This window comes from Eulemur rufifrons, chromosome 1 (assembly GCF_041146395.1).
Source record: "Eulemur rufifrons isolate Redbay chromosome 1, OSU_ERuf_1, whole genome shotgun sequence".
In the NCBI taxonomy this organism is placed as follows: Eukaryota; Metazoa; Chordata; class Mammalia; order Primates; family Lemuridae; genus Eulemur; species Eulemur rufifrons.
Window position 1 is genome coordinate 8059052 of NC_090983.1, and position 70657 is coordinate 8129708.

At 48.5% G+C, this 70657-nt stretch overlaps 2 protein-coding genes and 1 pseudogene across 3 annotated transcripts; 1 reads left to right on the forward strand and 2 right to left on the reverse strand.

Moving 5' to 3' along the window:
- Positions 1-3217: 3217 nt before the first annotated feature.
- Positions 3218-16802, reverse strand: C1H2orf72 (chromosome 1 C2orf72 homolog). Its single transcript, XM_069471280.1, has 3 exons — positions 16196-16802; positions 13429-13530; positions 3218-8553 (listed from the first exon to the last, which is right to left on the reverse strand). Exons 1-3 carry the CDS (start codon positions 16800-16802, stop codon positions 8414-8416), a joined length of 849 nt encoding a protein of 282 aa, XP_069327381.1. The 3' UTR covers positions 3218-8413.
- A 15772-nt stretch (positions 16803-32574) lies between these two features.
- SPATA3 (spermatogenesis associated 3) lies at positions 32575-40665 on the reverse strand. 2 transcript variants are annotated; one of them, XM_069466293.1, is made up of 4 exons: positions 40026-40665; positions 36470-36641; positions 33999-34141; positions 32575-32620 (listed from the first exon to the last, which is right to left on the reverse strand). In XM_069466293.1, the coding sequence occupies exons 1-3, from the start codon at positions 40345-40347 to the stop codon at positions 34036-34038; spliced, it is 600 nt and encodes a 199-aa protein (XP_069322394.1). In that variant the 5' UTR covers positions 40348-40665; the 3' UTR covers positions 32575-32620; positions 33999-34035. The 2 variants fall into 2 exon arrangements, with proteins under 2 accessions (XP_069322394.1, XP_069322403.1); XM_069466302.1 differs by lacking the exon at positions 36470-36641.
- Positions 40666-44056: 3391 nt separating this feature from the next.
- Positions 44057-44864, forward strand: LOC138381008 (uncharacterized; annotated as a pseudogene).
- The last annotated feature ends 25793 nt before the right edge of the window (positions 44865-70657 follow it).

The following is a 70657-nucleotide window of genomic DNA, read 5'->3' on the forward strand; positions in this document are numbered from 1 at the left end:
GTATTCTTAAACTATGCTTGTTAAAAAATAGATTAAATATTATTATTAAACACTTTTGAAGAGCCTATTGCTCAGATTGAGAGGCACTGCCTGAGAAGGCGTACATGAAAAATAAACAGATTGAAGGTTTGGGATATCATTCTACAGAGGCACTTAAATCCCTCACATAAAGACATATGTGTGCCCCAAACCCCTAGAGGAGTCACAAACAAATGCCAATGGGTAATGGAAATGAGTGAAGCAGGCCTAGTGCAAGAAAATAACTAGCTTTGCAGGATGGTGTCTCAGCCTCAGGGAGGCAGTATGGGGTGGTGGAGACTGTGACAAAATAGTGAGTGTCCCATCTAAAGAGCAGCTGCTACTCAGCTCCTGCAGTGTTGCCATGCAAGAATGCAGGGTGAATGTTGGGAGAGCTTATGATTTTTCCAAGAAAAGCCAGAAATCAGAATTTCATGTGACAACTTCAAAATTTTAAATGTTGGCAACAAATTAAAAATGTTTTTTACAACGGGAGGCAGCCAATGTGCTCTTCGAGGAGAAGGCACTCTGTATGGGAGGACAATCATCTCCCCAGCTTGGATGTTGTGCTTGTCATTGACACAACCCCATCTGAACCTAACATGAACCTGTGAGATGGGCAGGAAGGGAAGTGGCTTGGCCACAGCTCTCCCTCCTAGATGACAGCCCCATGCTGGTGCTTCTCCCTCTCCAGTGCATTCTGCACTCTTCAGCCAGAGCAAGGTTTTTTTCTTCTTCCCCTTTCCCTTCCCATTCCCATTCCCCTTCCCCTTCTCCTTCTCCTTTTAGAGATGGAGTCTTGCCATGTTGCCCAGGCTGGCCTCAAACCTGTGGGCTCAAGCAATCCTCCAGCCTCAACCACTAAAGCTGGGACTACAGGTGCATGCCATCACACCTTGCCAGAGCAATCTTTCCAAAACTCAACTCTGATCACTTCTGCTTCTTAAAACCCCCAGTCCCCATCTTGGGCTCTATTCTTAGGCTTCTTTTGTGTTTCTGTCCATAGCCTTCTCACTCCTCGTGCTCCTTGTGAGAATGCATTGCCTTTGTCTGCTAGAGACTAGGCGGTGGATCCTAAAAAGTCCCCCTACAGCCCTGCCCACTCTCCTGAGCACCAGCCTCACAGCCCTCCCAGACACCTCTGCTTGGCTGCCTCACAGGCTCCTTAAACTCCACGATCTTAAAGCTGCACGCGCTGTCCGTCTCCCCACATTTATGTCTCCTGTCTCGATCCTGGTGTGGGTGAAGGGCATCTGTCAGCTACTGAAGCAGAAACTTGGGTGGGAGAGTGACCTTGACTCTTCTCTTCCCCCTCACCCAGGCAGCACCAGATCTTGTCCCCTTAGTCTTCTCATACCAGTCATCTCCCATCCTCACGCCATTACACACCTGTCTCTCCTCTTCTTTCCAGGCTGCAACAGCCTCCGACAGCCTCAACCTCCTGCTTACCATCTCGCACAGCTCCAGTCAGTTCTTCGCAGACAGACTGAGGACAGAAGCACTGTCAGAACCAACGGGAGCAGGACCCTCTTCTACAGAACTTCCACTGTCCTCACGTCCCACCCCTCTGCCCTGGCATGCTCCACTCTGGCCATGCAGAACCCTTGCAGCTCCCGGAGTGCCCAGGCAGCTGTGGACCTTGTCTCTGACCCTGCTACCCGCTCTTCCCTCTGTTTCCAGGGCCCTCTCCCTCCCAGTCCTGGCCAACACCACCTGTCTTGAGTCCCAGCCAAGCAGCACCTCCTCCAGGAAGCCTTCCTTGGCCCACCGCACCATGTGCTCCCTGATGGCCTTTACCCCACACAGCTGTAATCACGTCTCCTTTCCAGAGTCCCAACAGGACAGGAACTACTCAAAGGCAAGGCCACATCTTGCGTAGTTCCCCTCGTTATCCCCTATAGTAACTAGCACGTTGTGGGGCACACAGTAGGTGCTCGATAAATGTTTGTTGGATGAATGGAGGAATGCCAGGTCAGGAAGTTATTGCCACATGGCTGGAAGTCAGACCTGTAGCTCTGAAACCCCTGCCCTCTACAAGGCGCTCAAACCATACTGTGGGACATAGTGAAATCCCAGAAAATTCTTACGGAGTGCTCTGTTCATAAACGGTCTCCCTCCAAATTCAGGAGTGACACGAAACGTCTCAAAGCCCCATCGAGGTCAGCGGTGGCCTCACGCAGGTATCCGCCGGGCTGGGGGCCCGGTCGGGGTGAAGGAAGGAAACCGCGCCCCTGGCCAAGCGCTTTCTTCCGCGGTGCGGCCCCGCGACCCCGAGCAGCTCCTGCCGCGCCCGCTAGTGGGCGCAACGCTCCCCAGGCGGCGGAGACCGGGGGCGGGGGGAGCCCTGTGCCCGCCCCCGCGCCCGGCCGCCCTGAGTGTTAGACCCGCACAGTCCTACCACCGAGAATCGAGCCGGATCGCCTTTTGGGCTGCACCGTGGTACTGGGAAAGGGCAGGCGTCGGAGCTGCGCCCCGCACGCCGCCGCCTCCCCTGCAAAGCGCGTAGACCCGGCCAGGCCGCGGGAGAACCCAAGCAGCGCTCAATAAACCGCAGATCTCACCGCGACTCACTCACGGGCCTCGTGGCTGCTTCACGTACAACACGCATGCCGCATGTTTGTGGGGTAAAAGCATTTATTCGTGAGAGCAGAGATGTGGTACACTGCAGGGGGACACCGGCCTCCCATGGGTGGGTGCGTGGTCAGAGGGAACGACATGGCTGGACTTGATCTGGGTAGACTGAGGCACAGAAGGATCTGTTAAGCCATCAGAGGAACTGGGTTCTCTTCCCTCGAAGGATGGTGTCCAGGAAGGCAACTCCTGTCTCGGGCAATGGGAGGCTGTCCTGCACAAGCTGACTGCTGGACCTACTGTCATCCTTTGCCCAAGGGGCTGGGATGACCAGCCAGTTCTGGGCAAGTGAGGACAGCGGGAGGAGAGGCAGCTGCCTCAGGAACCACAGTGAACCCCCCAGACAGCTCTCTAGCCGGTTTCCCTGTTCCAGACCAGTGCTGTGCATCACGGTAGCCGGTAGCCACCAGCCACAGGTGGTGTCGAGCCCTTGGAATGTGGCTAGTGCAACCGAGGAACTGAAATCTAAATTTTAATTTTAATTAATTGAAATTTGAAAAGAGATACTCAATTCAGTTACTGGACAACTTTTAAGTATATCTGGAACAATTCAAGGATGTGAGTATTCTTTTTCTCTTTTTTTTTTTAACAGACAAGGTCTCCCTCTGCTGCCCAGGCTGGAGTACAGTAGCACAATCACAGCTCGCGGCAGCCTTGAACTCCTGGGCTCAAGCGATCCCTCCTCCTCTCCCTTCCCTGTAGCTAAGACTACAGGCACACCCAGCTCGAGGATGTGAATATCCTTACAGCTGTAAATTTAATAAAATCTAAGTACAGATCAAGTTTTTCTGATGGAAATTTAATATCTGAATGGGGCTGTGATTGTAAAGTCCTCACATGATTCAAAGATTTAGCAAAACAGAATGTAAAATGTCTCACTAATGATTAACAGTTGAAATAATATTTTGGATATTTGGGGCTAAATAAAATATATTATTAAAATTAATCTCACCTATTTCTTTTTACTTTTTTCTTAATGTATCTACTAGAAAATATAAAGCTACACACATGCCTCATGTTAGATTTCTCTTAGGCAGCGCTGGTTTAGATCTTTCCCAGGCCTTGTTCCTCTGACATCCCCTTCAGGCCTGGCCCTTTGGTCTAGCTTCAAGGTTTTGCCTGCTCTTAGATGCCACATGCTGGGCCAGATGGGGGGGTGGGTGGTGCAGAGGCTGAAGGTGAGACCCACTCCGGTCAGAGGACCAAGGGGTGGGAGTGGCTGTCCTGGGAGTGGCTGGGAGTGGCTGTCCTAGGACTGTAGGTGGTCAGGGTGAGGTTAGCCTGGGGTTGGGGCAATGATCTGAGGCAACTGCCTGCTCTGAGAAGGCTTCCTTAACCCGTCAGGAAGGGTAGGAACTCAGGGATGCAAGACAAGAGACTCAGATTTTGCAACCAGGACTGAAAAGTGGGCTTGGTCACAGGCCTAAACTCAGTGCCTAATTACTCCAACTAGACACAGAGTATGACAGCAACAAGCCCTACTGAGGGTCTCTGGATTTCACTGGTCAAGGGACAGGCAACCTGGGTCTGCATTTGTGGCAGAAGCACCAGCTGGGGTTGGGGAGCCCAGAGAGAAAGCCAGACAGGGTTCTTGCCCTTGCCAAAGCCACAGTCCCACAGTGGTCTCAGCGCCCAGCCCCACTTTGGGCCTGAGCTACCCCCAACCCTGGTCCCTCCCACCCTTCACGGTGGGATTCCTGCACATACCCTGTGAACCATGGCGTGGCCCAGTGGGGTAGCCTCTGCCTCTGCTCCCAATTAGGCAGCCCCAGATATAAGGGAACCAGAGCCTTTGGCTCAGGCCAAAGGCATCTGAAGGGTCCATGTAGCATCCTGGTCATCCACCCAGCTTGTACCCCATTTCTTCCTCAACTCCAAGGTTACACAAGTGGCAGGCTGCCCAGGCCAAATTCCATGTTGGTCCCAATCCTTGATCCACTAACACACAAAACCAGGTCAGAAGGGCTTATGCAACCCTTGGGTGCAAACAGCCAGCTTCGGACATTTGCTCACTCTGCTGTGTTTGCCATGCAAACAGGACAAAGTCCAGGCCTCCTGACTCCAGGGAACACCCTGCAGCTTCTCTCCCCTACACTATAAAGTATGGACTACTTTCAAGTTCACCCGGTTGTCATTAACCTTCCCTAGCGAGGTTTTTGTCCTTGGTTCTCTGCCAGGTAAGAGGGGCTCATTTAGATCAAAGGTTTGGGGCCTCAGCTCTGGCTCCTTTGCAGGTTTGCCTTAGTTTTTGGTTTGACAACCAAGGACTCCTCCTGTACAGCATGTTTTGGAGACAAACACTTGGATAAGAGAAAAAATGTGACACGGATGGTACAAAGGATTCTCTGAGACTCAGTTAAGGCCGTTTTAGCTCTGGTGAAACATGAGTGTGTACACATGTGCACACACACACATACACTACTGTATACCAAGCTGAATGCTATCTTTTAAAATTTAACCTCTTTTTAAATATTTGCTTATGTTTCCTAGCTACATGATTTTTAATCTCGGCTGGTAGAGCTGTGGAGATGTCACCCAGGGCAGAGGCTTAGAGACTTTCAGGCCATAGACTATTCCAGAGGCTTCCACCCTTGGCCCAGATTCCCTGCTCCCAAGGGCCCCTGCAAGGAATACCTAATGAGAATGAAGGGCAGCCAGGCACGGTGGCTCACGCCTTTAATCCTAGCACTCTGGGAGGCCAAGGTGGGAGGATCACTTGAGACCAGGAGTTCAAGACCAGCCTGAGCAAGAATGAGACTTCCATCTCCACTAAAAATAGAAAAATTAGCTGAGTGTGTTGATGCCCACTGTAGTCCCAGCTACTTGGGAGGCTGGGGCAAGAGGATCACTTGAGCCCAGGAGTTTGAGGTTGCAGTGAGCTATGATGACCCCACTGCACTCTAGTGAGGGTGACAGAGCAAGCACAACTCTGTCTCCACAACAACAACAACAACACTTGACCAAAATGAATGTTGACATTTAAAAAGAGAGAGAGAGAATGAAGAGGAAGAGCCCTTCTGTTTTTGATAAGATACCAGTGAGGTACTGCTTGGTTTTATTAGATATAAAGAACTATCAATTCAAGTCAGAAGTGGCACAACCACTGCTGTGTTAGGAAGATGAGTACTCGAGAGCCCAGACTGTGACCCTGCTGGAGACCCGTTGCTGATGGCTCCTGGGACCACTGACCTAATACAGGGTCTCCTGCCTCACACAGACTCACCCCAACTTTTGTGCCTTCTTCAAGTCCTTCAGAGAAGACACTTACCACGAAGGTCATCCCTTCTGGCACCTAACTCTGTTAGCCAGGAAACAGCAGAGTCTGTCCCTACAAGGATGGTGTCTATGGTAGCCACGTCTCAGGGAAGCTGAGATAAGCTCACAGCCCTGTTTTGTCAGTTGGGAGGCAGAACCCATTGCAGTAAACAAAGATCTTCTAACCGTTCATAGGAAATACTGAAGGCAATGAAAAAACAAAGTGCAAAGCTAACCCTTTAGACCAGAGGCTGCAAACTCAAATGCCCACCTGGGCCAGCACCAGGCAGGTGTCCTCTAGAGTGAAGGGCAGTGGGGGATGGGATGGGTGAGCAGGGGGTGAGAGGGACCAGAGGTGGAGGCTGTGGGGAAATGCAGCAAACTGGAGCCGACACGATGCCCCATCCTCCATCCAGAAAACTCAGTTTTTTAATGTGCAATCTCCCAAGTTTCAAATATTGGCAACAAATACAAAGGTTTTTAAACCTGATGACTTCTGCCTTAGACAAATTTCTAAATTAAAAAAAGCTCCCTCCTCCCACCAAATAAAACTTCAACCCTATTATTATAAAGAAATTAATAGAGAAATATAAAAATAGAGCAGCTTCAAAAATATGTGTCTCCCCATTTTTTAAAACAAAATCAATAAAATCAGTGAGTCAAAATTCATTGAGTTCACTCTTGTGTAGAAGGAAGCCAGCTGGGTCAATCTATTGCGTTATTGTTATTATTATTATTATTATTATTTTAACTGTAGAGATGGGGTCTCAATATGTTGCCCAGGCTGGAGTGCAGTGACTATTCACAGGTGCGATCATAGCTCACTGTAACCTTGAACTCCTGCACTCAAGTGATCCTCCTGCCTCAGTCTCCCAAGTAGTGGGGACTACAGGTTCGAGTCACCACACCTGGCAGCCTGATGATGCCTGCTGCAAACCAACCCTACATTTGAGGATATCATCCTGCTTGTCCTCACACTATTCCTGTGAGGCTCTGATAGGATTAGGCTCCCTATGATGGACAAGAAACCGAGGCACAGAGCCAGGAGGGCCCCTCCTTAATATCACAGAGCCCTTCAGCCAAAGTGTTCACATCGCACAATTTGGCACTATCACACAGACAGCAGAAATAACCAAAGTTATGCAGCACTTCACAGGGTGTTGAGCAATAGTGAGTGCAACCGTGTGTCTGCTGAGCGAGTCATGCAGGAGGGAATGAATGAACGTAGCCACTTCCCTCAGTGCTTCCCGCTAGGAAAACCAGGAGCTGCTCTTGCCAGTCCAAAGACTGGATTTCTCCAGGGCCAGGCAAGGAAGACAAGGGAGGTAACGCAGAGCCTCCTCTGTGAGTGGACAGACGGCCTCCCCACCTCTAAATGAACACCATCGACCCTCTCAGGCTCATAGACACAGAGGAAAGGATTCAAGAACCTCTGGGCTGTGTCTGCTTTGACCTTGGGCTAGGACCTATGATCTAGAGCAAGTCCTGCACCCAAGCATCCCATGCCCCTAGCTTTCCTTCTGTGTGGTGCCATGGGGAGTTCCCAACATTCTTATTCTCAAGGGACTTGGCACAGAAAGTCAATGTCAACATGAGAAAGAAAAAGGCTCTTTCTTCTCCCAGGTGTGCATGGCTATTCCTGTCCTGGCCCTGCACCACACAGACTATCTTGGCCCTGCCCTGACAGGCCCCCCAAGGCAACAGTGTGGTCCTTCTTTATTCTGGCTGGAAAACCGGACCCTCTCAGCTCTGGGGGACTCTGACAGGGAGAAGAGATTGGCTCATCCAGAGTTTCTCAAAGGTGTCATGATTGGCATTTTGAGTAGACCAAGTCTTTGCTGTTGGAGGCTGTCCTGCACTCTGTAGGATACCCACTAAATTGCAGGGGTGCCCAGTCACAGTGACACCGTGATTCCCCCCAACACACACACACACACACACACACACACACACACACGTTTCCAGTGCTGCTTGGAGGGGCAGCCTGTGCCCGATTGAAAGCCACTGGGCTGGTAGCCCCCTCAGGCATTTGGGTAACAGAAGCCCCAGAGACTGAGTGACATGTCCAAGGCCATGCCTCAGATCTGATGACTCCTGGTCCACAGTTCTTGCCAGCTGCACTCTAAGCAACGGATGCTCATGCATGTGCCTGGAGCACTACAAACACACCACGGGGTAGCGCCGCACTGCAGAGCTTCAGAGGAGAGAGCCTCTGTTTGTCCCAATGACTCAGAGAAACCAAGGCACAGAGAGACAGAATAAGCTCCCTGTGATCACAGTTAGCAAATGCCAAGTGGGGAGTAGGTTCCCAGGGGATACATTTTCCTAGGTGCAGCTTGTCTTAGGAAGTCCCACTGTCTAGCTGGTGACTGTGAATGTGGCAGCCCCCCAGCAGGGGGTCTTTGTAGTTACCACCAGCCAAGGCCAACATGGAGACACGGGGGCTCAGAGAGCAGGAGGCAGGCCCCAGTCTGTAGGTCAGAGCCAGGACAGCCCAAGGGTCCAGCCTTCATCTTGAGTCCCCAGTGGCCTCAGCGGGAGCGTGGATGACTGCATCCCGGGCTTTTGATCCCCTTCCGAGGTCCTCGCAGTCTCCGTTGGGAAATACGGCTGTTAGTGCAAGCTCCTCTTCAGGTTCCGGGAAGTTACCTGGAACACAGGAAAAGGATTCACCCCATCAGATGACAACGTTTGAGGGAGTAAGCTAGGAATGAAAGGGAGGAAGTTGGTCCCAGTGAACATCTACTTAAAAAACAAAACAAAATACGTAGTGAAAACCTTAAAAATGTACATACCCTTTGACCCAGCAATTCCACTTCTAGGATTTTATCCTAAGGAAATAATTAGGAGTATTTAGTGGAACTGCTGCAGCCATCTTGCCACCAGCCTAAGCAGCACTGAGGACGGCTCCGCAGAGGGAAGGGAAGACCCTGCTCCTTGGTGGGGTCATGGAGCCCTGCCTCCGCACCCACCAACTCTGAAGCCACCTCCACCTCTGGCCTGTCTGCTAATGAATCCCCTCACCGCTTATGCTAGTTTGAGCCATGGCTTCTTACCTGCAGCTGAAAGCATCTGAACGGATTCAACGTCCACATGGGATTGTTGAGTGGTGTGGCTCACACTATGATGGGATTCAGGAACCAAAAATGATGTCTAAAGCTCCACAGATCTAAACACACACACACACACACACACACACACACACTCACACTAATAGACAAGTAAAACTGGGGAAATCAGAATAAAACCTGTGGATGTATCAATGTCAGTATCCTGGCTGCGATATCGCACTGCAGTTTTGCAAGATGTTATTGCTGGGGAAGCTGGGCAAAGTGTACCCAGGATCTCTCTGTGGGATCTCTTACAACTGCACGTTCATTTACAGTTCTCTCAAAAAAAGATAAAAGATACACAAATAACATTGTATTGCCGTAGAAAGACAGTCCCAATGTTATGGATGAAGAAAGTAGATTTGAAAACAGTATGTACCGTCATACACAGTGTAATGATGTTTTGGTCCACGACGATCATGTATATATGATGGTGGTTCCATAGGATTAAAATGGAGCTGAAAATTTCCTATCGCTTAGTGACCTCGTGGCTGTCCTAATGTCATTGCACAACACACTAGTCACGTGCTTGTGGTGAGGCTGGTTTGAACAAACCTACTGTACTACCAGTCATCTAAAAGCACATACAGTCATATATAGTACTTATTACTTGATAAAGATAATAAACAACTGTTACTGGTTTATGTATTTTCTATACTATACTTTTTATTGTTACTTTAGAGTGTATTCCTTCCACTTATTAAAAAAAAAAAAAACAACTGTATAACAGCCTCAGGCAGGTCCTTCAGGAAGCATTCCAGAAGGCACTGTTATAGCAGGTGACAGCTCCATGCATGTTATTGCCCCTGCAGACCTTCGAGTGGAACAAGACGTAGAGGTGAAGACAGCAACGTTGATGATGCTGACCCTGTGCAGGCCAAGGCTAATGTGTTTGTACCTTAGCTTTTAACAACAGAATTTAAAACATAAAAAATTTTAAAATAGAAGAAGCTTATAAAGATATAAAGAAAATATTTTTGTACAGCTGTATATTGTGTTTGTGTTTTAAGCTAAGTGTTATTATAAGAGTCAAGAAGTTTTAAAATATTTTAAAAGTTTATAAAGTAAAAAAATCATAGTAGGCCAAGGTTTATTACTGAAGGAAGAAAAATATTTTTTATAAATTTAGTACAGCCTGAGTGTCCAGTGTTTATGAAGTCTACAGCAGTGTACGGTAACGTCCTAGGCCTTCACATTCACTCACCACTCACTCACCGACTCACCCAGAGCAACTTCCAGTCCTGCAAGCTCCATTCATGGTAAATGCCCTATACAGCTGTACCCTTTTTTTAATCTTTTATACCCTTTTTACTGTACCTTTTCTGTACTTAGATACACAAACACTTACCATTGTGTTATAGTTGCTTACAGTATTCATTACAATAATATGCTGTACAGGTTTGTAGCCTAGGAGCAATAAGGCTGTATCACACAGCCTAGGTGTGTAGTAGGCTATACCATCTAGGTTTGTGTAACTACATTCTATGATGTTTGGGCAACCATGAAACTGGCTAATGATGCATTTCTCAGAACGTGTGCCTGTTGTTAAATGACCCATGACTGTAGTCAGTGTCACTCTAAGTCAATATTTTTATCCAACAGTGTAGTAATAAGTTAATTTACAACTCCTTGAATTCAACAGTTTGGAACTGGGTAGGGCTTATTTAAATTTCAATATAATTGAAGGTAAGTGAAAACGAAGCTTTGGAACCTCAATGCTTCTGAACAACCTCCAGTCCTGCAAGCTCCATTCATGGAAAGTACCCTATATAGGTGTACTATTTTTATCTTTTTTTTTTTTTCCTTTTTGAAACAGTCTCACTAGAGTGCAGTGTCATGATCATAGCTCATTGTAACCTCAATCTCCTGTGCTCACATGGTCCTCCTGCCTCAGCCTCCCGAGTAGCTGGGACTACAGGTGCACACCACCACACCCAGCTAATTTTTTCTATTTTTAGTTGAGACAGGGTCTTGCTCTTACCCAGGCTGGTCTCAAACTCCTGACCTCAAGAGATCCTCCCGCCTTAGACTCCCAGAGTGCTAGGATTACAGGCGTCAGCCACCGTACCTGGCCTACTTTTATCTTTTATACTGTATTTGTACTGTACCTTTTCTATGTTTAGATACACAAATACTTGTCATTATGTTTCAACTGTATTCAATACAGTAACATGCTGCATGGGTTTGTAGCCCAGAAGCAATAGGCTATGTCATACAGCCCAGGTGTATAACAGGCTAGACCATCTAGGTTTGTGTAAGTATACTCTGTGATGTTTGCACAATGATGAAATTGCCTAATGATACATTTCTCAGAATGTATCTGTCATTAAGCAACACAGGGCTATATAAATGTATGTATGAATAAGTACACTGTAAGATATATAGCATCCATCCATAAATTCCATTTGCATTTTAATACATTCACTTCCATATGAGATTTGTTATATACCACAGAGAGGGAAGTTCTCCAAGATTTATATAAAATTGCTAATTATTCCTTTGCTTTATTTTTTTCCCCCTTAGTTTCCAGATATATCCAAAATGATGATGGAGAGGCTGAAGTTAATATTTTTGCAATTAAATATTTTAAATTCTGCTGCATTTTGAAGATTACATGTTATATAAAAGTGACTTTATTAAAATTTAAATAGCACAAAGATAGAAGGAGAGATACACAGATAAATAGAATGGTCTTACCCCAAAATATTGATTGTAGTTACTTCTGAGGGATGGAATTCAGTGAATGCTTTTTCATGTTTGTTTTCCTTTTTGCGTATCTTTTGAGCTTTCAGCTGTGATAGGCAGAATTCTAAGATAGCTCCCAAGATTCCAGCCCCTTAAGTGTAGGGGGCCTGTGTAAAGCCCTCCCTCCAAGTGTGGGTGCGCTCTGGGAATATGATAGCTTAGCCACCCCGTTGATTAGGGCACCTCATATGACAAAGGAGATGGCTAGTGACTCCCTCTGTTACCTTGGGTTATGTGAGACTCCCTCTTAGCCAACTGGAGGGGGAGATTCTCCTGCTGGAGGAGCTCTTGTAGGAGGGCTTGGGAGACACGAACGGCAGGGAACTCTCAGAGCTGACAGCAGTCACAGCTGACAGCCAGCCAGAAGTCAGGGACTGGATCAATGTGTTTTAAGGCACTAAGTTTGTGGTCATTTGTTACGCAGCAATTACCTAATCATTTTATTTTTAAAATAAGAGACACAATAAAAATTTATTTTAAACCACTGCCCGCTGTTTATGTAACAAAGCTATACTTCTCAGTGTGCCTTGGGGTGGGTGGGGTCATGTCCATTCCACGGACACAACCTGCTCCCCTGGGTACCACAGTTCCCCGCAGCCCAGTTTCACTTTCTGAAGTTTCAGTTACTCACGGTACAGTACAAAATATTTTGAGCCAAATACCACATTCACATAACTTTTATTACAGTATATTGTCATAATTGTTCTATTTTGTTAGTTATTGTTACTCTCATACTATGTCTAATTTATAAATTAAATTTTATCATAGGTATGTATATGTAGGAAAGAATATAGTGTATACATAGGGTTTGGCGCTATCTGTGGTTTCAGCCATCCACAGGGAGTCTTGGAAACATCCTCTTCGGATGGGGGGAGGGTATGTACTGCGCTTCCCATCTTCCTAATAGCAGCACTGACACCTAGTGGTCCCTTCGCTTTCTCCCTCACCTTCCTTTGGTGGCCTGACGGTTCCACCCTGGAAATGAGTTCATTCCTCTCCGTTCCCACTGCCCAGGCCGCCTAGCTGGGCTCTGCCTCTGCTCGCTCCTGCGCCCACAGCCCAGTCAGGCCCCCAAGCACCCCCACTCTCCCTGCTCAGAAATCACCAGAGACGCTCTACTCTTGCAGGACACATGTCCAGGGCCCCTGATTTGGTCCCAACTCTTCTCTTCAGCCTTGACCCTCACTGGTCTCCTTCTGTACCTCACCTCCAGGCACTCTTGATGGCGGTACCTTTTCTGAGCATGACATCATGCTGTCACGCCTTTGTTCAGGGTACTCCAAAGCTTCCTATTCCTGCCTATGAAAATCCCTCCATCCCCAGCTCAAATATCACTTGCTCCATGATACTCCCTGAATCCTTGGGGAGACCCAGTGTGTTTGCCCCCTGCGCCCCACCGTGCATGTTGTGACACCTGCATTGCAGCCGTCCCCACACTGCCTTCAGTAGGAGGAGGCTCCTGGGGAGACAGCCTGGCCTGACCGAGCCCATGTGCCCACTGCCTGGCATATGGGCACCTCACATTGCTCACACCCCCACCCAGCACATGGCAAGTGCTCCAAGGATGTTGGTCCACTCTGTCCCTAAGGTCCCCATGTCCATGTGACCACTCCCATAATCCCACACACCCGGCCCTCACGCTGCAGGCAGTCCGAGGTGGAGCACTCACCCTGAGCTGGGCTGCTGGAGGCAGCAACATCCCGGTTCTTCCTCCGGCTCCAGGGACCCCAGGAAAAGCAGGCCAGCAGCCCTGGAAGGCCCGGTCCTTCTGCTAAAAAGAACACAAAACCCAGAGGCAGAAGCTCAGATGATTCCTGCTTCACAAAACTGAGATTTTGTTCAGCAAACCAAGAGCCTCAACTGTCTGATTAAAAAAACAAAGATTCTGATTTGCGAAAGTGGGTGGGTTTTTGTACTTTAAAAAAGAACAAAAAAATGATTGGTCTAAGTTATCTCATTTCATCCTCATAAAGCCCTATGATCTAGGTACCATGTTGGGGAAACTACAGTAACAAAAATAACATGAAATTAATTACAATTTCATAGCACCAAAGAAAATACTCAAGGAGCTATACTTTCCCTCTGATTTTTAGTTAAAACTATTCCTTAAATGGAATAGATTTAATTTTTTTTTTTGATAATCACATAAAGTCACCAGGAACTAAGTTAAAAAAAAAAAACAAAAAGAGTCCAGGCAGTCAAAAACAAGGAAAATCCTTGTTCATAATCTTTACTCAGGGTCTGTTTACTTTTTTTCTCCCCCAAAATTTAGGGGGTGCAAGTGTTTTTTGTTAGTTGAATTGCATCATGCTGATGTCAGGGCTTTCCGTGTACCTGTCACCAGAACAGTGTACATTGTACCCAAGAGATAGATCTATTTACTCTTAATTTGCACCATCCAATTCTAACAAGACTGGATCCTTAGTATTTCAGCCCAAGGCAGCTGGATTAGGTAACATAAACTGGGTAAAAGGGTACTGCCAAAAGCCAAGCAACCTAAAAGAAAAATTATCACCGGGCAGTGAGGAAAGAGATCAGAAAACTGTTAAAAACCAGACGCAATTGCCAGCAAAACCTTAGCGACAAATCCATTTGGCATAAGGGTAATAGCACTGCCCAGTGCAAAAGCTACAAGGAAATTAGTGAGCAGTGAGTTATAATTACACCCATACCCTTTAGTCATTAATGAAAGGTTTTATTTTGTTCAGTGCTTTCATGAAAGTAGGAAAGAGTTTAATACAGTAGAGAAAAACACCCTTGCAAAGTGTTAAGATTTCAAACGTGTTAGTGTTTATTTAAAAGGAAGCAAGGATTCATTCACTCATTCTGCATTCCAGGCAGGGCGTCAGGAAATGGGAATGCAATCGTGGTTAAACTCACAAGTGACAAAATCATGTGGTAAGAGCTTAAGGAGCAGCAGGGCAAAGAGTTCTCAGGTTTCATTAGCAAACTAACAAACTGGAGCTGGGAGGGTCAGGGAAGCCTTCTTGGAGGAGGAAGTCCAGTTCTGAATGGCAAGATGGGACTGGTCAGGTGAAGAGGAGTGGAGAAAAGGCTTTTCGGGCTCAGGCACCAGCCTGGGCAGATCAAGCCAGTCTCCGGGAAATTGAAAGTTGTTCCTTGGGAATGGAGGAGGGCTAAGAGACTAAAGGCTGAGAGTATTTTGGGCACCGGCTCATTAAAGTGCAGAAAATTTGAGAATTCCTGTCTTTGCGGGGGGTAGGGACCCTCAGGTCAGTGAAGGGGCAGGCACAGCAATCTGAAATCTGAACAGCAGTCCAGCTCAGGGCATTTCCCTGGTCTTTCTCTTTCAGGATGCTGGACACTGAATTTAAAATTCATCCTCACAGCTTCAATGAAAAAGGGCTTGTGCCCAGAGGGAGGGAGGCTCAGGCAGGCCAGGCTGGCAGGTGAAAGTATGACACTGGTAACATCACAGGTCTCCTGGCTGGGAAAGACCCCCTCCCTGCCATGTCTGGCATCTCCCAGTTGCTGGCTTACACACCAATACTGGGAGACACCACACAGCCACTGTCTGTATTAACTCCTGAACAGCCAGAGGCTGCAGGGCTTGAAGGGTTGCCCAGGTGGGCGGGCAGAGGAAGCTAGAGAGCGCAAAGATCTCCCAGTTTTGCCAGATCCAACTAAACCGAATGTGCATATTTTAATCCTAAAACACTGGAGAGTTCCTGTAAAACCCTGGGTTCCAGTATGGAGGAGATTCTGACCTTTCTGTTGATGGCTGCAGCCACTGCGCTGGGAAAAGACCTCACTCCCCTCTCTACCTTTTAGGAGAGTGTGGAGGGAAAAGGTAGCCTCAACAGACCTGGGGCAGGCAGGAGACACAGCAGGGGGTGCACAACCTGGCGGGCGGCCAGGAAGCGCGAGAATATTTTGTGTTCTCAGTCCCGTGCACCTCCCCCACGCCTCCAAGTCCTCGGCACCTATTCCTAGTGTTCTTCCTCTGACCCCGCAGGCACGGAGCCTCCCCGGTGCTGGGATCGCCCCTCCTAGAGCTCCCGACGCATCCCCAGCTGCGCGGCTCCGAGCTCCTGGCACGGCCAACCTCCCTAGTCCCAGTTCTGCCATCCACCCCCCCTTGAAACTTTCGCATCTTAAGTCTTTCCCATTTCCTTCCCCTTTCCCCTCCCTAACCCCTGCCCAGACCAACCCTTCTCTCTACCAACTTCCCCTGCCTCCGGCTCGTCCCCTCGGCTCTCCCAGGCCCCCTAGGCATCTCCCGTGCACTCCAGATCCTCCCGCGACGGACTCGACCCCTTGCTCAGGGCCCGCTCTCCACCGCTAGGCACCTCCCCGCTCTGGGCCTCAGTTTACCTCGGTGCTCAATGGGGGGGGGCTGCCTAAAGGGGTCCAGGTTGCGGGGCTTCCCCGGGCCGCCGCCCGCCTACGCCCTGCCGGGCTCCGCTCAGTCTCACCTGGTCGCCCGGGCCCGGCGGCTTGCAGGGCCCTGCAGGCGGCCGCCTGGACGGCCAGGCTGGAGGCCGGGCAGCCGGGGCAGTAGGCGGCCGCCTGCACCGGGCCCCCCGCCTGGCGACCGAACACGGCGCGTAGCAGCGCCTCCAGCAGCCGCAGCTCCAGCGCCACCGCGTCCTCCGGCCCGGCCTCGGCCACCAGCACCCCGACCAGCGCCGCACCGGCCCGCCGCCGGCCGCGCACGTCCCGCAGCATCTCCCGCAGGCGGCGCCGCGGCTCCCGGGCAGCCAGCGACGAGGCGCGGCACAGCACGAAGACAAGCGGCGAGCGGATGGCGCGCGTCGCCGTCCCCGGCGCCCTCTGCGCCCCGCGCGCCATCCCGGGCCCCGCGCCCTCGGCCGCCGCTCCGCCCGGCTTGGCCGCCGCGGGCTCGGGAGGGAACACGGCCCGGGCGAAGTCCCGCAGCAGCGCGCGGCTCTGCTCGCGCTCCCACAGCTCGCCCACCAGCAGCACCTGCCCGCGGCCGCCCGCCGCCTCCACCAGCGCCTGGAAGGGCGGCTCGGCCAGGCGTGCGGGCCGCGCCGCCAGCGCCTCCAGCTCGCGCTCCATGCTCGCCGCCGCCCGCCTCTGCGGCCCCCGCGCGCCCGCTGCCTGCTCCCGGGCGGCGGCGCCCGGGTCAGGAGGACACGCCCCCAGGGCCGAGCCGGCCGGACCCCCTGCCCGCGGGCTGCGGCTCTCGATCGCCCTCCGCCAGCTAGCCGGACGGGGTATGGGAGGGCGGTCCTCCCGGAGCCCGCGGGAAACTGAGCGTCATTCACGGATTCATTCATTCATTCATTCATCCGTCCCCTCGTTCATCCATCCGACAAATACGTAGTGAGCACCTAGTAGGTCCAAGCGCTGGGCAGCCAAGGGTAGGGGAAGACAGACCACCCTGTGAACAAAGATACCCTCACGAGGTAAGATGTCTTCAAACTTGGAGCGGGTATTTCTGGAATCCCACATGGTTTGGGGCAGGGCCGGCCCCTCTCTGTGCGGCTTGGAGTGGGTGGAAGGTGGCCCAGAGAAGAGGGAAGGGAGGTGAGAAAAGAGGAGAAGCAGAGGTTACTGCTGTCACCCAGCTTTCCTTGGGGCCTTCAACATTGGCAAAAGCTGGTCGAGGGCCCACTATTTCCACCAACACTTGTGTGCAGGGCAGTGCCCTAGGCGCTGAGGGCGAAAACCAGGCGGGCAGACAGCGAAGGAGAAAGGCTAGTGGGGTGGAGGTGGCTCGCAGGGGTGCTCTGGCCTGCGGGGGGGCCGGGGCAGGTCAGGAGCAGGAGTGCATTTCCTTTCTTCCTAAGCGTCTAGGTCAGCCTTGTCCCATAGAACTGCGATGATGGAAATGTTTTATATTATCTGCATCCTCCAAAGCTCCAGCCACCAGCCCCACGTGGCTATTACTGAGCACTTGAAATTTGGCTACTGCAACTGAGGAACTGAATTTTACTTTTCATTTCATTTTAATTAAATGTAAAAAGCTGTGTGTGGCTCTTTGGACAGTGCTTGTCAAGGTTCTTTGCTCCCCCATCTTTTACTCAGTGCTAGACCAAAGGCCCCTTTGAGTCAAGCCAGGCTAACGCCCCCTCCTTCTCCTCTCTTCTAGTAACCCTACTTCCTGCCCCCTATAAATATGCTGAAACATCTCCTCCAGTAAAGTTTTGTGTGTCCCTAAAACAAACCCCTCTTGAGCATTTACTGTGTACAAGCAGTGGAGATTCAAAGATGTACAAGACGCAGCCCTGCCCCAAGTCTAATGGTCCAGCAGTTGTTTTAGCCGGCGTTTCGAGGAAGGACCCCATACCTCTGTTGGGGCCCTGACTCGTGACTTTTTGCCTCTGTATCCCACTCTTGGGATTGATTCCCTTGATGCTCAGAGTGGAGATCTGGGGCCTGGATGGGAAGAGCCCTATGTTTGGAGCAAGAAGCCCTGGGCTGGAATCACGGTTGGGTTCCAGCACCAGCTTAGTGATTCACTCATTCAACCTACATTTATGGAACGTCTCCGACATGCACTGTGCCCAGTGCTGACGAGACAGCTGTGAACAGGCAGGTTCTTACCTTCCTGGAGCTGACTTTCTAGTGGGGCCTGGGGGAGAGAAACAATAACCAATCAAACACATGAATAACAGCTTCAGATGGTGATCTGAAGCTATGGAAATCACCGTGCAGGGCCGACAAGATGGCAATGTACTTGAGGTGCCGGCCCCTTCCTGTGAATGCAGCCCTGAAGGTGTCTTGGAAGCAGGAGGGAGGTTGCTAAGGACTCTGAGAAACTCAGGGGAAACCAGGAAAAGTCCCCTCCCCTCCTCTACCTCAGTGCCACAGGAGGGGGATAAGCTGAGTGAACATCTTATACTTGTGCATTTTTCTCTGCCCACACTGGCCTCAGTAGATCATTGCCCACCCCGTCCCTCCCTCTGCCACTGCCACAGTGCTGGGCGGCAAAAAACAACTGTGCCAGCAGGGATGGTGACATGAGGCTGCTGTTAGAAGCACAGAACAACCAGACCTGGCAGCCCCTCCTCCCCATTTCATGGATCACGGATTCTAACCACAAGATCCAGCTCATGAAAAGAGCAGTGGCCAGGGGAGAGTGTCCAGAAGCTCTGAGAGGGGGTGGCACGTTCATATTGTAATGCCAGAGGCAACTCCCACCCCCACCTACATTCCTTGAGCTCCCCAGGAGGGATATGAGATAGAGTCTAGGCTTTAGTCTCTTCCAGATGTACCCATTGCCAGCCAAGGTAGCTGATATCCAGGGAAACATGAAATTCACTGGGAAAAATAATTAGACTTCTGGAATGTATAAAACTAAGCAAATGTAATGGATACATGAATTAAGATTCATTTCAGCTACTAATAATACAGACTCCATTAATAACAGTGGCATAAACACAATGAAAGTGTTTTGTTTTTTCTCTCTTGTGTAAGTTTGGAGGTGGACAGTTTATGGCTGAAATAGCAGCTCTGTTTCATTAGGTCTTTGAAGACTCAGGTTTCATTCGAGGTCACTATTGCCCACTCTCATCTTTGGGATCCAAGTTGGCAGCTAAAGCTCCAGCCGCCACATCTGTATTCCAAGCAGCTGGATAGCAGAAGGACTGAGGATAGAACAAAAATCAGCGAGACTTCAGGTTTCTTAATAGCAACACTAGGCTTAAGAAAATAGTTGAATAATGATTTTCAAGTATCAAAGAAAAATACCTTTGAACCTAGATTTGGATTTCTAGCTAAGTTAGCAGTTATATAAAAAATCAGAAGGCTTATCACATATAACCCCTCTTCAAAAACACTGTTAGAAGAAATACTCTATCAAGAAGAGAAATAAATCTAGAAGCACTGAACAATAGCAAGTAGGAGGGATTAAACCACTCGTGTAAATAATGGCACAGTGCCCAGCCGCGGCGGCTCACGCCTATACTCCCAGCACTTTGGGAGGCCAAGATGGGAGAATTGCTTGAGGCCAAGAGTTTGAGACCAGCCTGGGCAACATAGTGAGACTCCACCTCTACAAAAAAATTAAAAAATTAGCCAGGCATGGTGGTATGCGTGTGTAGTCCCAGCTGCTCGGGAGGCTGAGGCAGGAGGATCGCTTGAGCCCAAGAGTTTGAGGTTGCAGTGAGCTATGATGATGCCACTGCACTGAAGCCCAGGTGACAGAATGAGACTCTGCCTCATAATAATAATGATAATGGTACGGTGCCACATACAGCCTGAGTGGGCATAAGCTGGGAGGGTGGCAGAGCCACAGGTGAGTCCTACCAGGTGACCGGAAAGGCAACTGACTCCAACTAGGTTCCCTCTGAGGAAAAGGGGAAGACAGCAACAGACTGAAGAACTATCAGATGTGCTGGTATTTTTAGCACTTTATTACGGGGCTTGCTTAAAACCAGCATGCTCTGCCTCTTCCGCTATTCATTCTCAGGTTCTAAATCTCCAGGTAATAAATTCCAAATTTTCCAGGGGTGGGATGGAGCATGGATCAGAGGGGATGAAATGTTAAACAAAGGTTGGAGTCCAGGGCCAGTGAAGTTTATCTCCATCTGTGTTATTTACACGGTGAATGTTCTGGTATTAAATTAACAGGAAACTGCAAAGACCTTAAAAAAAAAAGGCAGAATGCCAAGAATATTTCTTCCTCCTCTCCATCCACACACTAGAAAATGTCATAAAACTAAGGGGCTTCTTCTTCTTTTATTTTTATTTTTATTTTTGAGACAGAGTCTTTCTCTGTCACCCTGGGTAAAGTGGCATCATCACAGCTCACAGCAACCTCAAACTCCTGGGCTCGAGCAATCCTCCTGCCTCAGCCTCCCGATTTGCTAGGACTACAGGCACGCACCACAGCTCCTGCCTATTCTATTTTTAGTAGAGACAGGGCCTCGCTGTTGCTCAGGCTGGTCTTGAACTCCTGGCCTCAAGCTATCCTATCTCTCTTCTCCCCTGAGACAACTGTTTTGGGGGCTACACGGAACGTGGGACATGAGGAAACTTTATGGTCTTTCTGGGGAGCCAGGTGGAGAGAGGAAGATCTTTAACGTGAGGAAACTTCAGAGGGAAAGGAAATTGGGGAGCCCCCAGGACCCACCGAGGAATGAGGCAGAGGTGGGAAGAGGGGGTGAAATTTTAAAACTGGGTCTGACGAAGAGCTGTGGTTCCCACAGTGCAGCAGCCCTGCTCACCAACGTGCTAGGACTTTATTTCCTGCTCTACCTGGCCAGTGCCGCTTGCTGTCAGGGCACCAGGAATGCAGATGTCTGTGCCAGCTGGTGTTCATATGGGGGTCAATGGGGGTCAAGTGTTTTACTTGAACTTTAGGAGTCTGATAAGGTTTGTTAACAGAGCTGGAAGGGCCGGGCGCGGTGGCTCACACCTGTAATCCTAGCACTCTAGGAGGCGGAGGCAGGTGGATCGCTCAAGGTCAGGAGTTCGAGACCAGCCTGAGCAAGAGCGAGACCCCCGTCTCTACTAAAAATAGAAAGAAATTATCTGGCCAACTAAAATATATATAGAAAAAATTAGCGGGGCTTGGTGGTGCTTGCCTGTAGTCCCAGCTACTCGGGAGGCTGAGGCGGTAGGATCGCTTAAGCCCAGGAGTTTGAGGTTGCTGTGAGCTAGGCTGACGCCAGGGCACTCACTCTAGTCCGGGCAACAAAGCGAGACTCTGTCTCAAAAAAAAAAAAAAAAAAAGAGAGCTGGAAGAAACGCTGTGAGATAGGCCTGGCTCTAGCCCCTAGGGTATCCCTGCTGGGCCCAGGACTAGCCAGTGGGGCCAGGAGGAGAGGGGGCAGCCCCCCCACACACCTGCACTAGACCTGGGAGCTGGAGCAGGGCAGCCCTGTGTCAGCAGCATGCAGCCAGGGAGAGGGTATCTGCACCTGTTGCCCTGGCAGCCACAGCCACAGGGTGACTTTGGGGATTTGTCAGTATCTGAGGCTTTGGCAGGGGTGGGAGAAGAACAGCAGCTTACCTGTGGAGCAAGGACATATGGTGACTTTAAGTCACGCAACTTGGGCCTCCTTTAAAATCTACATGGCCAGGCCAAGTTGGAGCTTGAGCATAAGCCTCCCAAGATCCAGCCTTCCCAGAGAATGGCACTGGTCAAAAATGGCTGGGAAGTGGCCATGGTCTCTAAGAGCTGAATGGGGCTCTGGGTGGCCTTTACCCGCCCTAGTACAGGAGTGTAGCAACCTCAGCTGAGCTGGCACACTCACTGGTCAGGCCTCTTGAGGTCAGAGTGGATCAAAAGGCAGTCATCACAGGAAGCAATCCATTCTTCATGCAAGGGTCGGAGCAGGCACCCCTTTACAGAGTATCGAGTACAATGTGAGCTGTGTCGATGGGGGACATATGGGCCAATACCACAGACACCCTCCCCTGTGCCCATATGTTGAGAACTAGGAAGTGTGCAGGGGAGGGGGTGTGGGCAGTGGGTGACTTCATGATCATCACTTACAAGGTGCCTGGTATAGGACAAGGTGACCATTGAATATTAAACTTATGATAACCTTAGTTGCTCAGGCCAGCTCTCGGCCAGCACCTCCCCTGCCTAGAGCGGTAATCAAGGACTCAGTCAGAAAGATGGACTCAGCAAGTGCATGGAAACATGAATTTCCTTATTGCACCAGATCTTGCCAGATCTCCGTGTCTGCTGTGACTCTGCAGTCAGAAGCCTCCGTGATCACTGGCTTGAGGCTGCTCAGCTCGCCAGTTCCAGGTTGTGCTGGGTGAGGGTGATGTCGGTGTTGCTGATGACATGATGGCGGTATGGCATTGAGGGGACAGTGACATCCTCACCTCACCGCTTTAGAGAGGGCCCTTATCATTGGCAGGGGCAGCTGGACAGGCAATACTCACCAACAGAACATTCTGCAGCCAGGCATGGTGGCATGCGCCTGTAGTCCCAGCTACTTGGAAGGCTGAGGCAGGAGGTGCTTTAGCCCAGGAGTTCAAGGTTACAGTGAGCTATGGTCACATCACTGTGCTCCAGCCTGGGTGACAGAACAAGACCCTGTCTCTAAAAAAAGAAAGAAGAAAGAAAGAAAGAAGACTTGGGGGCCTGAGTCACTTGTGTGTGAGAGAGAAACTGAAGTGGCCTGCCTGGGTCCTGCTTGGCCCCCCTTAGTGGGGAGTTCTGGTGGCCTCTCTTTAGGCCACTTAACTTTCAGAAGAGGTTGTTAACCCTGCTCAGCTGCCTGTTCAAACATTGAGACTTACTCTTAACCAGCAACAAGGAATATTCTGTATCCTGGTTAGATCAGAGCCATAACCTCGAACTCACTGCTGTTCAATACTTAGCAAACATTTGGTTGAAATAAATAAAAAAAAAAAAAAAACATTTAGGAAGACTTATCTCAATGGCAGTAGAAGGAAAAACCACGTTCTCTACTCACAACTCTTCTGATGCCAAATGTGTAGATTTTCCACACCATGAAATTCTCCAGTTCTCTGTGAACACCGACCGGGTGTCCAATGATCCAGTTCAATCCTGGCACTATCAAACCCAGTTAGCATCAGACTATACAGGTTAAGGGCTCAGTCCCAAAAGACTGCCCCCCCATTTCAGACACCAGTCTCAAGTAGTGGGTCCCCTGGTTACCCACATTTCTGTCTGACTTGGCTAAAATTGGGGATTCCCATGGTGGATGAAGGGGCTCAGAAAATATCACCCCAAAATGTGACTCCTTGGTGAGGACTGAACTCTGATCCTTTTCTTTGCCCCAAAAAATTCATTTCTACAAGGGCCTGGTGAGTCACACCTACAAATGATAAAATCTCAGTAAACAGGTTTTTATGATATAGTTTACTTCCCCACCTGATTCTGATATAGCATCATATGAAGAACAGAAGACCCTTATTTTAACTCAAGCATTCCTTTCCTCTGATTCCTGGTCATTGGACACAGCCTAACTCTTTCAGCCAATTGTCAACTAAAGAATCCTTAAATCCGCCTATGACTCGTAAGCCTCCACTTTGAGATGTCCTACCTTTTCTGGCCAAACCAATGTATGTCTTCCATGTGTTGACTTATGACTTTGCCTGTAATCTCTGTCTCCCTAAAATGTATAAAACCAATCTGTAACCCAGCCACGGTGAGTCCACTTGCTCAAGACTTCTTGGACATTGTTCCAGGTCATGGTCCTCAAATTTGGCTCAGAATAAACCTCATTAAATTATTTTACAGAGTTTGTCTTCTTTTCTGTAAGACAAACAAATCATGGAGTGATTACCCAATACCCCTGTGAGGTCCATCTCGAAATATGCCTAAGAAGTATATTTTGGGGTGGCATGTCCTGGTTTCCCATACTTCCTTACTAAAATAACCTAATTTTCATTCAGATATTCTGCCTTCTCTCCTGCAGTCCACTCACTTCAGCCCAACCCCAACTCACAGGTGGGGCCTGGGTGGCCTAAGCTAATCACCACATTCCAGTCCCCTGGGCCCACTCATTGGTGGTCCTGTGACCTAAGTTGGTCTGATTAGAGCGAATCATAGGACTCTTGCTTGGAATGCTGGGAAATTCACAGGCTTGTGGGCATTCTCTGGATGTGGACAAGGAACCACTGTAGACATGGGTGCTGCTGGCAGTGTTGGGGCTCAGAAAACTGTACCCCAGGGTGAGGGCCTCAAAAGCAACCTCAGAAGCAAAAGTGTTTCTCTGACCTTCTCCTGCCCTCCTGCCTCTCAGCCCCATTTCCCCTGAGGCTAGCCATAGACACTAGAGTCCCTCTTCCCCAAGAAAGGTCATAAAGGCCAGAATGCCTTTTCCCAAAAGCCAGCCATAAAACCTAAAATTATTCCGTGTAAAAACTGACCATAAAGAAATCATCTGACCCATGCTGTTTGACTGTAGGTCATAAGACCCCCATTGCAGAGAGGGCCTTCCCTTGACCCAGAAGGAAGGAAAACTGCTCAGAGAGGCCAAGAAGAATCTAGACAGACAGGCCTTGCTGGGTCTATTAGCATTAGGTCAAACCCTTTTTGTCCAATGGCATTTCTACACAGCTTGTCCGTACTATCGTACTATTGTGGGGGACGGGGAAGGAAAACTTCCCCTTTACCCCCAGAAGGTTTGCTGAAAGATCAACTCACAATAAGGCAGATTAAAAAGAGAAAGAGATTACAAATTTATTTACCATGTGCATGGGGGAAAATCACAGAGTGATTACCCAATACCCCTGTGAGGTCCAGGAGTTTACATATCCTCATTTAGAGCGGAGGAGATCAGGGATATAGGTGATTCTCTTGAGAGGCAATAAATGATTACTAGGGAGGATGAATACGTACTTGGCAGAATGAATGGATGGGGAGAAACAGATTGACTTGTAGATGATTCTCTTTGCAAATTAAATTAAACTTGAGAGACGGGCATTGTTTAAAATGATTTGGGCCAGGTCTGGTTGCATTCTCTCCTGGTTCTAAGGGGTGATAGGAATAGGCAGGCCCTGGGTCTGGAGGCTGGGGGAGGGGCAGCCGGCTCATTCGGAGGCTTGTCCAGCTCACTGGATTTTTGAGCTTCTGGTGGGCAACAAGTCTTATCTTGTGAGTCCTCAGTCACCTGGGACTAATGCAGGCTAGTACTGAGTGAGAGGATGGGGGAGGCAAGGCCACGGTGGGGATGGCCACAGACAGCAAAACTGGGGGCTTCACACCTGCATATCCTTAAAGGGTGAGACTCCCACTTTGTCAAGTCTGACTTCACAGCTGGAAGTTCTACTTCCTTTAAAGGCAAATAGTAATTTTAAGGAGGTGCCTGCCCAGGGAAATGGAGGTCTGCTTTACAGTCCTCAGTGGGAATATGCAACTTCAAAGTATTTGAAAAGAAGAGTCCACTTCTGAGAAATTTGCATTTTCACAAAGCTTCCGGTAGTGGGCCAGGGGATGGAGCTTGTGAATGGGGCTTTCTGTGGCCGCCACTCCCAGTGAATAGCACCGGGGGAGAAAGGAAAGGAGGCTCTTTCCATCCCCCAGCAGCTGCAGGCTGAAGAGGTGGACTGCCTTTGCCAGGAGCCCCCGGGGATTCTGGGGGGAGTTTGTTGTGTCACTTCTCCCCTGGAGGTTTCCAGAGAGCTGGTTTGTGTGAGATAAACATGTGGCCTGAGTCCCACTCCCAAGGCCCTTTGTTCCAGGTTCTGCGGCTTGCTCTGGCCTCAAGGATGTGGCCCTGGGGGGAGGGACAGGCTGGGCTTGGTGGGTGGAGCCCGGCTGCTGGGTGTTTACACGGGGCTCAGCCCCACACTCAGAGACTCGCCTGTGCCTGTGCGGGTTGTTAGCACGCCCTTTGGCCCCATGCCTAGATCACCTTTGCTCTGAAGAGGTGGGGAGAGAGCCTGGAGAAGGAGGGGCCCTTTAACACCTGACCTGCCGAGTGTTCACCAAAGGCTTTGGCGCCCAGTTTGGGAGCCCAGTGAGGGTCCTTGGCTTACCCCAGGGAGCCAGCCCAGAGGTCACAATGAGAAAGATGGAGATGTTTGGCCAACACCCCTCCCCCACTCCCACCCTCTCCACACACATTTGTCCTCCCTGTGGCCTACGGTCAGCCTGTCCGGGGTGTCTTCTTGGAAGGACAAAGACCAGCAGAGTATTAGAGAAGCCCTGGGACTCCATGAGGTCACTGTCCCAATCTTGGGGCTGATCTCAGTGTGCACCTGGGATCACAGAGCTGAGAGGTCCAGATGTGCAACTTCAGCTCCCCTAAGGATGCCCCTCGAAGCCACTGACATGCATGGGACATCACTGCAGGTGAGTTTATTCTGAGATCAGCCTATAGCCTAGACCAAGAAATTACCCTTGATTTTATGTCTGATATGAACTAGCCAAACAAGGTAATAAAATGGACAGAAAATTAGCTTAAATAAAATGCCAGTAGAATAAAAAACATGACTCCATATGCGGCCTCCTTCCCCTAGAAAAGTGTTACACTATACCCTACGCCCTACTCTCTCTCGCTCACTCTTCTTTCCTCCCTCCCTCCTGCCCTTCCTTCCTTTCAATCCATGCGACATATTATTGACCTCTTTCTGTGTGCCAGGCACTGTTCTAGGAGTTGGTGATATATCCCTGAACAACAAAATAAAGAGATCCCTGTCCCATAGAGCTTACAGGCTAGTGGAGGGAGACAGGCAATAACCATCATAAGTAATAAGTCAATTTCGTGGTATATTAGAAGGTTCTCAGTGCTATGGGAGATAAAAGTAAGTGAGTGAGGGTTTGCAGTTTCAGCACAGATGAGAAACAGCCTCTGTAGCGGGAGCAGAGTGAGTGGGAGAGTAGGGGGTGCCTTGCAAGGACCTGGCTTTTGCTCTGAGTGAGATGGGGAAGCACTAGAGGATTTTAACAACACTTTCTTGTGGAAAATTTCAAGAATACACAAAAGTAGTGTAAGAGAGTGTCTTAGTCTGTTCAGGTTGCTATAACGAAAATACCAGAAACTGGGTAGATTATAAACAACAGACATTTATTGCTCACAGTTCTGGACTCTGGGAAGTCCGAGATCAAGGGGCCAGCAGATTGGTGTCTGGTGAGGGCTTCCTCCCTGGTTCATGGATGGCACCTTCTCGCCGAGTCCTCGCATGGTGAAAGGGGCAGTCAAACTCTCTGGGGCCACTTTTATAAGGGCACTAATTCCATTCATGTGGGCTCTGCTCTCATGTGACCTAATTACCTCCCAAACGCCCAACTTTCTAATACGATTACGTTGAGGATTAGGTTTCAATGTATGAATTTCAGGGTGACACAAACATTCAGACCATAGCAAGGAGGACAAAAATATTTTTTCCTCTACCCACCTTTGGTTCATTGGCTGTGCCCTGCCAATTAGGCTGACAAAAGATAGATTAATAAAGGAAAAATGGAAATTTATGAATGTGTGCATCACACACACACACACACACACACACACACACGGGAGCACTCAGTGAAGGGTAACTCAAAGAGGTGTCTAGAACTTGGGCTCATATAGCATCTTAGCAACAGACAATAATTTTGTAGAGAAGTGACAAGGCAAAGGGAAAGGACTGAGGATTTAGGGGTGGCCAATTGTGGGAAGGCAAACAAATATATAGTGACACTAGGTGCCTACTGGGAGCCCAGCTCTCTTTTAACAACTGGAGCCTGGGGAATCTCCCATACACACCACCTCCTTGAAGTCGGTGGAGCAGGGTGGAGCAGGGCATTGAAAGCACCTGCTACCATACTCACAGAATTGAGCACTGACAGATAAAACAACTCAACCTGGATGCCATCCTGCAGCAGACTGCAATCCAAACACCAATGTTGTCTGTATAATCAGATTCCCCAGAACATGGTACGGGCAGGTCACTCGAGACGGATGGCAGTGGCCGGCAAGAGGAGAGCAGAGCAAGTGGAGAGAGGGGGAGAAAGGTTTAAAGAAGAATACGGTCCCAAGGGTCCAGCTTCTTCGTGGTCCTGGTCAAGCCAGACCCTTCACCCCAGGTCCAATGGAAGACATACGGGCTTTTCCACTCACCTCTTTTATGGACCCTTTAACTGAGATCAATCACCCCAGACTTGGACAGACCTCTTCTTTTTAACTCTCAACCTACCTCTTCTTTTTATTTTTTTATTTTTTGAGACAGAGTGTCGCTTTGTTGCCCGGGCTAGAGTGAGTGCCGTGGCATCAGCCTAGCTCATAGCAACCTCAAACTCCTGGGCTTAAGCGATCCTACCGCCTCAGCCTCCCGGGCTGGGGACTACAGGCATGTGCCACCATGCCCCGCTAATTTTTTCTATATATATTTTAGTTAGCCAGATAATTTCTTTCTATTTTTAGTAGAGACGGGGTCTTGCTCTTGCTCAGGCTGGTCTCGAACTCCTGACCTCGAGCGATCCTCCTGCCTCGGCCTCCCAGAGTGCTAGGATTACAGGCGTGAGCCACCTCGCCCAGCCCCCTTACCTCTTCTTTTTAACTCTCAACCTCCAAGCCCTTTCTGGAGGAGTCCGAGCCTGGCTCTCTTGCTTCAGCCCTGCAGCCGGGACCAGCCCAGCCCTCTTCCCTGGACACTTTCCCCCTTGGCAGCCGGTGCTGCTCCTCCGCACTCCAGCAGGGAGGCACTGCCAGGCTCCTCAGTCCTGGTCCTTTGCCAGCTCACGGCTTGGTTCCTCCTAGCTTTGGCAGGAATGCATCTTGGGACACTGGCAAGGGCACTTTGCCAGTTCAGACCCCTGCTCTGACCTCCCGTGACTGGCCGTGTGAGGTGTGGTAATGTACATGCTGTCCCTGCATTTACAGAGGAGTAGCTGCCTGCAGACAGAGGGTCTTCCCCAGGCTCCTGGTGAAGCCAGAGCCTGTAACAGGAACACGAAGAGCTGTCCTCCCTCTGGTGGGTCGTTGGTGGCTGTGGGCCTGGTTTCCTGCCCTGCCTAAACCCAGCATGGCATTGAGCCTGTGGCCTGGGCAGGAGAGGCTGCACTTACTGATAAGGAAAACTGCCATCTATTACTTGGTGCATCAGCCACCTGAGACCCCCACCCCTCAAGGAAGACCCGCATCAGCATAATACTAACCTATTACCTGGCCCATCAACTAACCTATTACCTGGCGCATCAACATAATACTGACCTATTACCTAACACATCAACTAACCTATTACCTTAGCCACCTGAGACCCCACCCCTCGGACTGCCCCAACTTAATAAAAGTGGGAAAAATAGGGTAGACGGCACTCAGAATTTGGTGGCAAGACCCCTCTGAGCCCACCGGTGAATAAAATAAACTTTGCTTCTCCGACTCTCCGTGTGCCGCTCGGTTTGTCCTCTGTACTACCGGCTGTAACACTTGCTGTAACAGCACGGCAGGTGTTCCCCTGAGTCTTAGGACTGGCTTGCATGGCAGTTCATCTGCCTGGATCCTGGTCGCTCACTTACTCCATCTATAACTCAGGGGTGGCCTGGGTGCCAGGCTTTGCAGCCACTGGGAGGATGGTTGTCCTCCAAGGGTGGAGGTGCAAAGGATGGAGACCAGAGGTGTATCTGAAAGGCCCAGGACCTTTCATCTTGTCCTGTGTCCCTGGCACACTGAGCTGGAGGGGCCAGGTGGGCAGCTGCAGGAGGATGGGGCTTCCTGGGCTTGGTTCTGCCCTTTGCTCCTTGTACCTTCTTCCCGAGTTCCCCTCCCACCCTTGGATGGATGGCTGCAGTGGGACAGACCTGACTTTCTCAAGAATAACCCACCTGTCGTCTTGAGATCATGTTCACAGCAGGGTCTGAGCCCAGCCTGGTGAAGGTGCTAGACTCACAGGCCCAGCCTCAGCTAGACTGGCCCCAAACTCGCAGCCACAGCAGCCTTCATTATTGCACTGTGTGCAGAAATATGCCTGGTTGCTCTTCTTTTTAGCTCTAAACTTCCCTCTCAAGAGCACCTTGAAATTAGCTGTAACTAAAATCCTCCTATCCACTGATCACATTTATAAACCACTCAGAATATGATGGCCTAGCACATATCTCAACTTATCCCACAGTGGCCCCCGATGACGACAGGCCTATTAATTTATGAGAGCCTGTGATGTGCTGGGAAGGACTTGGGAGAAGCGGACCCTGCCTCCAGGACCTAACAACAGAGGGGAGAAGCGGACATGCCAAGAGAACTTCGCATGGCCGGATGCAGATGGGCGCCCTGGCCTGTGACCATTTGGCACGCACAGTTTCCGCTCTTTGAGAGTGATCGCTATGGGCCATGACAGGTAACGTGGGCCCCAGTGCAAGGCCAGGGCGATAGAGTGTCCACAGCCAAGCCCCAATGGCAGCATTGTCACGGAGGGTGTGATCGGCATTTTGAGTGGGTTTAATTCTTTATTGTGTGGACTGTCCTGTGCATTGCATTCTTGGCCTTCACCAATAATGGCCCAGAGCATCCCCCAGTCACTGTGACAACCAGCACTGCCCCACACATTTCCCTGGGGCCGGGAGGGCAGTACGGCCCAAGTCACCACTGCCAAGGGTCTGAAGCTCAGGGCTGCTGTGCGTTCCCTCCCTGGTCACGTTGCATTCATCCCAGTGACGTGCTGGTGCTGGTGGGCAGGGGGAGCAGAGGGCGAGTACAGTGTTCTGGTTGCAGCCCAGACCCAACCGGTGTGGGCGTGTGCTGTTCTTAGCCGCCCAACATCCATTCCCTTTTCTTTTGGTGACAAGTTACCCACATGGCTGTTTGGAAACTATTCTCTTCCCTGCTCTCAGCCCTCATACTTGCCATGGGGTTTACCCTCAAGTTCCAAAGAGGGCTGCGCAGCTCTCGCCTGGCCAGTCAGCACATGGGTCCAGGAGCGACACGGGACCTAAGCAGAGCCGTGATGCTGGGAGACAGGCCGGCTCACCTTCTCTGCTAGACATGACCTTCGAAAGCTGGGAGGCTGTTGCTGCTGCAGCTAGAAGGGAACCGACTCTGCAAAAGCAGAGAGAGAGCAGTGGGGTCCTGGGGACATGGCCTGTGCCTTGGAGCAAGCCACGTCTGAACCGGAACTCTCTCTTGACTTTTATAAGACCCAATACATTCTTATTTTGCTTAATTTAGTTCAGATTAGGTTGTCCAATATTTACAACAACAGGAGACTTCAATATGCCAGAGAAAGGAGGTAAGTGTCTTCATTCCAGAGGAGCCAGGCTGCCCAGAAGCAGCGGCCATGAGGCCCTTGGTCCCCTCCAGCCTGTTGTCTATGGACCCCTTCATCCTGACCTGCAGGACAGGACCGTGACATGACCCCCCACAGCCTGGAAGGCAACATTCTTCTTCAGGAGGCTGGCTGCCCGGAGAGGGTGGTTCCTGTCAGTCTTGGGGTACCCCTCCTAACCCACTAGCATCTGTTCAGGAAAGGAAACCCTGGGATTGGGAGGAGGTGGTAGGCAGGCCAGCTCCCCCCACTCCCCCCACAGGCTTTCCTGCTGTCCCAGACTGACCAGTTCTTAGAGGCACAGCAGCTCACCTGGGTATGGGTGCGTGGACCCCTTGCAGGCGTTCAGTCTAGTCACTGCTCCAGGGCCAGTGCCCAGCAACTCGTCTACAGTTCTTTGTGGGGGGGGAGGGGCTTCCTCTCCAGAGAGGGGACAAAAGCCCTGGGAATTAACCTCCTCCCTCTCCGCAGCTCTCCAAGGACAGACAGGCTATAAACACCCCGGCTTCCCCCTTCCTTGGGAGGGATTACTTTGCCACGTGGTGTGAATTCCACCATCTCTCAGGGTGGCCTCAGCAAGATTGGGCTTTGGTCACCCTCAGTGGCCACTGCAGCAGTAATGACTGTCCTCCCTCCCTGAGGGACACCCCCTACTGGTGTTTGCTGGGATCACCTGGAACTAAGACTTCTACCGCTGCTGCTCAGGAGCTAGAGGTAAAAACACACCAGGCACCGGCTGGGTGTAGCCAAATCACCAGACTAACCAGGAGGCTGCAGGGCAGGCTGCCCCCTGTCACAGGTGACACTAAAAGAAGCTATTTCCTAGAGACAGAGTGTTCCTGGGCACAGGGCCTGTGTCCTCCAAGGTGAAGGGCGCCGGCACGTTTCTCCCGTTCCCACTAACTGGGATCACCACGGGACACAAGTGCAGATTGACGTTAGGTATTGAATTAAGCTTTATAATCCCCTCTTTTAGAACAGGAAAATCTAAACCCAATACTTTGTTCTGTGGGCGTGTGCACAGGAAGTTGTTCCACCTTGGGACGGTGGCCCTAAGGGGGAACGACGGGCTCCCACTCTGATTGACCTGTGGCTCAAAAAATCACCAAGACCCCCACGGGTACCTCCCTACCCATTTGCCAAGTCCAACTTTTACATCTCTGAGTAAAACACAATAGAGAAACAGGAATCTTTTTCTTTTCCTTTTTTTTTTTTTTTTTATTTTGGTGACAAGTGAGATCCTTTGATGGAAACTGGATCTGTAAGAAAAATAAGGACAGAGCCATTAGCATAGACACTGATCCGTGACCTGGAACTCTGGTGGCTTTTCAGTTTTACAGCCTCACAGTGAGGGTTCAGCAGCTAAGATGCTTCAGTGGAAAAATGAATTATTTAGGATTCACATTTCTTCCACTCTTCATGTCCACTCTCCCTTTCGGCCAAATGCCCCAGGCAGTGACGCCCTTTGCACAGCACCTGGCATGTACCTGCTCTTCCTCGTCCTCGGCTCAGCCAATGCCCTCACCTTCCCAGGTCCTCTCCTTCCTGGGGCCCCCCACGGACATGGTGGAGCCTCCCTCCCCAAAGCCAGGCTGTGGTGGGCAGTTTGACCACATTTGGTGCCCAAAAGGGGTGGGAAAGAAGCCCTTTGCTGTTAGTGCCTTCTCATCAGCTGAGGGAGAGATTCCCCAGGCTTTAGGAAAGAAATTCTAGAACCATCTTTCCCTAAAGAGGAGGCAGCTTTGCCACTGTCATCAGATGCTTCTTTACTCTCCAGACGGAGGACATCAAACGGCCGATTTCCCTTCCACAGTGACTGAGAGCGGAGCCTACAGAGGTCAGGAGGGTCCCGTGGACCCCTGCAGTGTGCCTGTGTCGCCCCCACACTGACTCTCACGCTCATTTCAGGGCGGCTTTCACTGGCTAAAGCACTTCTGGGGCCCCCAAGCCGGCAAGCCCTGCCCGTTCAAATCCATCCTGGGAACGGCTACCATATCGCCTTCTAAAACCACTCTTTCCTGTTGTAGCTGCTGGCCCCCTCCGACCCCCCAGCCCCCACCAAAACATCCACCCATGTCACTTCACTTCCTCCTTGCTGGCAGGAGCCCGGCTGGTTTGGATGCCCACCCCCGCTTTGGCCAGCTGGAGGGACCCAGCCCCAGCCCCAGCCCCAGGCCTGGAGGTAGATCTAGACTGGTCTAATCTAGTTGTGGTAACTCAACCCCCTTTGTTCCTAATAACCACTAAAACTTCAAGGCTTTAATCAGATCCTTACACCCACAGTGTCAGTTAAATGACACCAGGAGATGACACCGCAGCCTGGGCTCTGGCAGAGGCAGGTCTGGAAGAAGCCAGGGCCTGCTGGTTGAAACGCATCTCAAGCAACCAATGCCAGTTAGTGTTGATGTCACTGCAGCGACAATTCGACAAAAGCGGCAGGGCACATGGGGAAACCCCATCGGAACAGGAGGGTACAGGCTCTGTCTGAGAGCACTCAGGGCCCCTGCGAGAGCCAGGCCAGCAGACCTTGAGGCCAGGAACGAGTCCCTCAGCTCTCAAGCTTTCCTGGAGGGGCTGGAAGCTTGGCCCGCCAGCAAAGGCCACCTGTATTCAGAGAAGGGCCAGGGTTCCACACACCTGCCGGACCGGGGCCTGGGCCATTGTTCACGAGGTCTCAGTGATGTAGTAAGCAGCTCCCAGGGCTCCTAGAGCCACAGCAACAGTCCCCAGAGATTGGAGGACACGAGTTACGAGGACTGGAGAGTTTTCTTGTAGGTTTTCTGTAGAGCAAAGCAGAAAGCGAGAGTCACGGGAAGCCCGACGGCAGGCGGGAGGCAGGAGAAAGCGGAAATCCTGTGGTCCCCTTGGCGTTGCGGGAATTGCCCATCTCCCCACTACCCATCTTCCTCTCAGGGAAACACTTAATCCTCCCACAAATTCCCTACCACAGGGTTTCCCTGGCTCCAAGAATGGGCCGGCCTGGGGTGCCAGCAGCCCTGGGCACTCAGAGGGAACAGGTTAGGAAGGTGGTCGAGGCTGCCATGCCAGGCCTTGTGCTAAACACCGCACACCCAGTGTCCTCCTCAAGCCTCACAACAACCTTATAAGGTAGGTTCTATCATTTCATTCCATTTTAGAGATAAGAAACCTCAGGAAGTAATATTAACATATTACACCCACCACAAAGGCAAGGAAAATAGATGATTATGCTAATAATTATGAGGAAGGCATTCAAAAATGCAATATCCATTTTGATAAAAATCCTACAAAAGTAGGAATTCTTATTTAATGTGAATGTGTGTTTAAAGCCAGGAGCCAACACTACCCTCCATTGAGAAATGCAAAGATGATGGGTGCAGGAGCTAAACCTGGAACAGTATTAAGACTACAGGTTTTACCCTGGCCGGACTGGGTCCCCATCCCTCCCCCTTCACTTTCCTAATTCTTTTTTGACTTACTATTTCTCTTTATTTATGAATTTAAATTTTTTTTATTTCAGGATATTATGAGGGTACAAATGTTTTGGTTACGTTTTATGTCTTTGCCTCACCGAAGCGAGGTTTAGAGGCATGCCCTTCCCCTCTGCAATGGACACCGTGTCCATTAGATGTGAGTTTACCCCCCACAACCCCCTAATCCCTGGAGAATATACTACTGCCATGTGAGCACCATAGTGTTGATCAGTCAGTGCCAAACTTTCCTAATTCCGAGCCTTGTTTCTGCCTTTCCCCCACCTAGAAGGCTCTCCCTTTGCATTGGAAGCCATAGAGGCTCCCAAGCTCATATGCTGTTGATGCTACAATGTCCACCTGGACCCCAGTTCAGAAGCAAGCACTCTCTTGTTGTGAAACTCGTGGAGCCTCTGCCATAGGACACAGAGCACTTTCTGTCTCGCATCTGAGTTTCTAAAGGCACATATCCTAGCCTACCCTGCAGACTGTACACATTTTAAGGACAAAGTTCCCTGTTCTGGTCTCCCTCATAGTACCTAGTATCCCAGGCAGGGTAGGTTTCCCTCAATAACGCTTGTTGGTTCTACACTGTGAAGCCCTGGCATGATCTGGAGGCAGAAGGATGAAAGCACCAAGCGGGTGGCAGGCAGGCCCTTCCTTGAGGGAGCTTAATAGGTGGTTGAGAGTATTTTGGCTGCAGGTATGTTCTCCCCACACCCCCCATGTGTGTGTGGCTTCTTTTCAGATGTAGGAGAGATGGAATTTTTCAGTACAGACAGGGGAGGGGACTGACTTGGGGAGGGGCTGGGAAGAGGAAGAGGATGAGGGTGGGGGGTGGGTGGCCTCTGCTCCAGGGCTAGGGGTGCCAGTCCCCAAGGTGAAGGGCCTCTTCCTGGAGATTTGTCAGCCCTTGCGGTGCACGGGTGAGGCCCCCTCCTAGCCCATGCACTGAAGAACAGTAACATCTGCAGTCTGTTCCCCTAACTTGGACAGGGTCTTCCCTGAGGGACAGCAGCAGCTAGGACATTTCTCCTGGCTTTGTAGAAGAGAAGAGAAGGGAAGATACTGTGGGTGATGCCTTGGGGACTGTCACTGACAGACCAGCCTGGCGGCACCTGTCTCCTGTGGGGACTCCCAAAAAGACCCTGACAGCACTCTGAAGGGGGCTGAGGTCGTGCTATTATGTAGACGGGGCATGTGAGTTACAATCAGTTTCTATCACTAGATTCTGGGGGGAATTCACATGCAGGTCAAGAACCTAGAGCCCTGCCTGTGGTATGGGCACGGAGGAGGCCAAGGAGGTGAAAGGCCAAAACAGAGTGTTTATTCACAAAGCTCCGGAGCGACACGGAATTTATAAGGGCTGTGGAGAGTGTGCTCTCAGGAGGGGAGGGTGCCTCTGGAGAAGAGAAAAATGAAATCTCTAAAGAAGCAATTCCCAATATGGAATTGCAAACTGGCAGCTCTCTGTGCAGGTGGGCACCCTGGGGTGGGTCTGGTCACAAAGGGCCCTGCCTGCAAACGCAGGAGGTGGTAACCCAGAGGGAGGGCTTCCCAAGAGGAAGGAAGTTACACAAGATTGCTAATAAGGTCTGGGGACAGAGCCTGGCCCAGGGAACTGTGTGCCCTGAGGCTCCAGCTCCCTACAATAGGAACCTGTAGAAGGTGAGGAGGCTTGGGAGTCCTCTCCCTGGCACGAGCTGCCAGTCCCGAGGCAGAAGGACATCGAAGATGCGGCTATGGCATAGCCCCAGACGACGCCAGCAAGCGTTGCTGCCGGGGCACGAGGCACAGGAGCAGGAATGCGGGCCCGCATGCGTCTGAGGCCCTGGGGGACAAAGAAGGAGAGAGATGAGGATGCACCTGCCCGAGTAGGCTGAGGACAGCCTGGAACACAGTCCCCGAAGGCTCCACCAACAGCCAAGCTGCTCACGTGGCAGCTGCAGGATCACCAGGGGAAGCCCTAGACTTTCTAAAGGCATCAACAAAGATTTGGGACAGAACCACCCAAGGAAGGCAGTTCTGCAAAATGTTCTCTTACCAAATAGAAGAGACAATTAACTGCATGGGAAAATGGCTGTTCTATAGACTGGTGCTACCTAGGAATAATTATAATAATAATGATGATAATCATAATAGCAATGTAATAACTTACACCTGTTGGTGCACTGTACTTCACATCATTATCCATCTCATTTAATTGTCACAGTAATCCCGTGAAGGGGAACATTGTTAGTCTCGTTTTACAAATAAGGAAACTGAGGCTCAAAGAATATAAGGGATGTGCCCCTATAATGAGTAGATTGCCGAAGTGGACTTCAACTCGGGATTTTTAACTTTTCATTCGGTGAAAACTCTTGCCACGGAATTTGTAGAAAGTCATACATGCGGGTGACTGCTCACCCCATGAGAGGCTGCATTGAGATTCCTGGAATTGGAGCTACCATGTTCCATTTATCTGGGGTGTGTTGATCCACTCAGAAGACAACCACTGCTCTGGTTTACAATGCTGGCAATACTTTTCCAAACTTATCTCCCATTTCTGCTCTCCTCCGATATGGATCCCAGCGGAACTCAGAGAAGGCACCCTGTGTTGTTGGGCAAGAGAATTTCTGGCTGGATAATTCCCTCCTGTAACTATTTTCTACTCAGCGTCTTGACAGAGCTACACATTCTTCCAACCCAAAGCCCATGGTCAACTCCACAGACTCAACACACTTCCTGCGTAGATCTGCCCATGACACACAATTTTCCTGGGACAGGGAAAGAGGATTCTAAAGGTAAGACTTATCTTTTTTTAGTTTAAAACACATTTTTATAATAAATCAAGATATAATAAATCAAAATATAATTCCCAGGCCATAACATTACCCCTTTGGAGTGTTCAGTGGTTTTTAGTATATTTACAAAGTTGTGTGACCATCACCACTAATTTCAGACATTTTCGTCTCCCCTAAAAGAAACCCCATCCCTATTAGCAGTCCCTCCCCATTCTCCTCTCCCTCAGAGACAGTAAATTTGTACTATTCTGAACATTTCATGTAAATGGAATCATATAATATGTGGAGATTTTTGGGAACTGGCTTCTTTTACCGAGCCTAATGTTTTCAAGGTTCATCTATGTCACAGCATGTATCAGTACATCATCTCCTTTTATTGCCAAATAGTATTTCATTGTATTCATTGTACTGTGGTATTTCATACCATATTTGTTTTGTTTATCCATTCATCAGTTTATGGAAATTTGGGTTGTTTCCACTTTTTGGTTATTATGAATGCTGCTGTGAACAGTCATGTACAAGTTTTAGTGTGGGTGTATATTTTCAATTCTCTTGGGTGTATACCCGGGAGTGGAAGTGCTGGGTCATATGGTAACTTCATGTTCCTCTGAGGAAGTGCCAGACTGTTTCCATGGCAGCTGCAGCACGTTACATTCCCACCAGCAGTGCATGGCGCTCCAGTCTCTCGCATCTTCATTAACTTGTTTGTGCTCATCTTTTGATCATAGGCATCCTAGTGGAAGACTTGTGTTTTCTTGAGCTACAATATTTTCTGCATACAAATAGGCTTGGATTTTAGGAAGTACAGCTCCTCATCCTGTATTCCAACATTCCTGCCCATTCTGGCTCAAAGGGAAGAAACTCTTTGGAAAAAGTATGGGGTGTCCACTGTAACCACTGTCAAGCCATCAATGTTTTTTGCTTTGCCTCCTCAATAAACCAAACTATTCCCTGGGATACATTCATTAAAAGATTTGGGAATGGAAAATTTTGCTTTCTATGGATACCAGTTCTGAGACCATAATCCAGAAATGTGTACCTCAGTGGCCGATGATCACAATATAAACAACGTATAACACTCAAAATCAGTACCATATGTCAAGAACGGATTGATTTTTGGCCACAAAAAGATTGTTGGCGTGGCGACATCTTGGATTTAGCACTCTCCCTCACATCTCTCATCTATTTTACACCCACACCATCCCAGAGGGATAAGCTGTGGCCCCAGGAATGTGGCCTGTTCAAGGCCAAGGAGCCACGGGCACTGGCTCACAGCAGATCCAGGAGACACTCAGAGGAGGTTCTTCCTCTTGGGGAGACCACCAGGCCTCCTGGAATTGAAAGGTCAGGGCTGTGGTTAAGAGTGAGGATTTTGGAGTCAGAACAGACTGTGCTTCCTCTCTCAGTGCCACCAGAGCCTACTCAAGAGTGAGTTGTTTGACTCTGGTGAGCCTCAGTTTCCCCATCTATAAAACAGAGATGATAATGGAACCTTCTTTGTAGGACTGTCAAATGAGAAGATTAGCTCAGACAGCTGAGCTAAATGAGGGGTACACAGTAAGTGCTCAGTGATAAAAGTTAGCTATCACCATTATCGTTAGTATAAACCAGCCCATTTCTAAACTTCGTTCGAATTCCCTCTACACAATCCAAAGCTTATTCAGACTCTGTTTGGCTCCCAAGAAGATGGGGAACCACTTTTCCCAATAACCATTCCATTTTCAGACAGAGCTAATTGCTGGAAAGTTTTTAATGTTGAGCAGAAATCTGTTTCTAGTGTCTTCCATGGATAAGGTTGCCAGTTTAGCAAATAAAAATACAGGCTGCGTTGTTTATCTAAAATTAAAATTTAACTGAGAATCCTATATTTTGTCTGGCTACCCAATCCATGGGCCCTTAGTCAGATCTCTGGGGACAACACGGAACAAGGCTACGCACATCTTCTAACTGACAGAGAGATAATCCTCCAATTCCCTCAACCAATTGTCATATGCCAAATGGTTCTTGCCTCCCTGGACCCCTTAACCTGGACTATCTTCTTTGAACTAGTTTTTTAGGCACCTTTTACAGCCCACAAGGATAGCTAGATGGAAGGCAGTATGACCACCTCCTTTGTTCTAAACCACATGCTTCTATTAAGGCATTCTTGGTTTTTATATTTTAGCAGTCACAAGGCTGCTTCTAATGAGCAAGTATCACTACAATATATATGTGTGGTTGTCTTCAGTGAGACTCAGGATGGTGGGGAATGACGAAACCCAGGAATCCTGGTCTCTTGGGTAGAAACAAAAGCAAACCTTCACACTTCACAAGCACAGTTCCAGAATACACATTAACTCTGCGCCACTCTCCTATGAGACCCGGCCTCTGGGGTGCCCCTGGGGCTCCCTCAGCGGGAAGGCTAGGACTGCTCAAGCTAGAAGACCGCCCACCTGTTTTCCTTGTTTTCTTGGATTGAGGGGCCGCTTTTGTGTCAGAGGCAGGAGACAAGCTCTCAGAGGAGTGGTGGATTTCGGAAGCTGGAAGGGCTTGGGGCGCAGGCTGCTGGGCGGTGTTTTCAAGGCTAGGCTGCTGCGGAGTGGACTCCGGGCTCAGCTGCTGCGGAGTGGACTCCGAGCTGGGCTGCTGGGAGGTGGACTCGGGGCTGGGCTGCTGCGAGGGCGACTCGGAGGCCGCGCGCTGCGAGGTGGAGTGCTGGGAGGCCGAGTCCCGGCGGCGCCTGGCCTCTGACTTTTTCTTCTTGACCTTCTTCATGGTGGAGCCTCCCAACCTAAACGTGGACCTACATGGAGCTGCCTAATCTCCCAGCTCCCTCCTGCAGGAGCCGTGTGCCCTCTGCCCTAGGGGTCTGGCTCTGGCCCCCGACTGGACCCGGGCCCCACAGAGGACAGTCACCCACACCTCCTGTGAGGTCATAGAAGCCAGGGTGGCTCCCATGGCAGGGCTCTGGGGACAGTCTTCTCCGCATACACCAGCGAGGGGTCCTCCCTCCTCCCAAGCTGCGGGGACAGAGAAAGGGCCACAGCTGCCCCGCCCCTCACAGGCCTGGTTGTGCCTGGTTGTGGGGCCTGTGACAACCAGACTCCATGGTTCTTCGACCAGAGCGCCACCTTCAGGCATCTCTCTGCTGGCGTGTTCCTGAGTTCATGTGAGCTATCTGTTTTGCTCTAAGACACCCAGGATGTGATGCTCGGCTCTGTCACTGGTTTCCACATACCAAAAAAAGAAAAAAAAAAAAAAAAAAAAAAAAAAAAACTATGCTCATCCTGCATTTTGTGAGTTTTAGGTAACTTTGCTGAAGATTTGGAGCTTCTTTGAAGGCTTCACTTTCCATGGCCCAGAGCATTCTACCATCTCACAGTGACCTTCCCCTCCCCCCAAAGCCTTCCCTCCCCTGCGTGGGAGGGGGCCTGGAGGGGGTATCCCTACTTTTATAAGAACCCTTGCATTTGGCGGAGAATTTTCCTGGAAAACATAACAGCTGTTCAGAAAACTTAAATTTTCTCAAACTCAGTACATTGGCAACCACAGACTGACCATCTCCCAAACTCCAAACTGGTAGGCCTGAGCAGGGAACCATGAATCTTTCTCTAAATTAATGTAATTTTCATTTTAGGATGGAAGAGGGAAAGGTGTTTTTAAAAGACAATCTAAACCTCACACTTTGCAACACAAAAGCCATTCGGATTGGAAGACTCTACTTTCGCCATGTTAGGTGAGTATGAGACTGCTAAACCCATGACCTGCAGCCTGAGGGGACGACACTGTGCCCCAGGATAAGGTTTAGGGCAGACCTAGCTAGACAAAAAGGGCTCACAGGAATCCCCACACAAGGCCAATTGTGAAATGACAGGACCTATTTTAGGGCTTCCAGAGCCTGAAAAGAACGTAAGTATTATCTTTTTTTCAGAAGGACACTAAGGTTGAAGAAGTTGAGCTGCCTTTCCAAGGCCACACAGCGGGCTTCGGTAGGGCTAAATTCCAGTGCAGGGTTCCATTTTTTCCTGACTCCAGAAGGCATAGGGAGGCAGATAATTATACAGGCTTTAAAGCTGATGAATTTAAAAATCCCCAAGAAGACTGAAGAAAACAAACAAACAAGCAAAGGCATGAAGGGTTAGAACTAAAGGGACGCTCAGATTGAGAGTGTTGCGTTGTATTTGGTTGACTTTGGCATGAGGAGGTGCGGGGAGCAGATGAGTCTACGAGAAGGTGGCAATTTCCCAAAGTCAAAACAGTGGGTCCCGAGAGGGGGATCCCAGTTGGAATCAGACAGACTGGAAACCCCGGCCAGGAACCCGTTGGAATTTAGCAGACAGGTCTGGGGCTCCTAACTGGGTTTTCAGGTACCAATGAGCTTTGACTGAAGGCCTCAACCTGGTTTAAATTAGGGTTTGTCACCGTCAGTCCTACTGACATTTAGGGCTGGGTGATTCTTTGCTGTGGGAGGCTGCCCTGTGTATTGCAGGAATTTTACCAGCATCCCTGGCCTCTACCCACTAGCACTTCCCCCTACCCCGTGACAACCTAAAATGTCTCAGACATTGCCAAATGTCCCCTGTGGGTGGGGTGGGGTGTCAAATTGCTCCTGGTTGAGAACCATCAGTTTAAATGACTCAGATGGGGCCAGACACATATAGGTAGAATTTCCTACAGCAATGAAAGAAACATTCCATTTCACCCGATGGATCCATACAGAGCACCGAGAACAGGTCTCTGTTCCCCAGGAGAGAGGTGGAGGAAACACAGAAGGCAGGCTTAGGGAGGAGTGGGGAGTTTTTCTATGGCAGCAGCGAAAATATGTGTGGGTTCTTTAGTACGGATGGTCCCAAGAAGCAGCGAGAGGGCACTCACGGGACAATGAGAGGTTGTCCCAGAAGGATGAGCAAGAATGAGACTGCAATAGCTCCTTGCTAGAATTCTTCCATGGCCTCTCTGCCTTCAGCTTGAGCACAAGTTCCTAGCCCGGAAGCTTGACTCCTCTGTAATATGGTCACAGCTCACTGCTCCAGGCTTAATTGCTACCACGCTGCTACCTGTGTCCAGCTCTAGCCAACTGTGAACACCAGAAGTCTTGTGAACAGGCCTAACTTTCCCGCATTTTTGGAAGCCTTTCCTCTCCATCACTACCCCTCATCTTTGTCGAAACATTTCCCATGGCCAAGTGAATCTATCTCTTCATAAAGCCTTTCTTGAGATCCCCAACTGGAAGCCATCTTTCCCTCTCTGAGCCCCGGGGCACCAGTTTGTATGACACTGATCACATTCTGCACGGCGTTAGAATTATTTCTGTCCTTGTTTTCTCTCTTATCCCCCCAACCCTAGACTGTGGATACCACAGAGGGCCACCGTCTAGAGGAGGGGCTCAGTGCAAGCTGTGCAAGCTCGAAGTGAATGAAGGTGCAGGTAGGAGGAGGGAGAGAGCAGGCAGCTGTGAGAGCAGGCAGGTGCATCTGGGTGACGGGGACAAGGCACTCCCAGGCTTCACCACTAAAGGGCTGGTTTCAAAGACAGACTGGAATTTTTCTGGCCTCAGCTGAAGATCATGGTTAGAATGATCCACAGGCAAGGGGCTCTCCTAACCACGCATGCCAGCCATGGGAAGATACTGCAGACTATTTAGGAGAGTGAGAAGAATGAGTCTGATGGGATTTGAAGTTAGTCAGGCTAAGGTCCTGAGGGGGTTAAAATCCCCACCCAGACGGCCTCTGATGGTTCTTGCCCTCAGGCTGTGTCCTGGGCACGCAGAACAATCATGTCACCATTTGTCCTGAAGCTAGCTGGATGGCACCTTAGACATCAATGGCCCTTCACTCTCACATGTCGCATGGGAAGGAAATGTCCAGAGAGAGGACAACTTGCTTTGGTCACCAGCTGGAGGGTGGCAGAGGCTTGAGTACTCTGGGCTTCGGACTCCCCTCCCAGAGTGCCTCCTCAGTCCCTACTGTGGCCCCTGGAAGGGTGGCACTGGCAGGGGCTTTTGGCGACAGAAGATACAGTACTTGGTGCTCACTTAAGAGCTGGCTGCTGAAGGCCCTTAGACCCACAAATTAACCCCCTGGAGCCACAGGCCTGGATTCCTATCAGGGAGATAGGAATCTCAAAGGCCTTGAGTAAGAATTCTGCAGGAGGCCAGGCCGGCTACTCTAAAAAAGAACCATCCCTAGAGGGTTGTTGTGAGGATTAGTGGTCAGTCCACAGCCTTTAGAAGAGTGCCTGGCCAGCAATAGGCATGTTTTTATTGTAATTATTATTCCCTGAAGAAGACTAAAGAACCAAACAAGGAATGAAGTGGATGTGGAGAGGAGGAAGGGGGCCCCTGGTTCTACAAAATCCCAAATCAATACCTTACAAAAGCGTGATTCCAAGTAGTGGGAAACGATGCCCCCAGTTGTGGGTAGGGTGAATGAGTGGGAGGTGTAGCCCTCCCAATTAAAATACTGGGAACACTTCTGACGCCGAGATGGCCCCAGCGAGCACACCTAGTTCACCTCCACCCAAAACCATACCCAAAACTCCTGGAGGCGCCAGGAGAGGGGTCGGGGCCTTGGGGATTTGTCCACTACTCAGAGGGGCAGCAGGGTCAGGGGACGGGATTCCGTATTTGAGCGTCCCTCCCTCCCAGTCCCCAGTCCTCAGGCCCCTCACCATCGGTCTGGGTCTCCCGATCCACTAGGGGCACCTTGGGCTCTTGGCCGGTGGCGCGCTGGACGTCCAGGGTGCCCTCGGGGCGGCCGGGGCAGAACACCGCCGTGTGCACCTCCACGACGGGACTGTGCGGCGCGAAGACGCTGCAGAGCAGGGTCTCCATGCGGCGGCGCGCCTGGGCCTCCTCGTTGCCCTGCGGCTGCACGATGATCCCGACGAGCGCGGCGGGCTGGCGGCGGGCCCGGGCGCGCACCTGCTGCAGGAGCAGCTGCAGCCGAGGCAGCTGCGAGCTCAGCGCAGACGCGCGGCACAGCACCAGCAGCAGCTGCGCGCCCCGCTCGGGCGGCGCCGGCGGCTGCCGCGGGGCCTCGCATCCCGCCGCCACCGGGTCCTCGGCCGTCGGGGGTGCGGGGGTCCCAGGAGGAGCCCCGGGCTCCCCGCGCGGGTCCTCGGCCTCGCGCCCGGAGGGTCGCGTCTTCTCGGTGAAGCGTTGCAACTTGGCCGCCGGGTAGTCGTCGTCGTTCGCCCAGCTGTCGCCCGATCGCTTGGGCCGACGCGTGGCGCAGTTGCTGGAGCTGGCGTGGCGGCTCATGGCTTGGCCGTACGAGGGTCCAGAGAGCTGATCGTTCGGGGAGTTCCCCAGAAAGTCCTGAAGGGTCGGGCTGCACTCGTCCTGCTTCCAGTACTCGCTTACCAGCAGCACCTGGCCATGGTCCTCTAGGGACTGGGCCGGAGCCTCTTGCTGCGCCTCAGCCTTCCTCTCCTGGGGGGCGCTGGGGGGCTGGGCCCCAGGCCGCTGCGCCATGTCTGGTCCGGCTCTCTTGCCTCTCTGGGCCTGGGCCTCCGTTGGCCAAGGGAAATCTGCCCTTCCCCAGAGCATGTCACAATACCCTTGCGCCCTGCCTCTATTTGTCGTGGCCAAGGGCCTCCGCCCTGCTATTCCTTGGAAATATTCTAATTTAGGGAAGTTGCTGTTGGACGCTCGTTTAATGCCGGCTGTGATTAGCGTCTCCATCGTTTTGTATGTCTGTGGTTTCAAAAGGTGCATCTTTTATGCCAAAGCCTCAAGGTAAAACAGATTGTCATGTCCCCGGGGCATCTGTAAAACAGTGGAATCGGGATGCTCACTGCATCTGGAACTTTTTAAAAGCAGTGAGGAGCAGAGTGGCAGCTCTGAGTGGCTGTGGCCAGGGAGGCAGGACTTCCCCGAGTGTCTGCTCGCTTGGTGATCTGGGGCCCAGAGTCCTGGACTGGGGGTGGGGTGGGCTGCAGGACATGGTTTTGGGTCTACTCGGTACCAGGCTTCTGTGGGTGCCAGAGGCCTGTCAAAATGCTAGGAAAGGCCTTCTGGAAAACAAAACAAAACAAAGCAAAACGCATAAAACTCCTTAGTTGTCCAGCACATGGGGTGAGCAAAGAGTGTTCTGGGGAGGTGTGACATGGACCCAGGAAAGCCACAGAGACTGGGAACCCAATGGTGGGGAAAATTGTTCCCTTTGTTCATTTTTTTTTTTTAAAATAAGCGTTGCCAAGTTATTTTTTTAAATATTAAAATAAAATGCTCTGTAAAGCAAGCTGTTAACCAGAAAACCCTGAGCTGGAATCCTGCTAAAAACCCCAGGAGCCCTAGGGTATGGGAGCTTCCAGAAGACCAGGTAAGGGCAGAATGCCCAGCAAGCAGCTTCGCAGAACCAGAATGGGCAGTGTTGGGGATGCTTTCTTCCCCTCTTCAAGTTTTTCAGCCTTGGCCCAATGAACTCAACTCACCCTCCATCTGGAAAGTGCGGGTGAGAACACTACCAGCCCCTTCCCCTTTACTCAGCAAATCTGAAAGTTCACTGGAATTCACTGGTTGCCTTTCTCTAAGGGCCTGGGTCACTGTATTGAAAAATGATGCTAGACTTTCATCCAGGATGAAGCAGACCTGCCAGCCCACCATACAGGCCTTGGCCTTTCCAGGCAGACCTGGGTGGGGGGTGAGTGTCTCAAGATTTAGATTACTGTGAGAGGTAGGAGGCCCTACCTGGGCCAGGGCTTGACCTTGCTTTCTAAACCAGCTTTTATCAAAAAGTCCTAAATTGGGGAGTACCAGTTCTGGAAGGAGTAGAGGCCCCAGACTCCCATATGCTGAGTGTTTTACATATGTTATCCTTGCACAACCCAGCAGTGGAGAGAGCACCACCCGTTAGTTACAGGTGCACACACTGAGGCTCAGAGAGGTTAAGTAACTTGTCCAGATTCAGTCAGCTGGTGAATGGTAGGTCTGGGCTTTAGACCCAGGTCTCACTGGCTGCAAGTCTTAGGGGCCTGCCAGAACACAGGATCATGGCTCCCTGTGGCAGAGAGGTGGGACTGACCCTCCTGCATATACTGGCTTCTGGAAGCTAATCCTGACTAGGATTGGAGGGAGGGGTTGAGGGAGGGAAGAGGAGAGGTGAGCGAAGGCGTATGGGGAGAGAGAGCCCCCTGCTTGTTTTAGGTCTTCGGGTTGCAAAGCCTTCTGGGTATACAGTTTTAAGGGCACAGTGAGAATAGGTTGGTAACTTCTGTTCTAACCAAATGACTAATCCTTCCTTCCTTCCTTTGAAGGTTTGTAACTTTTTGATTAAAAAAATTATAACAAAATATTTTCATAAAAAAGGGACATCGAGAAGAAAAGACTCCAGGAGGAGGGGAGAATAGTCCCTTTACCATTTGAGATCTCAAAAAGCAATTCTTTCCAACTTTGGAAAGTCAGGAAGTTCCTTCTCAAATAAAAGGTTGAATCCAAAAGTTGGTAAGCTGAGGAGTGAGAGACACTCAGATGGTCCCCAGGCCTCACTCCCATTTGAGCCACTTGCTCTCCTATCTGGGTTGTCACATTGGGCTTCCTGTGAAATTTCATTGAGGAAAGGAGTCTGTTGATAATGCTTGGAAACTTCCTAACTAGACCAGACTGAGTAATGGTCTGAGGAATTTTTATTAATTATTTTGAAAAATTATTTAATCATTTTAAACAAGTAATAGGTGTACCTGGCTAGGTAAAAAAATAAAAGAGAGAGATTGTGCCTTCTGCTCTGCTCTCTCGGATTACTCTCTCTGGGGGAAGCCGGCTGCCATGCAACGAGGATGCTCAAGCAGCCTTGTGGCGGAGTCCACTGGGCCAGGATCTGGGGCCTCCTTCCAACAGCCACTGAGGGAGCCATCCTGGAGGCTTCCAGCCCTAGTCAGTCTTCCATTAATACATGACTGGAGCCTTGGCTGGTATCTTGATTGCAACCTTATGAAAGACCTGAGCTAGAACCACTCAGCTGAGCTGTTCTCTAATTTTTGAACCTCAGAAGGGATGTGAGATAATATTGGTTTAGTGTAAGAGTGTTCTCTTTTCTCCATATCCTCGCCAGCATTTGTTATTTTCTGTCTTTTTGATAATATTCATTTTAACTGGGGTGAACTGATACTGCATTGTGGTTTTGATTGAGGGCTTTTTGTTTCCCTGTATTTTTTATGATAAATGTACATTCGTTTTGAAATAAAAGAGAAAATGGAAACCAGCCTGGACCCTCCCTTGCGTAGGAGGGGTTGATTAGAGGGGTGCAGAGCGGATAAATCTCTCCCACCTGGCCCTCGAGTGGGCTGCGATTCCCGGCGACGGCTGAACAACAGAGACCACCAGGGGGCGCTGCCGGGCTGCAGGGCTGCCCTGGATCGCAGCGTCAGGGCACAGGAAACGATCAACAGCGCCTCCTATCGGACCCAGGTGGTGCTGAGGCGTCCCCGGCGGCAGGACGGGTGCAAAGTTGGATCCTGTCTCGGAAGCACGTCCTGTGCCCCTTTCCTCTGCAAATCCCAGAACAGCGGTGCCTGTGGATGAGTCCGCAGGGCTGGAGCCGAGGGATTAGCCCTGAGCCCCCTGTGTGTCCTGATCCGTTTCCTCTGAAGAGGGCGGCGACATCTCCTCCTTGACCCAGTTCACATTCCTCCAGGGGCTAAACGGGACCCACTCCCTTCCCTGGGACACTTAACTCTGTGCAGACTCCAGGAGAGAGGAGGGAAGATTGATTCCTGCTCTCAGGGAAGGGAGGGGCTCGCCTCGAGGGAGGGAGAAATGAAGGTTACAAGGCTTGACTGTGGAAATGCTTGGACGTTGTAAATGGCCTGAGGAGCTGAGCTTGTGTCCACACCTTGGCACAGTGTGTGTTGCACAGCAGAGATGTTCAGTGCATGCACTTTATTCACTCAACACTCTGAGCCCCTCTCAGTGCCAGGCCCTGGGCCAGGCTCTGAGGATGCTGAGGATGAAGTCCCCACGCCCCACCCCACCCGCCTCCAGGTTACATGCTGGTAGGAGAGAGACAATAAAGTGGTAGGCTAATACTGTGATTCACATGGTACTAAACTCTAGAAGAAAGTAAAGCAAGGTAAGAGCTTCCAGTCTAGGGGTTAGACTCCTCTGGGGCCAGGCTGGCAGTGATGCAGGGGTGGGGGAACGATGGGGGCAGAGAGAGCCACTCTCACCCTCTGGGCACAGCCAAAACCCCTCTGTTTCCTCTAGGAGGGGCTTCTTGGGGAAAATGTAATTCCAGGAGGCCTCAAAGTGATGGAATCCTCCTGGTTGGAAAGAGGAAGGCCCAGCGAGGAAGAGTTCGAGTCCCTGAAGCCTCTTGGGGTGGACAGGAGTCTGTCCAGCCTGGAAGGGGGAGCGAGAGAGAAGGTGATGGAGGACCAGACTCCTCAAAGACCCCGGAAGGCCTTGGTGGAGGCAGGGGCAGGGGAATGCGATGCTGATTTTATGTATCAATTTGGCTGGGCCACAGTACCCAGATATTTGATCAAACATTATTCTAGATGTTTCTGTGAGTGTATTTTTGGGGTGAGATTAACATTTAAATCATTAGATTAAAATTGATTCGGTGAAAAATAGATTGCCCTCACAGTGTGGGTGGCCTCATTCAAGCAGTTGAAGGGCTTATGAAAAAGACAACCGGGTGTGATGGCTCACGCCTGTAACCCAGCGCTTTGGGAAGCTCAGGTGGGAGGATCATTTGAAGCCAGGAATTTGAGACCAGTATGAGCAACATAGCGAGACCCTGTCTCTACAAAATATTTTTTAAAATTAGCAGGGTGTGGAGGTGTGCGCCTGTACAAAAGAAAGAAGGAAGGAAGGAAGGAAAGAAAGAAAGAGCAGGGGGAAAGAGAAAGAAAGAAAGAAAAGAAAGAAAAAGACTGACCCCTCCACCCTGTCCCCTTGGGAAAGAGGAACATTGCTGAGAGGGCATTTGCCAGCACACTGCTTTTGGGCTGAACTGTAGCAGCAGCTCTTCTCTGGGTCTCCCGCCCACTGGCTTACCTGCAGATTCGGGGCTCACCGGCCTCCACAATCGGAGAGCCAATTCCTTAAATCTCTCTCTCCACATCCTATTGGTTCTATTTCTCTGGAAAACCCTGATTACTAATGCAGGGACCCTCAGGGCCACAGCTGAGATGAGCAGACCTGAGAATTCTCTGAGACATTCGACATTTAACGTGCACCTACTGTGTGTGGAGCTCTGAGGCACCAGGCACAGGGACTCGATTCCAGAACTGGATGATGTGGGCCTTTGTCCCTGTCGTGGCTTTGGATGGATGTTTGGCCCAGATGGAGGGCAGCTGACCTGGGCTCCCCTGGGAAAGCTCTCTGTTATCAGCTCACCCCAGAATTCCTCTTGGGGGAGCGATGCCTTAACGAGTCACCTGGAGTAGTGAGACCCACCGGGTGGAAATGTGGACATCCCTCCCCCTCCTCCCCTCCTCCCGCAGCCAATTTATCCAGCACCTGCTCTGTCCAGTCTTGCACATGCTACCCTGTGGCCCACTCTAGGGGAGATAAGGGGGCTTCTTTCTGCCGTTGGGGGTCCTAAACTCAGGGTGGTTCATCCATGAGGATAACATACCGTGAATTGCTGTGCACGTGCCTGTAACTTAGGAAAGCCAGCTATAAAATCTGCAGGCAAAGGAAGAAAATAGAAAAATCTCCTTAACTAACCCATTTCCCGCTTCCCTCCCCCCATCCTCCATCTTCAAACTAGACCTGCTGGGCGTGGGAGACCTTACCTGCAATGCTAGGTAACAAGTGGATTTTTGCTTTTGAGCTGCAGGGTCCTGGCTCCTGGTGGTTTAAAGATGGTCTCTGAGAGTGATTTTGATGGGAGGCATTTTGAAACTCCTGCTCTCCCATCGGGAATCTGGGACTTCACAGAACCAGTCCAAGGCTAGTGCAGGAGTAATTGCCAAATGAGTTTTCTCATAAGCCTGAGGTCTAGAGTAGAGTGGGCAGCCGGCAAACACTTGTGGAGGCGTTTGAACAGGCAAGATCAATGCTCAAGGTCAGAGAATCCAATGGAGGGCGAGACAGCTGGGGCCTGGGGTGACTGGCATGGGTCTCAAAGCAGAGGGCTTGGAAGTAGGCCCTGAAGAGGGCGTTGTTTGATGGCTGGGCAGCGTTTCCCAGAATGCGCTGTTTCCTTCAGTGAGAGCCTGAGGGACGGATGGTTTCTCAGTGCAGTTGCAGTATGAGTGGCCCTCACCACAGGAGCCAGCGCCACGTCAGACAGCAAGCAGGCCTAACCACGGCCTCCCGCTCCCCGTGGTCTGAGAAAGTCTCATTCTGTAGTGGGTTGAACCGTGGACCCCAAAAGCAAATGTCCACGTTATAAATCCTGGGACCTGAGAGTGTGGCCTTATTTGGACAAAGGGTCTTTGCAGATATAAGGATTAAGGATTTTGAGATGAAATGGTTCCTGGGGTCATTATTTGGGTCGGTCCTAAATCCCAGGGCGAATGTCCTTATAAGGGACACACAGAGGAGAGACACACTTAAGAAGAGGAGAGGCCGTGTGGAGGTGGAGGCAGAGATCGGAGTGTTGCAGCCGCAGCCAAGGATGGCGGAGCCACTGCCAGTTGGGAGAGGCAAGAACAGAGTCTCCCCTAGAGCCTCTGGGAGGGAGTGTGGCCCTGTTGACGGCTTGATCTTGGACTTCTGGCATCAGAGCTGTGAGACAATAAGTTTCTATTGTTTTGAGCCATGAAGTTTGTGGTGGTCTGCTACAGGCACCCCAGGAAATGAATACACCCCCCTACCCCCATTTTCTGATTCCTGAGGGTTCGCACTCCAGGCCCCTTCTTCCACCCTTGCCCTGTTTTCCCCCTTTTGCCCTGTGTTCACCTGGAAGTCGGACTCCATGCTGTTGATGTGTTCCACAGAAAATGTGCTCACACCAAAAATTTCTTGTTTTTAGGAGACTGTGGGTGATGCAGATTGGGGGAAGGGTTCCAGTGCATGGCATTTTCTAGTACAAATATGGTCGTCCCTCTGTGCTCTCGGGGGATGGGTTCCAGGATGGTCAAGTCCCCAGTGTAAAATAGCGCAGTGTTTTCATATAACCTACACAATCCTCCTGTATGCTTTATATATGCATGTATTCATTTATTTAATTTTTGAGACAGGATCTCACTCTGTCACCCAGGATAGATTGCAGTGGCATCATCATAACTCACTGCAGCCTCAAACTCTGGGCTCAAGCAATCTTCCTGCCTCAGCCTCCTGAGTAGCTGGGACTACAGGTGCACACCACCATGCCCAGCTGATTTTTCTCCTTTTTGTAGAGACAAGAGTCTCACTATGTTGCTCAGGCTGGACTTGAACTCCTGGCCTCAAGTGATCCTCCCGTCTTGGCCTTCCAAAGTGCTAGGATAAGAGGCGTGAGCCACTGTGCCCGGCCCTGCTGTATATTTTAAATCATCTCTAGATTACTTATAATACCAAATACTGTGTAAATAGTTGTTATTTCAGATCTGTGGTTCATTGAACCCACAGCTGCAGAGCCCGCGGATATGGAGGGCCACCTGTACTGGCTTTCCCTTGACCAAATTTGGGTCAATAAAATGGTCTCTAGCCTTTATAAAGCTAGGCAGACACCTCTGGGGTAGCAAATCCTGACAGAAAGAATTGTGCGTACAGATGCGTGTGTGTGTGTGTGTGTGTGTGTGTGTGTCCCTGAGCTGTTTTCCCTCCATGTGTCCACACCCCCCACCCCCATGCACACATCGTGTTTTTGGAGACAAAGGAATGGCACCCTCCGGGCTAGCAAGCCAGAGGAGGCTTGTCACCTGGGGTATAGGATGCTGCCCAGAATCTGCTTCTGAGAACAAAGATGAGCAAAACCAAAGGAAAATGCACAGGATTGAAAACCTTTTCCTGTGTATCTTTCTGAGAGTGGCAGAAGTTTCTGGAGGAGGAGCAAGGCAGGCTCCTGCCACACATAGCTTCTGTGACCACTGATCCTCATACAAGTCACCTGCCCACAGTGCAGTGCAGGCCTCTCCTCTGTGTGGCTGACCTGTGGTCCAGCAGCCGGCATGGGCATCGGGCACCTCTGTCTCCACTGAAGGCCTCTTCTAGGATGTCCCGGGGAAGGCCACCACCACCACCTACCCAGCCATACAAGCCGGAAGCCCGGGAGTGCCCCTCAGCACTTTCCTTCTAGTCGTCCTCCAAATCCACTCCCTCCCCCAAACCTGTGGGTTGTCTTTCCTGCTTGTCACATAAATGTCACCGAAGACAGTGTCCCCCATTACCAGCCCTGACGGCACCTATTCCCTTCCTTTTCAGCACTTGTCACTGTTGCAATTTGCCAGAGAGCTCCTGAGGGCAGAGGCCATGGCTGCTTGTTCGTTATGTGCCCTTAGTGCCTAACGCAGTGCCCGGTGCCCTGCTGGTGCTCCAGAGACACTTGTCAGATAGTTGAATAAATGAGCGAATGAACGAACGAGTGCGATTTTGAGCCAAGGTGGTGCTGGAAAGGAATAAGGGCTTCCCCAGCAGAGCCTGAGGTCTGCGTAGGAGCAGCTGCAGGTGTCCCAGGTGCTAAGACAGGAGAAGCCCTGACGTGGTGGGGGGACGCCCCCAACCCCCATCGGAGCACAGGGCTGGGACCAGCCAGAGGCTCCACAGGCCCCGTACTTGGGGGTGGGGTTGGGGGTGGGGATTCCTGCTCAGGGTCTGGGACATCAGGAGGCTCTTCCTCTCCACCTGGATGGTGTTTGCGAGGTGTGTTTTCCATTCTTTAAACTTGAAGGGGTGCTGGGTTCAGAGTGTCTGCAAGTGGTGAGGGTTTGGAGGTTCAAGAAAAAGTAAAGCACAGACTTTTGTCCCTTTTAGGAAGACTTAAGAAGGAGGATTCGTGTGTTGTAGTCTAGAGGTACCTTCTAAACTCCCAGCGTGGGCGGCAGACTTCCTCAGGTCGGCAGCTAGCTCTGTCGCAACCTTCTCTAGCCACCCTGCAATCCCTTCCCCCCAACATTTTATTTTGAAAATTTCAAACCTGCAGAAAAGTGGAAAGAGTACAATGAACTTACCCTAGATTCTCCAACTGTTAACATTTTGCCAAGATTGCTTTGTCTTTCTCCCTGTGTATATTTTCACATACTTTTATTTTGCTGAACAATTTGAAAGTAAGTTGCTGACATCTTGACGATTCATTTCTAAATATCTCAGCATCTCCTAATAAGGACATTCTCCCACAAAACCACAATACCATTTTCACAACCATAACAGCATCCAGTATACTATCTGCATTTGAATCGCTGTAATTGTCCCCTGAATGTCTTTTAGAGCTAGGTTTTTTTTTTCTGCCCAGGATCCAATCAAGATTCATGCATGACGTTTGGTTGTTATGTCGCTTTAGTCTCTTTTAATGCAAAACAGTCTCTTGCCTTTTTGTTGCTGTTATTGCTGTTTGTTTGTTTTCATGACTTTAGCTTTTTTGAAGAGTCCAGGCCAGTTGTTTTGTAGAATGTCACATATGTGGGTTGGTTACGTGAAACTAGATTAAGGTCTAATATTTCTGGCAATAGTACATGTCAAATATGTCAGGCGTGCCGCTCCTGCTGATGCTGAGTTTGGTGACCAATCCTCACTCCATTTCCCCTTTGTAACTAGCAAGCGATCTGTGGGATCCTCGCATGGTCACAGGATTCACTGGAGATCCAGGTCCCCCAATCGTTTGAGCAATCGTCGATGTTGGCCTGAATGAAGTACCACATTGGGGGTTGCAAAATGGGGGCTTTTAATTCTTTTATTCCTTCTGCATTTACTAGCTGGCAATTTTTCTGTAAGAATTCCCACCCCATCACATTTTTTAAATTAATCACTGTGGATTCATGGATTTTAAAAAATGTGCTATAATTGGATGCTGTCATTATTCATTTTGATGTTCAAACTGTGCCACGTTTGAGCAGCAGGAGGCCTTAGGGCTGCTCCTGAATCCATGTGGTCGTGATCACATTTATCTCCCAATACTTTTTTGCCTTCTGGTGTGACAAGATATTCCAGCCCCAAACTAGAGTCAACCATTTCTCCAAGGAGCCCTGGTTCTTTGGTGGTGCAGAGAAAGCAAGAACTTATGTCACGTGTGCTCACTGCTTCTGGGCTCTTCAGTGGACAGGATCAGGAAATAAATTTTCTAAAAAACTACAAGTTCAAACTGATATTTCCAACTCAAATTTAATATGACAGGGGTTTTGTTTAATTTCTTTTACTTATTATTAGTATCTTTTTCTCTTACAGTAAAACATATATTTGCTTTTTTGCTTTACCCTATATCGTGCATAAAGAAGTTTCAGAATTACAAGACCAATGTTACTACTAACAGTAAACCTGCTAAGTAAAGTACAAGATTTTTTTTGTAGTTCTGTTGTTCTTAGAACAGGCCCCGCTGTGCATAATCAGAGGACTTTAGTTCATTCCTTGCACTGTGTGGTTACGTTATTAGTTTGATGTATTGTCAATTTGATTTGTTCCTGTTTTCACTCTATTGTAGGGTTTGCTTTACCCCATCCTTTTAAAATTTTATTTTATTTTTTGATTATGTAAAACATTTATGTGGTTCAAAAGTGAAAATGATATACAAAGGTCTTACAAGAGAAGTCTCATTGCCATTCCCATCCCTTCTCTCCTATTCCTGCCCACATCCATGGTTAATGCCTTTCATTAGCTTCTGTTTTATGCTTCCTGCACACACACACACACACACACACACACACACATTCTTTTTTTCTCTTCTTTCTATACAAAAGACAGTATAATATATATCATCCTTTGTATCTTACCCTAAACTGTATTATTCATTTACACAGAACCCTGGTGCCCACTTTCATTTCTTCCCATTTTATAACATTCTGCCATCACATGAAACCCATTCAGTGTTTGGTTTTGTCTAGTCTATTGATGCTGGGTATTTGGGAAGACACGTGATAACCATGTCAGGCGAGAAGGGAAAACGTCCCCTTCACCCTCGGAAGGTTCACTGAAAAATCAACTCACAAAAGGCAGACTAATAAGAGAAAGGCATACAAATTTATTTTAATGTGCATAGCACAGGGGAATCGTAGGAGAATGATTACCCAACAACCCAATGCAATGAGGTGTAGACGGGTATGTACCCTTCTTCTTAGGGGAAAGGGAGATGTGGAAGTGTGGATGATTTTAGGTGGGTAGTAAATGACTTTTAGGGGAATTTAATGGGCCTGAGCAACATACAGTGGCCTGGGACAAAGTCTGTTGGGTCCTCAGAGCAGACAATTATTCGTGACAAAAGTCTGTCCAGATGTGTTGACAGACTTCAGTCTTTCTTCTTGCGATATGAGTTCAGATGATGAAAACTCAGGGAAAGGACCAGAGGTAATTGTTTTCTTTGTTGGCAAGTCTGAGCTTGAGGCAGATAAGGGAACTTCGGAGAACAACTTCATCCTGTGCTTTGGGAGAGACAGAGGCTTGAGAGACAGGAGATGGGAGGAAGGTCAGAGCAACTTGAGGATTCTTCTTCAGTTCAGCATGTCAAAGCACCATGTTTTGGGGTGTTGGTTTCTGAGCCCCAACACCCACGATGCCAGGGCACTGGGAATACCTGGGTCCTTTTGGGACTTGCGCAACCTCTGTGTTTGGAGAGTTATGAGAAGGCAACATGATGAGGGTCCAAGTCAGGGTAAAGGCCCTGACGCAGGCTGATCTCTGGTGTGTGGTCCCAGCACTCTTACATCGCCTGGGCTGTGGGTGGCTTTGGAGGTGCATTTTGGAGGAGGGTCTTTGACACTGGAGGATTATGAAATGTTGCAAGGAGAAAAGTGGTTTCTGTGCCAAACACTTGTCTTAGTCAGACTACACGCTTTTTGAAAATTGAAGTAAAATCCATATAACGTAGCATTTACCACCTTAACCATTCTAAAGTGTACATTCAGTGGCTGTTAGCACATTCACCATGTGGTGCAGCCATCACGTTTTTATCAGCCCCGAAGGAAAATTCATATTCATTAAGGACTTGTGCCCCATTTCCCCTCCCCCCAGGCCTGGGCAGCCATTCATCTGCTTTGTGTCTCTATGGGGTGCCCATTCTGGGTAGTTCATATGTATGGACTAGTACGGTATATGTGCTTCTGTGTTTGGCTTCCTTCACTGAGCGATGTCTTCAAGGTTCATCCACGCTGCGGCATGCATAGTACTGCCATCCTCTTTGTGATGAAATATTCCATTTTATGGATGCACTACAGCCCAGTGTGTCATTTACCAGCTGGCGGACAGTGGGTTGCTTGTACATTTTGGTCATTGCAAGCAGTGCCACTATGAATGTTCATACACACGTCTTTGTTTGAACGCCTGTTTTCTATTCTTTTGAGTATATAGCGAGGAATGGGAGTTCTGGGTCATAGGGCCACTCTACGCTAAGCTTCTTGATGAATTGCCAAACCATTTTCCACATCAGCTGCACCATTTTACATTCCTGCCAGCAATGTATGAGGGCTCCGATTTCTCCACATCCTTGTTATTTTCCATTTTATTGATTTGTTATTTTCCATTTTATGGATTATAGCCATGTTAGTGGGTGTGAAGTGGTCAACTATACCCTTTCCTTTTTGACACGAGCTTGAGATGTTGCATTGGATGTTCTAATGTTGCGCTTTGGTTTCATGAGGGTACTTAAAACTTCCAATTTCCTATAAATAAGATTAGTCTTTGTTATTGTTACATTAACTTGGTGACCCCAGGATTCATGGATATAGGAGAGAAATCTTGTTAAATACTGAGTGCTATGGTTTGAATGTGCCCCCTTTCAAAGTTCATGTGTTGGAAACTGAATCCCCAATGCAACAGTGGGGATGGGTGGGATATTTAAGTGGTGATTAGGTCATGAGACTAAAGCCCTCATGAATGGATTAAGGCCATTATTGGGGGGTTGGGTTAGTTATCACAGGAGTGGGTTAGTTATAAAAGGGGGCAATCCAGCCCCCATCTCTCTCTTTCTCTCTCTCTCATGTTCTCTCTTGCCATGGGACACCTCCACCATGGGATGCCAGATGCTGGTTCCATGCTCTTGAACTTCCCAGCTCCAGACTGTAAGCCAAATAAACTTCTGTTCTTTGTAAATTTCCCAGGCTGCAGTATTTTGATATAGCAGCAGAAAAGGGACTAAGACACCGAGGGTAATGTTAGCTGAATGTTTACGAGAAACTGACTTTTTACTGCACATAGCCATGCTTACAATGTACTATGGGAGTACAGAAAAACAGGTTGGGGGAAGTGGCATTATTAACTGGAGTGAGCGGTGTGAAACAATCATTGGGACAGGTGACCTTTAGGGCTCTTCTTAAATGATTTGTGTGATCAAGATCACATGGCCCAGGCGTGCAGAATCCAGGCATCCTCACAAAACCACATGAACGGAGAGAGCAGCCGTTCTCACCACCAGACCCCGGGGGGGATTTCTCAGCCAGGCATCTTACTGTGTTGCTGGTTGGTGGCTAACAGTAGTGAGCCCAGGCCCGGGGCCTGGGGCACCCCAGTGAGTCAGAGCAGAGATCAGATAGGGTGAGAATTACCACTTCCTATTACGGAAAGTTCGGCACTTGTCCCCAAGGCCGCATCAGAGGAATGAGGACAAGTGGTTTGAGAAGGAAAGAGTTTATTAATTTGCCGGCAAATGGGGAGGCTGGCAGACTCCCATCTCAAAGTACCAGCATCCTGCTTCTGAGCAGAAGTACAAAACTTTTAAAGGTTCTGATCAGTCCCATCTTTGGCTAAGATGTGACTTCTGCCTGGATTAATCCCATCTTTGGCTAAGTATGATGATGATCTGTGACCTCCACCCAGACAATTTCCTTGAGCCAACTCCTGTGGCACAATGAACGAATGACATTCTCTTGCCCCTTCCGCCCCCTGGCCTGAGACAGGGATGCGGGTCCTAGTTCTCCGAAGGGAGTGGGGGATGTTTTAAAGAGACATAAAATATTCTTGCCATTTTTTCAAGGCATTTCTTCTGTTACATTCCTATGAAAAGCACTTAGATGAATGTTGGTTCCTACTACAGCCAACAATCAAATCAGGTTCGTTCTCCATGCCTCAGCCTCTAGACCCTGACAAACTCCTGAAAAACCCAAGGAACTGCCCAGGTAGTTTACATGGAGAGGTCCAAGGTGGTTTCCCTTATGGCTGGTTGATCATTTTAATTATGGTATTTTTCAGGGTTGGCAGCCAAGCAGATATTAACTAATTAACCAATTCATCTAGGTTTCATCTCGTGTCATCCCCATGCCACATAACGCACCGGAGGAGTTTGGGAGTGGAGAAATTCCGCAGGGGGGATCAGGAGAGACTGAAAAGAGGAGGGCCATTTGTGTAAGCCCCCCCTTAGAGGATGGATGGGAGAGACCATGGGAGGGCAAATGGGGCACTGAGACAGGGAGGCAAAGACGGCTCCCCCATGCAAATATCCAGCAGTGCCACGCGTCCTGGCATAGAATGGACTTCTGGGATAAAACCATAAATCTGAAATTTATCCCAAAGTTATTGTGCTTATTTCATTTTATTTTTTAATATTTTGTTTTATTGTTTTATTTTTTTGAGACAGGGGCTCTCTCCATTGCCTGGGCAAGAGTGCAGTGGCATCATCATATTGCACTGCGGCCTCCAACTCCTGGACTCAAGGGATCCTCCTGCCTCAGCCTCCCGAGTAGCTGGGACTACAGGGACGTGCCACCATGCCTGGCTAATTTTTCTATTTTCTGTAAAGACAGGGTCTCCTCTTGCTCAGGCTGGCCCCCAACTCCTGACTTCAAGCAAACCTCCTGCCTCAGCCTCCAAAAGTGCTAGGATTACAGGTGTGAGCCACTGTGCCCAGCCTGTGCCAATTTTATTTTTTAAAAACTTACTGGCCAAATTTTAAAAGTTTGACATTACAGAACAGGAATAATTATTTCTTGGCACTGTTAATTGTGAGATTTCTTTCATAGTCACTCTACCGAACATTTGCCAGACTAACAAGGCACTCACTCACAGCTGATATAAGTGAAGAAGCAGGAGATTTGGGGGATATCTGGACTCCCCAGGACAGTCTCCTGTACCCTTGGGGTTCAGGCATAGTGAATAAAACATCCACTTTCACTTCCCAATGTGTTCCAGTTTGGGCAATAAATTATATGGTTGCTCTATCATGGATTTTTAAAAATTGTGGTAAAATATACATAACATAAAATTTACCATTAAACTATTAAGTATACTCACATTGTGCAACCATCACCACCATCCAGCTCCGGAACTTTTCTCATATTGCAAAACTGAACCTCTCCATTCCCTCCTTCCTCCAGCCCACCATTCTACTTTCGGTCTCTATGAGTGTGACTACCCTACGGACCACTTATAAGTGGAATCACATACTCTTTGTCTTTTTGCCACTGTTTATTTCACTTAGCATTTATGTCTTCGAGGTTCATCTATATGGTAGCTTGTGTCAGAATTTCCTTCCTTCTTGAGGCTGAGTGATATTCCCTTATGTGTATGTGCCACATTTTGTTTATCCATCATCCATCAGGGGGCATGTGGGCTGCTTCTAGCTCTTGACCATTGTGAATAATGCTGCTATAAACATGGGTGTACAAATATCTCTTTGGGACCCTACTTTCAACTCTTCTGGGTATATACCCAGAGGTAGAATTCCTGGATCATATGGTAATTCTATTTTTAATTTTTTGAGAAAATGCTACACGTTTTCAGTAGTGGCTGCACCATTTTACATTACCACTAGTATAAGGGTTCCAATTTCCCCACATCCTTATCAACATTGTTATTTTCTGTTTTCTTTTTTTTCTTCTTCTTTTTTTTTTTTTTTGATAATAGATAATGGGTATGAAGTGGTGCTCATTGTGGTTTTGATCTGGATGTCCCTAATGGGATGTTCAAACATCTTTTCATGTGCTTATTGGCCATTCTTTAGAGAAATGTCTATTCAAGTCCTTTGCCCATTTTTGAATTGGGTTGTTAGGTTTTTTATGTTTTTGAGTTTTAGGAGTTCTCTAAATATTCCACATATTAATCCCTTATCAGATATATCATGGAATTTCTTTACATGATTTTGGAATTTGTCTTTATTATGAAATTTTGAGATGTAAAGAATTCCCAAATCGGGCTCTTACTTGAATGACTCATAGTCTAAATATGTAACTGAACTGTATAACTAAAAATTAAATAGCCACCCAAAAGATTATTTAGTTTAATGTTACAAATGCAAGTACACCAAATAATTTTATAAGAATTAGAATTATCATTAAATTTAATGTCGCTATTTATCTTAATAGTCTCATTTAAATCTTTATATTATATGTTGCATCATAAAGGATACGTTGTTTTTGTTAAAGTTATCTAGTTAACATATTCACTCTTAACCATCAATCTACTTCCCTTTTATCTGTTGGGAAGCCCTTAATAACTATTTTGGAACATAAAATAAATACCTTTCACAATCATCATTAATTATTGCAGCATTTTACTCCAGCAATAATAATTATCCTCATGAGGATTTCTCCCTTTGTCAGGGCGCTGCTGCAGCTGCATCCTTATCCATGGTCTGGCCTCTGTCTCCAGACTGCAGAGGAGAAAGGAGCCAACACAGACCCCTGCAGTACAAAATTGAAAAGACACTAAAAATGTCTACCCTTCAAAATAGGTATCACTCCCATTCCATCCTCAGGGTTCCTGGTGCTTTTCCCTGAAGGCAACATGTTTCCATCTTCATATGAATCCTTGCAGAGACATTTTCCTGGAGATTGTCTATACATTTACAAGCAAAGAAGGATAAATGGTCTTTGGTTTCTTTTTTTTACGTAAACAACAGTATACCATACACAATTCTTTGTGCTTTTTTCTCACCATATATTTTAGAGGTTGTCCATGTTTGTTCATAAGGTGCTTCCTCTTTCTTAGAACTGCACGGCACTCCCTTACACGGATGTCCTGTCATTTTTTAACCAGCTCCTTAATGATGTGCATTTGAGTGGTTTCTTCTCTTTTGCTGCCATAAATGATGTCGCAGTAAATAGCTCTGTGGATTTGTCATTGCACATGTGAGTGTATCTCTAGGATACGTTCTTAGGGTAGGATTGCAGGATCAAAAGGTCTGCACAGCTTTAATCTTGATTAATATTACCAAGTTTTCCTCCATTAGGGTTATACCAACTTACATTTCCACTGAGGACACCTGAGACTCCCATTGCCCTGCCTTATTCACATAGTGCGTTACCAAGCTTTGGGATGCCTGCCAATCTGATGGAGAAAAATGGCACCTCAGTATAGTTTTCATCCTGGATGTTTCTTATTAAGAATGATGTTGGTTGAGCAATTTTCCATCATTTAAAAATCACTTGTATTTCCTTTTATGCAAACCATCTCTTCCGTTCCCCAGCCCCCTTCTGTTGGCCTACTAGCCTTTTCTCACTGATTTGTTTGTGATATGATTTGTGAGTTTTTTTTTCTTTCTCAGTTCCGCATTTATCTTTTGACTTTGTTTATGGCGGTTTTTTAAAAAAAAAAGATTTTATTTTTAAAAACAGTTTTAGTTGTATGGGAAAATTGAGCAGGTTGTACAGGGAGCTTCCATAAACTCCCCTCCCCCTCCCCCACAGTTTCTCCTATTATTAGCATTTTGTATTAGTGTGGTACATTTGTTAAAATTAATGAACCAGTCCAGGCCACCTGGCTCATGCCTATAATCCCAGCCCTTTGGGAGGTAGAGGTGGGAGGATTGCTTGAGGGCAGGAGTTCAAAACCAACCTGAGCAACATAGTGAGACCTCATCTCTACAAAAAAATAGGAAAATTAGCCAAGCGTGGTGGCAGGTGACTGTAGTCCCAGCTACTTGGGAGGCTGAGGCAGGAGGATCACTTGAGCCCAGGAGTTTGAGGTTGCAGTGAGCTGTGATAATGCCACTGCACTCCAGCCTGGGCAACAGAGTGAGACCCTGTCTCAAGAAAGAAAAAATAAGCAATCCCATTACTGGGCATATACCCAAAGGAAAAAAGGTCATTCTGTAACAAAGACACATGTACCCGAATGTTTATAGCAGCACAATTCACAATAGCAAAGATGTGGAAACAACCCAAGTGCCCATCAATACATGATTGGATTAGTAAGCTGTGGTATATGTATACCATGGAATATTACTCAGCTATAAGGAATGATGAAGATACGACATCTCTATGGTTCTCCTGGAGAGAGTTGGAACCCATTATATTAAGTGAAGTATCCTAAGAATGGAAAAACAAGCATCACATGTACTCACCAGAAAATTGGTTTCCCCGATCATCATCTAAATACAAATCTGGGAACGACACCAATTGAATATCAGACTGAGGTGGGGGGTGGGGGAGGGAATGGGGGTATGCCTACACAATGAGTGCATTGCGCACCGTTTGGGGTGTGGTAACACTTGAAGGTGCTGACTCGGGAAGAGGGGGTGGGGAAGGGAGGGATATATACCTACACGATGGGTGCAAGACGCACGACCTGGGGAACAGACACGCCTGGAGCTCTGACTTGGGGGGAAAGGCGGTACAGGAGCAACGTATGTAACCTGCAATTCTGTATCCCCCATAACAAGATGAAATAAAAAAAAAAAAGTGAAAAAAAAAAATAAAAAAAATAAAAAAGAACCAGTATTATTAACTAAAGTCCGTAGTTTCTATTAAGGTTCACTTTGTGTTGTATAAAGTTGCTTTGACAAATGCCTGATGTCATGAATCCACCATTACCTCACCCTACAGAATAGTTTCACTGCCCGAAAAATCCCCCGTGCTCTACCTGTTCATCCCTCCCTCACCCTGAACCCTGGCAAGTATTGACGCTGATCTTTTTACTGTCTCTATAGTTTTGTCATTTCAAGAATGTTGTATAGTTGGAATCATGCAGCATGTAGCCTTTTCAAACTGTCTTAACTTATCAATATGTATGTAAGGTTACTCCATGTCTTTTTGTGGCTTGATAGTACATTTAAAAAATGGCTGAATAATATTCTATTGTATGGATGCACTATATATTTTTTTTATCCAGTTACTTATTGAAGGACATCTTGGTAGCTTCCAGTTTTTGGCAATTATGAATAAAGCTGCTATAAACATTCATACGCATATTTTTGTGCAGACATAAGTCTCCAGTGCAATTGGGTAATTACCTAGGAGCACAATTGCTGTATTGTGTAGTACAACTATTTTAGCTTTGTCATCAGAAAAGAACCCAAACTCTGTAAAATAATTTAAAGAGGTTTACATGTAAAGTCATAAATCAATACATGGAAGACATACATTGGTCTGGCTCCAAAAGGCAGTACATCTCGAAGCAGGGGATTACAGATTATAGGTGGTTTTAAAGACTCTTTGATTTGCAATTGGCTAAAGAAATGAAACTTTGTCTAAAGCCTTGGACTGTTTGCTTGTTAATGATTTTGTATCTCCTTGTTACAAAAAATAACTCCAAAAGGGGACAGGGCATAACTAGGTGTGTCTGAACTCCCTTCTGCTCATGGCCAGCAACTCAGCTTTAAGGTTTTTTTGTTTTGGGTGGCTCCCCTTGGCCAAGAGGGGGTACGTTCAGTTGGCTGGAGGGCTTAAGATTTTATTTTGGTTCACATTTGTAAGAACCTGCCAAAACTATATACTTTCCTCTTATTCATCTGTTTTTTGTTTTTTTTTTTTTTTTTTTTTTGCACTAAAGGCACTTAAATAGCAGGCACAAAAGGTTGCCCTGGCCCTCGCTTTTTTTTTCCTGAAAGCAGGAGATAACACCCCTTACAGGAAGACATCCTCCCCATACCAGGAGGAAAGTAACATTCTTATCATCAAGGACAAAAAAATTGAAGCTGTGAGAAATCTGTACAAACTTTGTTAAACTAACCCAATCTTCCTCATCACCTTTCCAGCCAATTAACCACCCTAGCCCTGGCCCCTTTGCCTTACCACATTTTCACCATTTCCCCTTCTTTGTCCAATGCAGTAGACTCTAATTGCTTCTTTGGGTCTTCATTTCTGCTGTTCCCCCAAATTCATGTATTAGAAACAATTCGCAATGCAACAGGGCTGGGAGATGGGACCTATGGGAGATGTTTACTCCTGAGGGCTCCTTTCTCATGAATGAATTGAAGCCGCTATAAGAGGGCTTGTGGGAGTGGGTTCATCTCTGCTTTTCTGCCGTGTGAGGACACAGCAGTCATCCCCTCTGGAGGACACAGCGTTGAAAGTGCGGAAAGCAGAGACTGGACCCTTACTAGACAATGAACCTGCTGGCACCTTGATCTTGGATTTCCCAGCCTCAAGAACTGTAAGAAATAAAGATTTGTTCTTTATAAATGACCCAGTTTGTGGTATTCTGTTATAACAGCACAAAACAGATTAAGACAATTTTCTTATGAGGGCTCCTGTGTCATATAAAACTTAAAAACATTTGTGTACTTTTTCTCTTGTTCATCTGTCTATGTCAGTTTAACTCTCAGACCCAGCTGAAAACCCTAAGAGGGTAGAGGTCAAATTTTATCTCCTCTGCTTAGAGGAGGCCATGTGATGGTGGAGGCAGAGATTGGAATGACGCAGCCACAAGCCAAGGAATGCTGAGGATTGCTGGCAACCATCAGAAACCCGGAGGCAAGGAGAGATCCTTCTCTGGCACCTTCAGAGAGCGTGTGTCCTCGACACACCTTGGTTTGGGACTTCCAGGCTCCAGAACTGTGAGATAACAAATTTCTGTTGTTTCAGCCACCCAGTTTGTGGTATTTTGTTATGGAAGCCCTAGGAAACTAATACCATAAGGTATTGGGGGGGAAGTGTTCTATAATCTTGTAATTAAACCTCAGTGGGCCTGAGTCCCTGGGCTGTGGCCTTGCTTTTTCTCCTCTGATGGAGACTGGAAGGACAGAGGGGGCTGGAGGCGGCTCCCTGCCCTTCCCCTAGGGCAGATAAGGCCTGGCAAAGCAGTGTCCTTTGTTGGCAGGCCTTTGTGAAGGAGAACAGAATGCTCTGGGCTTTCAAAATGGTTACTTTTTCCCTGGGCATGTTTTAAAATGGTTACTTTACCCCACCCCTTGCCTGAAGCATGGGGACTTTTCTGCCGACTTCACAGTGAGAACTTGTGGTGCTCCTGGAGATAAACCCCAGGAAAATGTGAGATCTCTGAGACCGGGACCCCGGGAGTTTTGAACTCTCAAACTAGTCCACACTCAGCCTGCAGCAGTCGTGAACTACCGCTGAAGTGCTCCTGCAAGTCGCTGGCCCCAGTGGTGGCTTCGGTCCTGGTAGGTAAGTCGTGGTTCTCTCTCTCTTCTGTTGTCAGGGTGGGCACTTTGCCCTGTGACCTCGATTCTCTGAGGGATGTAAGGACGTTGTTGATTTTCAGTTTGTTCAGCTCTTTACTGTCAGAGCTGTCATATGGTGGCGTTTTGTCATTCAGAAGTATACAGGGTTTATACCGGGATTCAGTCTCCTTACTAATTCTTCTTTTCCCCTTTCCAAGGCATTTTTTTCCTTGCTGAAGACTATAAAACAACATTCCATGGAGTAACAAAAGTGGGAAACAGGTTACAAAGGCCCAGAATCTAATAAAAACTCTTAATCACTTTCTGGTCTGTGATTCTGACTTCCCTTTTAGAAATTTCTGGAAGCCTCAGTAACTTCTGTATTTGACCTTCCCCATTGATGGTCAGTCCTCTTATTCTGGCACTGAGCATATTTTTACCTTGTCCTTTTCAAAAATTGTTTCCTTTGTGTTTTCTTGTCTTGATGTTATTTTGTAAACAATTGGACGTCCAAGGCTTAGGCTTCTCTGACCCGATAGCCGCCTGGAGGCTTGTACCAAGCCCGTTTGTGATTAGGGCTCTGGGAAAATGGACCATCGGTCAAATTGGATTCTTTCCTCCTGTTGGTCTGCTGTACAACTTGTCATGTATGTATTTCCAAATTGCCTCTTGCTAGCACATAAGCCCAGGCATGTACCCATGGATTACCCTTTCATCCTGACTTTATTAGGGACAGGCAACCCCCCACGAAGAGCCCTTCTGAATCTGACATCTAGAAATTCGCCCCTTTTTCTCTTTACAAATTCTCTCTCTCTCTCTCTCTCTCTCTATATATATATTTATATATAGTGTTTGTGTGTATGTATATATATCTCACAAAAGCAATGCTTGTACATTGTAGATAACTTTGGAAATACAGATAAGTATAAAGACAAAAATAAAATGATCCATAAACCTACAGTCACTATTTTGGTGCAATTCCCTACCTCTTTACTATGCATTGCTAATACTCAAAGGGAAGGATGTAGAGTTGTTTAGCAATCAACAAAAATCAAGGCTTATTATTGCTGCGATGGTTAGATATGTATACAAAAAGGGTAATACAGTGCTTTAGGAATGTGGCTGGGCAAGAACATGGGTCTGGGTTCAAATCCCAGGTCTGCCACTCATTGGGTGACCTTGGGCAAGTTGCTTCTGTGTTTCAGTTTCGTCTGAAAAATGGAGCTGATATCACCTACCTGGTAGGGCGGTTGGGAGTAACTAGATGATCTCATATACATAAAGCAGCGAACAAAGTGCTCAATAAATGGAGCAGTTGGAAGGAAAGGGGGTGAGGAGGAGGAAGAGAAGTGGGGATTGTTAGGGTGCAGAGCTGGAGAGCCAGTGCATGCGGGTTTTGAGAAAGATTTCTCCAGACAAGGAATGGGATAGAAACAAGAAGTTTATTTGCTTTTCCCTGGGCAGAAAAAGGGCCAACACAGACATGCAGGAGATAAAGAACATTAGCAGAGAAAACCAGGTATTCAGGCTTTTTATTTAGGGGGTGAAGAAGGTTTATGGATGTAGCCAAATTAACAGGGTACTGCTGCATCCACTCTGTTCTTTCTTCTTGGCGGCAGCTGATAACAGAAACTGAAACTGAGGCAGGATGTCAAAGAGTTGGCTTCCCCACCTTTCCTTGGAGATGGAATTATCAGAGGAGATGTGACTCTGCCCTGGAGATACGGCTGAGGCCTGAAGCTCACTCTCTGCTATTCACTCGGGAACTTTAGACTGTAAAAAAAGCAGATTCTCAAAGCAATTTTAAAAGAGGAAGATTTACGTCTCTTTTCTGTCTGTTCAGCTCTTTTCAGAAATTGTGCAAAACAGAACTCAAAGGATTGATCTTTAACTGTTACTAGGAAATTGTGGGATTAGATATCTGCCTGTTAATTTCTGTAAGGCCGTCCCTTTCAGGGACCACAAATTTGGCACTTTCTGTTTTTGGAATCACTGTGTTCCTTTCACTGTGCATCGTGCTTACCATTGCATGTCCAGAGGAAGATTTCCTGCTGTTGTAAGTGTGATTATGACAGTTAAAACCCCAGATTTCAGCTTGTCTTCATGGGAGAATGCCAGCTAATAAAGAAGGAATGATAGAACTAGATAATCATCATTTTGTGAAGACGCTCATAATAACCAATTCATTCCATATCATCAAGCGATGCTAAAGCCATGGAGTGAAAGGTTGTTGGGTACAGGATATTTACACAGTACCAAACTGTCACTTTGCAGATTATGTATTTTTGTTCCCTTGGATACATCTTGCACAGAGCAGATTATTTATTAATTACAGCAAAAAGATCCGTTGGACGTCACCTTAACGAAATGGTCAAAATTAGATTTACAAATAATGGGATAAGCTAACATTGTGTGCCAAATGGTTCAGCAAAAAAAGTGTTCATATATATATATATATACACACACACACACACACACACACTCACATAAAATTGGTGACCAGTAAGTGGGTGTCTGTTTTTCAACTTTTCTGCAAGTTTGATATTAAAAATTAAAAAGGGCATAAAATAAAATCTTATTTTCAGAAAAAGGCTAGAATAAGACCTATCAGTGTTCTAACCTTTGAGCTTCCTCCTAAGGAGAATTAGGAAGCCTCCAGTCTGAAAACACTAAAATAGTCCTTTTTGGCTGCATCTCTTTTTTATGAACATCTGGTCTACCATGGGTATGTACAATCATTCTCTACATTTGAATTGTATCTGGTTTTGCTTTAGAATTGTAAGAAAATTCCATTGAGCTCACGTTTAATAGGCCCCTGAGTAGTAATATTACTAATGTGCTACCAAATTTAGGCACTAAAACGCTCCTGAACAGGCTAAAGAGAAGGTGCCGTGAGAAAGAGCCTGTGTTTAGGTTGGGGGAATTTCACAGTTACATCGCAGAGCGAGGAGTCTGCGTGAAAGCCACGTTCTCACCTAAGAGCATCTGATCCCCTGTCATATGTGCCCATAAGAAAGACTTAGATCTGTTGTCACATCAAGGAAGTATGGTAAGTAGGAAGGCAAGACCTTTCTACTGGGTGATCCCTAAGGAAACAGCAGGGACTTGTTAGACAACGAACAGCGCGAGGTTGGTTGTGTTATCTTACATCACCTCAACAGTGGATTGTGACTTATTCTTTTCTTTGCCGCTCACAGCAGATGGAGATTATCATTTCACAGAAAGGTTGTGCGAGTGGGATATCAGCTCCCAGTGACAGAGGAAATTACTGTCACATAGTAAAGGGGTCAAGATGGTAGGAGGAATTCCAAAGATGAATCTGTCCCTAATGCAATTGCATCAAAGGATAGCACATAAGTTTCTTTTTACCTGCCAGTTCCAATTGTGTGATGGGGACAGCTAGAGGACTATCTTAAGAAAGATTCTTAAGGCACTTTAGGCTCAAGGAGAAAGAACGCAATAATTGATTAGTGATGTCTGTTGTTAATAATTTTTTTGAAAGTGCGTAGTGGCATGTGTGCCATATTTGCCAACTTTGAATTCCCAACACTAACTAAATTGGATGCTTGAAAAACACTAATGCCTTCAAGAAAGCATCTGTTAAAGTAATGATTGTACCAATAGCTTACATTTATTAATCACTTACAATAGGTCAGACAGTATTCCAAGTGCTTTGTATCTATGAACTCACTTAATCCTCTCAACAATTCGACGAGGTAAGTGCTATTACTATCACCCCCATGTTAGAAATAAGAAACGCCAGTCACCTTCCTCGGGTGTGGCTCACCTTTGCAGTGGCCTTCCCTGGCTACCGTATTTCAAATTTCAGCTCTGCTCCTCTCACATTCAATCTGCTTTCCCTGCTTTAATCTTCTTCTTGGCACCTTTCACCATCTGACCTTCTATATATTTTAGTTATTTGTCTATTTTCTGTTTCCTCCCCCTAGGAGGGAAGCATTTGCGAGCAGAGATTTTTCGGTTTGTTTTGTTTACTGCCGTATCTCTAGCAACTTTCCTAAGTCACTGCTTGGCACGTGCTTGGTCCTCGTTAACTACTTGTGTGATGAAAGAGCGGGGCTTGGAGGAGGGAAATCCTGGTCATACAGCCGCTGTGTGGTGAGAGGGGGGAGAGGGGATTTCATGGCTGTCTTTCTTTGGGGAGCTGAGAAGGATGTCACATGTGACAAAAACCAGAAGCTACAGAGAATCTGAGGCTGACAGATTTTGACAGTAAAATGGAAAAGGAGCCAAAGAGGCTTCAAAACTGACAAAGCTGGTACAACCTGAGTGAGGTGCTACATCACCAACCCTCTGGGGTTGGAGGGCTTCCATCGATAAGAGGGGAGGTGGCTCTCTGCAGCCTGCTGGGACGCAAACAAGCAAAGCTCCCACAGCAAGTTTGGGGCCCAAACTGGCCCCAGCCACACCTGTCTCCAAGGAGTTTTTTTTTTTTCAAGAAATAAATAAGTTGGGGAATGCTGTCAGCACACAGAAACTACTGGAGGCTTCTGCCGATGACACAGAAAGGAGAGAAATGAGACTGAGGTCTGAAAGCTAAGCTTTACAATGACAGAAAGTGGACAGAGAGTTAAGCCAACTTCCCTTTAGGAGACAGAGTGGCTTGCAGGCCGGAACGAGGGCTCGGCTGTCATTGTGGAAATGCAGAGAAAGGAGTGTCATGGACACCCTACCAGGGGCTGGGGTGGCGGGGCCAGGTCGGAGGATGCATGTGGTCCGCCTGATGTGGGCGTGATGGTGGGCTGGGTAGCGGGGACTGTAAAACATTCAAGTCACGGAAC

Bases quoted from the DNA above. Each gene is read 5' to 3' on its own strand.
- C1H2orf72 (XM_069471280.1), bottom strand. From the start codon at position 16,802: ATGGAGCGCGAGCTGGAGGCGCTGGCGGCGCGGCCCGCACGCCTGGCC. The intron at 13,531-16,195 runs GTGAGACTGAGC...TGTTCTTTTTAG, and splicing joins CGCCGGGCCCGGGCGACCAG to CAGAAGGACCGGGCCTTCCA. The intron at 8,554-13,428 runs GTGAGTGCTCCA...CCTGTGTTCCAG, and splicing joins CTCCAGCAGCCCAGCTCAGG to GTAACTTCCCGGAACCTGAA.
- SPATA3 (XM_069466293.1), bottom strand. From the start codon at position 40,347: ATGAAGAAGGTCAAGAAGAAAAAGTCAGAGGCCAGGCGCCGCCGGGAC. The intron at 36,642-40,025 runs GTGGGCGGTCTT...TTTGTCCCCCAG, and splicing joins CAAGAAAACAAGGAAAACAG to GGCCTCAGACGCATGCGGGC. The intron at 34,142-36,469 runs GTTCCTATTGTA...TTTGCTCTACAG, and splicing joins AGCCTCCTCACCTTCTACAG to AAAACCTACAAGAAAACTCT.